This window comes from Myxine glutinosa, chromosome 4 (assembly GCF_964187855.1).
Source record: "Myxine glutinosa chromosome 4, kmMyxGlut1.1, whole genome shotgun sequence".
Classification (NCBI taxonomy): Eukaryota; Metazoa; Chordata; class Myxini; order Myxiniformes; family Myxinidae; genus Myxine; species Myxine glutinosa.
The window spans coordinates 180,297,901-180,369,989 of NC_136264.1; the positions used below are offsets into that span (position 1 = coordinate 180,297,901).

At 42.4% G+C, this 72,089-nt stretch overlaps 1 protein-coding gene and 1 long non-coding RNA gene across 2 annotated transcripts; one reads left to right on the plus strand and one right to left on the minus strand.

The window, feature by feature from the left end:
- The first annotated feature begins 6,276 nt into the window (after positions 1-6,276).
- On the plus strand, positions 6,277-11,729 carry ARPC4 (actin related protein 2/3 complex subunit 4). Its single transcript, XM_068114057.2, has 6 exons — positions 6,277-6,329; positions 10,410-10,528; positions 10,632-10,743; positions 10,875-10,970; positions 11,187-11,357; positions 11,458-11,729. The coding sequence occupies exons 1-6, from the start codon at positions 6,327-6,329 to the stop codon at positions 11,461-11,463; spliced, it is 507 nt and encodes a 168-aa protein (XP_067970158.1). The 5' UTR covers positions 6,277-6,326; the 3' UTR covers positions 11,464-11,729.
- A 7,540-nt stretch (positions 11,730-19,269) lies between these two features.
- On the minus strand, positions 19,270-33,427 carry LOC137425532 (uncharacterized). The gene is made up of 4 exons (XR_010984136.2): positions 33,191-33,427; positions 27,120-27,175; positions 21,898-21,985; positions 19,270-20,498 (listed from the first exon to the last, which is right to left on the minus strand). It is a non-coding gene; the product is annotated as an uncharacterized LOC137425532 (long non-coding RNA).
- Between the last annotated feature and the right edge of the window lie 38,662 nt (positions 33,428-72,089).

Below are 72,089 nucleotides of genomic sequence, written 5' to 3' on the forward strand. Positions count from 1 at the left end.
GTTCAAATGTATTTGATCGAGTGCAGTGCCTCAGAAAGTATTCACACCCCTTGACTTTTTCACATTTTGTTGTGTTACAGCCTGATTTTAAAATGGATTAAATTGCGATGTTTTGTCACAGATCGACACATAATACCCCATAATGTCAAAAGGGGATTTTCTTTTTTAGAAACTTTTTCAAAACAATTAAAAATTAAATACAGAAAGATCTCATTTACATAAGTATTCAGCCTCCTAAGCCTTTGACAACGATTACAGCTTTAGGTCTTCTTGGGTATGTCTGTATCAGCTTTTCACATCTGGATTTGGGGAGTTTCCCCATTCTTTCTTGCAGATTTGCTCAAGCTCTATCAAGTAGGATGGGAGCGTCTGTGAACAGCAATCTTCAAGTCTTTACACAGATTCTCAATGGGATTCAAATCTGGGCTTTGGCTGGACCACTCGAGGACTGTCAAGTTCTTGATCTGAAGCCATTCCAGCATTGATTTGGCTGTAGGCTTTGGGTCATTGTCCTGTTGGAACAAAAATCACCGCAGTCGAAGGTATTTTGCACTCTGTAGCAGGTTCTCCTCAAGGATTTGCCTGTATTGTTCTTTTGGACTTAATGGTGGATTTGCCTGTATATTGTTGATTGTTCCCTCTATCCTTACAAGTCTCTCAGTCCTTGCCGCTGAAGAGCATCCCCATAGCACGATGCTGCCGCCACCATGTTTCACGTTAGGGACGGTGTTAGATGGGTGATGTGCCGTGCTCGGTTTCCACCAGACATAGCGCTTTGCATTCAGGCCAAATAATTAAATTTTCGTCTCATCAGACTACAGAATATTTTGCCTCATGCTCTCAGTTTTCATGTGTCTTTTTGCAGACTCCAGGTGTGCTGTCATTTACCTTTTTCTCAGGAGTAGCTTTCTTCTGGCCACTTTCCCATAAAGCCTGGATTTTCAAAGTACTGCAGAGACTGTTGTCTCCTGGCAGGTTCTCCCATCTCAGCCAAGGAACTCTGTAGTTCTGTCAGTGGTCATTGGTTTCTTGGTAACTTCCCTGATCAAGGTCCCTTCTTGCCCGGTTGCTCAGTTTGTCGGATGGCCAGCTCTAGGAAGGGTCTGGGTAAATCCATATTCTTTCCATTTCCTAATGATGGAGCTCACTGTGCTCTTGGGAACTTTCAACACTAGAAATTGTTTTATACCCTTCCTCAGATCTTTGCCTCCTCACAATTTTATCTCAGAGCTCTACGGCCAGCTCCTTGGACTTCATGGTAGAGTTTCTGCTATGACATGCACTGTCAACTGTTTGACCTTATATAGGAAGGTGTGTTTCTTCCTAAATCATGTCCAATCAATTGAATTGGCACAGGTGGTCACCAATGAAGTTGTATGGACATCTCAAGGATGATCAAAGGAAATTGGATGCACCTGAGCTCAATTTGGAGTGTCATAGCAAAGGGGTTGAATACGTATTGACTCAAGACATTTCAGCTTTTTATTTTTAATTATTTTGTGAAAAAGATTCTAAAAAAAAAAACATTCCACTTTGACATTATGGGTGACAAAAAACAAAAACTTTGACAGTGACAAAAAAAATCTCAATTTAATCCATCTTCAATTCAGTCTGTAACATAACAAAATGTGAAAAGGTCAAGGGGTGTCAATGATACTGCAGCGGTTCTAGGAACCGGCACCGAAGGCAATGGCACCCAGCATCCAGGTCCTCGGGTAGTTATTTCCATAATATAAAATTAGAGTAGTCCCTTTCCCCTTTAGTGGGGCGGCTTAGCCCAAATATTCAAAAGAATTGTGCATTTTGTGAAACAAGCACCAAATTTGGCACAAATGTACATTAATATGTTGCGAACATTTTCAGATATTGGGCCACTTGAAATTCCGTAATTTTTTTTTTCAAATTTTTTCAAATTTCGTAATTTCAAATTTTTCGGGTGACACCGTCACAATTTCGGTCTTCGAGGCCGGCCGATAGGCAAAGTGTGACCGGAAGGGACGAGGTTCTCCTGACCACGTGGCCCTCGATCTGGGAAGCGAGAGGCGTTCCATTAGTGGACGCGCCCCTCACGCCCGACTTTTGGGCGGCCCCGGCAGGCCGTTTGTTTTGACGTTCCGTGACAGGCCCCGCACCCCCACCTCCGGGCCGACCGGAAGCTTGTGCTGAGTACATCATACCTGAACAACTCAGTGAGGCAGAACACAGCAGTGCACACCAGGGTGACCCCTTCAGTGCATAAACCAATTAACCTGTCCACTGCAGGGCATATAGAAATGAAGTTATTTTCTGCATATAATAATAATATAAGTTCAGTTCTATATAACAATTTCTGTTATCACCACTACCACTACAACTACCACTACTACAAGCTTTGTCTGGAATTTTGTGGACTAACAGACAAACAGACATACAGACAAGCTGGGATCAAAACATTACCTCCTTCCACCATTGAGTGTAGAGGTAAACATCATGGAAATTATATCATGCCCTAGATTTAATTCATGCTTACCCGTGTATTTGCTTCACTGGTTCACAAGGTCTTTTGCATACATGTAATTCAGACTCTCGTCTTCATTGCTGACCACACAATGTTCGCAACATATTAATGTACATTTGTGCCAAATTTGGTGCTTGTATCACAAAATGCACAATTCTTTTGAATATTTGGGCTAAGCCGCCCCACTATATCGGCCGGCCTCGAAGACCGAAATTGTGACGGTGTCACCCGAAAAATTTGAAATTACGAAATTTGAAAAAATTTGAAAAAAAAAATTACGGAATTTCAAGTGGCCCAATATCTGAAAATGTTCGCAACATATTAATGTACATTTGTGCCAAATTTGGTGCTTGTATCACAAAATGCACAACAGGTTTGCTATGCTGCTACACTACTTGTGTCATAGGTTAGAATGTGATATAATGTGTTGGTGAAGGGATATAAATGTTTACCCCTTTTCTCCCCATTCCCTATGGGTTAATTTTAAACCGAGCGTCAGGGCACGCGCCGTGCAATGTGGCGCTAATTTGCGCCAAAAGCTGGTTCGAATCGCATGCCAGAACCCAACGATCCCTTTCCCTTATCCCCCCATAATCTTATTTTACACGACCCCATAAGTTCCCAACATTTACCAATATAATAATGAATACACGTTTTTATTTACAGTTGGGTTTATTCACACGTTACTTTCCATTAAATTAAGACATTGTACAGGCCATGCATTACCAACTGACTTGAAATGCAGATCTTTGTCCCATGGCGTGGCCGAGGGACCGTCTGGTGAAAATTGGCTGTGAACGTCTGGCGAGGGCGGGGCTAAGCGGGGATGCGCCAATCGGCATCCCAGATTTTGCCAAGAGAATTCTCGATCCACCTTTTGGCCCCGCCCCTGTTAAGGGATTATAAAAGTGCCGCAGGACATAACATGAGCATGTTGATTCTTGGGTTTGATCCTGCACATTGGTTCTTGGCTTTGGTCCTGCCTTCAGTGATCGACCGGTCGGTGTTTGCTCTGCGGGGCTTTGTGGAAGGATGATTGGGGTTCAAGAGGTGGTGCTCACGTTGTGGGTCGAGATGGGAGTCGAAGCATTGGGACAGACGGAGCGAGCGCATTGTCAGGCGCATGTTTGGGCTGAAGCCAAGACACACAGACACACACACACACACACACACACACACACACACACACACACACACACAAACACACGCACACACACACACATACATCACAGACAGACATATACACACACACACACACACACACAGACATATACACATATACATACACACACACACACACACACACACACGCACACATACACACATACATACATACACACACACACATACACACATACAGACACATGCATCACAGACAGACATATACACACACACACACACAGACATATACACATATACATACACATATACAGTACGATGACATCCAGCTTTTCATCTCCACCAAGTCCGTCTCCACCGCCACCCACTCTATCCTGACAAACTGCATCACTGAAATAAAATCCTGGCTTCAAATCAACTTCCTCAAACTTAACTGTGATAAATCTGAAATAATCATCATTGGCCCAAAAACGCTCACAAAATCCACCCATAACTTTGCCCTCAACATCGACGGTTTCCCAGTATCCACCTCCCCTCACATCCGGAATCTTGGCATCATCTTTGACCAAACCCTCTCCTTCGACAAATACACTAAACAGATCACAAAGACAGCCTTCTTTCACCTGAAAAACATCGCCCTTCTCCATCCATCCCTCTCCTCCGTGGCTGCAGAAACCCTCATCCACGCCTTCATCACTTCCCGTCTGGACTACTGCAATAGCCTCCTTTATGGTTCACCCTCAACAATCACCAATAAACTCCAATACATTCAGAACTCCGCTGCCCGTCTACTCACCCATTCCCGGACCCGTGACCACATCACCCCCGTCCTTTACAAGCTTCACTGGCTCCCCATCTCCCAGAGAATCCAGTACAAAATCCTCCTCTTGACCTACAAAGCCCTCCATAACCTGGCCCCATCCTACCTGGCTGACCTCCTCTCCAGACACACTCCCACCCGCAACCTCCGCTCTGCTGGTACCAACCTCCTGACCCCCCCCCCATCCGGACCAAATTTAGATCCTGGGGGGACAGGGCCTTCTCCATCGCTGCTCCCACCCTCTGGAACTCACTACCTCACACCATCAGAGACTCCTCCTCACTCACCACATTCAAAACATCACTCAAGACCCACCTGTTCAACACTGCATTCAACATTTAACCCACAGCATCTAACCCCTGACTATCTCCTCTCCTTCTCCCTCCTTTGTGCTTTGAATATTTCCCTATTGATTCTTCTTTTTTGTAATTGTTTTTATGTTTTGCTATGCATTATGTTTTGCACTCTGTCAAAGCGTCTTTGGGCTTCCTGAAAAGCGCTATATAAAATAAATGCATTATTATTATTATTATTACATACACACACACAAACACACACAAACACATACACACACACACACACACACACACACACACACACACACACACACACACACACACACACACACACACACACACACACACCACACACACACATAAATTTTATTTAAAAAAATTATTGTATTGTGGCGACCCATGGGACCCCCAAGCGAGACATGCATCAGAATCTCCTTGCTCCAGCCGGTGACGTCACCGGCGGGGAACCACGGCGCCAGAGTGGCTGGTCACGTGACCACCAAAGCGTGCCGCGCGTGCGGGTATAATCAGCTGCACCTGTTGATCACGTGACCACCGAAGCACGCCTCGCCTGAGAGGCGTGGCTTTCGGTTTCGGTTTCGGTTTCTGGTTCTGCTTTATAAGGCAGCCCGATAAACGGGCTTTTGAGAGTTTCAGTGTTCCCGAGTTGGTTTTACGAATAAATATCTTCTCGGACGAGTTTGTGCCTTGCCATCCTTTTGTCCGTATCATGCTGGAGCCCGGACTCCTTCAGTATATTAAAAAAAAAAAACAACCCACCTTTAGAGGCCATTTTTCCCCGCAAGCAGGGCTTGGCCTTTTTCGGGAACCGTGGTAGTTGTTGTTTTTCGGTCCCCTTTTTGAAGCAATGTTTTACGGCCGGATGCCCTTCCTGACGCCAACCCTTTTTGCCGCCTTTAGCGACAAACAGGGAATTATCAGTGAACTGGTACTCAATTAGCCGACCTCGGAAGGATGACAGGCTGAGTCAACCCCCCTGGCGTTAATTCAGCGATCGACCGGGATTCGAACCCAGGATCCTAAGTTATCCTAAGCTGACACCCTAGCCACTAGCCCAACACCAGGGTTCACATAGGTTCACATTCTATTTATATACTCCTTCAGTATATAAATTTTTATTTACCGACGATGTTATAAATGTTTATGTTGAGTAAAAAGTCGAAGAATTAAAGATTTGAGATTTTTTCACGAAAGCACAATATTACACGAACGCTAATATTGTATTTCCCTTGGAATAGGTTTCCCCCCTGGAATCCAAAAATTCCCCCCAGGTTGGGAAATGCTGTCCTAAGCTCAAGTTTAACAGTTGGGAACGAATTTCCTGTTTGTAAATATTTATTCCTCCTTGCTCTTAGTAAATACTAACCGTCGTTAATTCATGTTTATATCAGAACACCATGATATATGTAAAGACCATTTCATATTTTGAACAAAGGTAAGAGGAATGGATATTTATACTTTCTCCTCCAATTCGAAAGGAAAATCAGGAAACGTGACGTCAGTCCACAGATGAAAAATAGCTTGCGCATGCGCAGAACCGCTCTCTGCCATTCACTTCCTGATTGCTCTCACGATGGTAAGAAACCCGCGGTGGTTGCGTTTTAGATTCGTATTTTGATCTTTCCTGCGTTCGGACTGGATGTGATTGGTGCACTTCGTGTCATATTTAAACTGGATTGATCCTAAATGCTTGAATGAACCTTAACCTGCCGCTTGTACTTCGCTACTATTGATAATAATCTATCGACGTGAATAACTTCGCTTTAAGGGCGGGACTGGTCTAGTGGTTGGGGCAACATTTCGGACTTTCCAATTAGGGGGGTGGGGGTGGGGGTGTATTTAGAACCCCTATTGTAGGGTTGGGGCGTATTTGGAACCCGTCTTGTACGGTTTGTGGGGCGTATTTGGAACCCCTATTGTAGGGTTGGGGCGTATTTGGAACCCCTCTTGTAGGGTCGGGGGCGTATTTGGAACCCGTCTTGTACGGTTTGTGGGGCGTATTTGGAACCCCTATTGTAGGGTTGGGGCGTATTTGGAACCCGTCTTGTACGGTTTGTGGGGTGTATTTGGAACCCCTATTGTAGGGTTGGGGGTGTATTTGGAACCCCTCTTGTAGGGTTGGGGCGTATTTGGAACCCCTCTTGTAGGGTCGGGGGCGTATTTGGAACCCGTCTTGTACGGTTTGTGGGGCGTATTTGGAACCCTTATTGTAGGGTTGGGGCGTATTTGGAACCCGTCTTGTACGGTTTGTGGGGTGTATTTGGAACCCCTATTGTAGGGTTGGGGCGTATTTGGAACCCCTCTTGTAGGGTCGGGGGCGTATTTGGAACCCGTCTTGTACGGTTTGTGGGGCGTATTTGGAACCCCTATTGTAGGGTTGGGGCGTATTTGGAACCCCTATTGTAGGGTTGGGGCGTATTTGGAACCCGTCTTGTACGGTTTGTGGGGTGTATTTGGAACCCCTATTGTAGGGTTGGGGCGTATTTGGAACCCGTCTTGTACGGTTTGTGGGGTGTATTTGGAACCCCTATTGTAGGGTTGGGGGTGTATTTGGAACCCCTATTGTAGGGTTGGGGCGTATTTGGAACCCGTCTTGTACGGTTTGTGGGGCGTATTTGGAACCCCTCTTGTAGGGTTGGGGGCGTATTTGGAACCCCTCTTGTAGGGTTGGGGGCGTGTTTGGAACCCCTCTTGTAGGGTTGGGGGCGTATTTGGAACCCCTCTTGTAGGGTTGGGGGCGTATTTGGAACCCCTATTGTAGGGTTGGGGCGTATTTGGAACCCGTCTTGTACGGTTTGTGGGGCGTATTTGGAACCCCTCTTGTACTTGTAGGGTTGGGGGCGTATTTGGAACCCCTCTTGTAGGGTTGGGGGCGTATTTGGAACCCCTCTTGTAGGGTTGGGGGCGTATTTGGAACCCCTCTTGGATGGACAAACCCCTCTTTGCTCTCCCTCCAAATTAGATTTTTTTTTTTTTTTTTTAAATCTTGTCTTTTTAGTTTCGTGAATTTTTATCATTTTTTTTTCTCGCTCCATAAAGCGCTTTATAACGAACCCATTTGATTGATTGTTAGTTGGGAGTCCATTTGAGGGTGCTCTGTGTTACTCGCATGGCGAGTTGGGGGTATTCCTGCCCCTCTCCCGGTCTCTCCCAATACCCGGTGATTACTCGTTCAGTGATAATTATTGTACAATCTACATTGGCATGAAGAATTGAGATCTGAAAGTGTTGTTTCACAGATGCGACCTTCACACACGATTCGTTAGACCGAGGAGGTGATGGGGAAAAAGTGGTTAATAATAGGTGGTGGGTGGACGGCACCATGGGGTGGTTTGGGGTTACGTTTAACTAATGGGTGCCCAGGGTCTGCGCATCGGCCAAGGTGGTCATGAAAAATGTGTACCTCATGCCCCAAAATACGTAAATAAATACCCACACATCCATCATTGTATGCCGTTCAATTAACCCTGCACCAATGAACCCTCCATGGCACTATTTGCACAGGTTATGTAACTAATGTCGATTTCTTGTAATAAAACGGTGTTGGTGCTCGTGGGTGTTAAAAGGGAAATGTAATGCGCTTTGCAGCGAAGCATGGCTCTTTTCTCATGGGGCCAGGTCCGTCTGTAGAGGGAAGACAGGAAGACAGACACCCACGACCCTCCACCCCTGGCTTTACATGAGCCACATGCATGCCTAGACTTCCGTGCAAATCTTCTGCCGAGATGTTTGTTGGTTTCTGCTATCTGTTGAGCAGCCATGACGATGGTTCAGTTTTAAAGAAGCTGTGCAGGGGTGCTTGGTATGCTGTACCCGCATTGGCCTTTGCTCTCCCTCGTACCGATTCCTTTATGTTCATGATTGCACGGCTCCATGTGATCCTCCACTTTGTAATGAAGAACCTCTTTTGTCCAGTTTACTGAGCATATTGTAATGTTATCCCCACAAAAAAAAACCAAAAAAAAAAACCTGGGGATATTGTAATAAGCTCTGTCTGTCTGGTGTCTGCCTGTTTCTCTCCTGTGTCTGTCTTTCTGTCTCTGTATCTCTCCTGTCTGTATGTCTGTCATGCCATCTGCTCATAAACGGTTGCGTCAAAATTCACCAAACTTGGTAGTTGTGATGACCACGTGGCAAGAAGGTGTGACGGTTGTCATTTTTGGGGTGGAGCCAAAAATTATATTGCTAAACTCAAAATTTGATATCGTTATTCCTGGTGGAATGTTTTGCCATCTTTGAACTTTGCTTCACGTGGGAAGCATGAGGATTTGCGACCGCACGCCATTGACTTCGCTCTAGTTTGTTGTGCAATTGACATTCTTTGTTGTTGTATTGTTTTGAGAAATCTGATCATGAATGGCAGCGGAATTCGGACGTGACCTGACAGAACTAGATACACTGACTATATTGTTGCATTATGTCTCCCGGCCAACACTCGGCCAATTTTTGTTTGATTTGTCCGGTCAGGCCAATTTTGTTTGATTTATCTGGTCAGGCCAATTTTTGTTTGATTTGTCTGGTCAGGCCAATTTTTGTTTGATTTGTCCGGTCAGGCCGATTTTTGTTTGATTTGTCTGGTCAGGCCAATTTTTGTTTGATTTGTCCGGTCAGGCCAATTTTTGTTTGATTTGTTCGGTCAGGCCAATTTTTGTTTGATTTGTCCAGTCAGGCCAATTTTTGTTTGATTTGTCCGGTCAGGCCAATTTTTGTTCGATTTGTCCGGTCAGGCCAATTTTTGTTTGATTTGTCCGGTCAGGCCAATTTTTGTTTAATTTGTCCGGTCAGGCCAATTTTTGTTTGATTTGTCCGGTCAGGCCAAGTTTTGTTTGATTTGTCCGGTCAGGCCAATTTGTGTTTGATTTGTCCAGTCAGGCCAATTTTTGTTTGATTTGTCTAGTCAGGCCAATTTTTGTTTGATTTATCCGGTCAGGCCAATTTTTGTTTGATTTGTCTGGTCAGGCCAAGTTTTGTTTGATTTGTCCGGTCAGGCCAATTTTTGTTTGATTTGTCTGGTCAGGCCAAGTTTTGTTTGATTTGTCCGGTCAGGCCAATTTGTGTTTGATTTGTCCAGTCAGGCCAATTTGTGTTTGATTTGTCCGGTCAGGCCAATTTTTGTTTGATTTGTCCGGTCAGGCCAATTTTTGTGTGATTTGTCCAGTCAGGCCAATTTTTGTTTGATTTGTCCGGTCAGGCCAATTTTTGTTTGATTTTGTCTGGTCAGGCCAATTTTTGTTTGATTTGTCCGGTCAGACCAATTTTTGTTTGATTTGTCCGGTCAGGCCAATTTTTGTTTGATTTGTCTGGTCAGGCCAATTTTTGTTTGATTTGTCCGGTCAGGCCAATTTTTTTTTTTTTGTCCGGTCAGACCAATTTTTGTTTGATTTGTCCGGTCAGGCCAATTTTTGTTTGATTTGTCCGGTCAGGCCAATTTTTGTTTGATTTGTCCGGTCAGGCCAATTTTTGTTTGATTTGTCCGGTCAGGCCAATTTTTGTTTGATTTGTCCGGTCAGGCCAATTTTTGTTTGATTTGTCCGGTCAGGCCAATTTTTGTTTGATTTGTCCGGTCAGGCCAATTTTTGTTTGATTTGTCCGGTCAGGCCAATTTTTGTTTGATTTGTCCGGTCAGGCCAATTTTTGTTTTTATGCGTTCTTGTAGGCAGCGACCTTGCGACCGTACCTGAATGCGGTGCGAGCCACGCTGCAGGCGGCGCTTTGCCTCGAGAACTTCTCGTCACAGGTAGTAGAAAGGCACAATAAGCCCGAGGTGGAGGTCAGGTACGTGCTTGTGTTCGGTCTGCACGTAGCTCAGACAATTGAGTAGCGATGGAGGCTTTTGTTGTTAACGGATTGTGGTATGTGTGGCGTGATTGCTTCCCAGGAGCAGCAAAGAACTGCTGCTGCAGCCCGTTATGGTAAGCCGCAATGAGAAAGAGAAGGTGCTCATTGAGGGGTCCATCAACTCCGTCCGCATTAGTATCGCGGTCAAACAGGTGAGTGCCTAAGTTTCCAATTTTACTTGATGCTTTCCAATTCTCCCATCCCAGTGCTTTCACACTTTTTTTTCATTTTGTTTCACTGTTTTTGTTGTGGTTGTTTTTTTTTTTACTTTATTTTTCCCCAGGCTGATGAGATTGAGAAAATCCTTTGCCACAAGTTTACTCGCTTCATGATGATGCGTGCAGAAAACTTTTTTATTCTGCGCCGCAAACCCGTGGAGGTGCGTGCCGTTTAACGATGCAGACTTCCTGGTAACTCGAAAGACTATATCATTGTTCTTCCATTGAAGATTTTTTTTTTTTTAAGTACTTCACAAGCTTAGAAGAAACGAGATGGAAATTACAAGTTCCATTTCATTGGTTTGAATTTTAGCAAGACGGCAGATTTTGAAGGCAATTCTTCTTTCTCTTTCCCCTTCCTGTTTGCTCACGTCCAGGGTTATGACATCAGTTTTCTGATCACCAACTTCCACACCGAGCAGATGTTCAAACACAAGCTGGTGGACTTCGTCATCAACTTCATGGAGGAGATCGATAAGGAGATCAGCGAGATGAAGCTGTCAGTGAATGCCCGTGCAAGGATCGTGGCTGAGGAATTCCTCAAGAATGTAATTGGACGTGTTGTGAAACGGGGGTTTTAAGATTTGAAGCAAGGGGTAAGGACCTTTTTATGTCTGTCTCACTCTGGCTTCTTGTTTCCTTCCATAGTTCTGACGAGCCGTGTCGATTGCACGTTTCCTTACTCCAAGCATGCTTGTTGAAGATCGAGTTATTCCGCCAGTCTCGAGCAGGATCAGCTGTTGGGGACTTCTTCTGTTCAAACAATTTAACCCCTTCCTTGTTTTTTTATTGCTTAGTTCTAACAGAATGGTACTTTTCCCATTCCTTGAGATTAACCACATCTTCAATGCCCATCTTTGTTTGACATTACCCACAGTACCCCTCTTCTGCTTCAAATGATTAAAGCAAGAGATTTTGTACTGCTGTGTCACCGATTCGTTCAGCTGTATACTGGGGTACCTCGCTCACTCTTCAATGGTAGTTACATGGTCATATACCTTTGAAAGTTGTTGATAGAATCGAATCCTTAAGCCTTTTAAAATTATTTTTAAACACTTGACCAGCAAGTGATTGTAAATGGTTTGTGCTAAATGATGCACAAAACAAAATGGCTTCAATGATTTTGAACAATGTTTTAATGTCGAAGGATTGAAAACAAAACTGCCCGTGCAGCAGTACAGATAACCCACTTCTGCTTCCTGTTTAATGGCTTAATGGGTTGGTTTGTGCCATGCAATGGGAGTTTAAATACAGGGGATCTTCTATACGTGTCCCACATGTCCAGGGTGTTCCAAAAAGACCCCGACAACTTTAGTTGTTAAATATTTGGAAACATTACACAACGATACCCTTTGGTTTATATGATACAGAAACTCACAAGGTTTTGTGAACACCATCAATACACTTCAAGGTGAGCTCCATTTGTCATGCGCAGGATACCGAGGCAGTACACGAGTTCTTGACATGTTCGGCTCGGCATGTTTGCATCCACAAGTGTGCATGCCTCTGTGATCCGAGAACGAAGGTCTTCCAGATTTACCACCTTGGTGTTGTAGACATCTTTGACAAACCCACACAAAAAAATGAAAGGGGGGTTATGTCTGGTGATCACGGGGGCCAGGCGGTTGGTCCGTCTAGGCCAATCCAGCGAGCTGGAAATTTTCATTCAGAACGGCTCGAATGACTAAGGCCCAATGTGGGGGAGTGCCATCCTGATGAAAAATGATATCCGGTTGCAGGTCTTCAATGTGTGGGAAGGTGAATCCTTCCAACATGTTCATGTAAATTGTTGAGGTCACTGTATCCTCCACATAGAAAAAGGGACCCAGCATGCGGTCATGGGGAAGGCCACGCCACAAATTTACCTTTAGACTGTCGTGTATGTGTTCAATGACCACGTGTGGGTTTCCAGAGCCCCAGATCCTCACATTGTGCCGATTGACCTTCCCCGATACGTGAAAGCAAGCTTGGTCTATGAGCATGACCTTTTTTAGGTAATCTTCATCATCCTCTGTGCGACTGAGCATTTCTAAGGCAAAGCCGTGCATTGGAGTCCATCATTTGGTTTGAGTTCCTGCAGAATCTGCACCTCATAGACATAAAGCTTGTCTTTTATAAACAAGTGGAACATGTCTTTAAATCTTGACAAATCTCACACTCTTACTATGCCTCTCCGAAAAGACCGAGTGGACAACCCTCCAATCTACTTTCTCAACAATCCTCTTCAAGAAGTTCTGTCCCTCAAGCTTTTGGGTCTCACTATCTGCCATTATCTTTCCTGGGAAAACCACATTTCCAAGCTGGCCTCCACAGCCAGTCGCCGACTGGGCATCCTCCGCCGTGCGAAGTCCTAACTTGGCACACCTGAGCTCCTCACCACATACAAGGCTTTCATCCGCAGCTCAATGGAGTACTGTTCTCCCCTCTAGGCCGGTGCTCCTGCCTCACACCTAGCTCAGCGTTACGCTGTTGAAACCAAAGCTTTCAGAATCATTGGAATCTCCCGCGATGAAGCTAACTCCGAGGACCTTTCACTTACCGCAAGCAGGTTGGTGGTCTTTCTGTCTTCTACTGATTCCTCTCCAGCCTTGGTCCCCCAGCTCTCTGTGCTCTGTCCCCCAAATATTCCTGCAGGTCGCACAAGATCTGCCAGCAACCCTCTTATGGTTAAACTGCCAAAATCAAGACTCTATTCACCTTCACTCCTTCATTCCTCTTTTCTCCTGCCTTTGGAACAAACTCCCTCACTCTCTTCAATCCCACTCCTCCCTCCAGGTCTTTAAAATGGCTGTCCACCACCATCTCTTCCCCCATCTGCCAGCAACCCTCTGATGGTTAAACTGCCGAAATCTCGGCTCTCTGCTCACCTTCACTCTTTCATTCCTCTTTTCTCCCGCCTCTGGAACAAACTCCCTCACTCCCTTCAATCCCACTCCTCCCTCCAGGTATTTAAAACAGCTGTTCACCACCATCTCTTATCTTCCCCCATCCAAAACCTTGATCTTTTCTACCCCCGCTAATTCACCCCAGATCCACCTTGTTTGAAATTCCAACTTCTTTCCTGGAAGTCCTGGCAGTGTCCATATGTTTTATACCTCTCCCACCGCCCCCTTCCCATGCCCCCCCCCCCCCCCAAAGCCCTCGCCCTCTCTCAGATCTCTCGATGTCTCTCGGTCCCTGCTCTCAAATGTTGTGTTTGTGTCCTTCCCCCTCTCTCCCTATCTTGTCTACCGCTCCCGATGTTATATGTTTTATGTGTCGGTTTGTCTTTCTGTGTGATTAATGTTCGCTCTTTCACGAGCCTCGATCTTGTATACAAAAAAAAAAAAAAAAAAAAAAAATCCAAAACCTTGATCTTTTCTTCCCCTGTTAATTCACCCCAGATCAACTTTTTTGAAATACCGACTTCTTTCCTGGAAGTCCCAGCAGTGTCCACGTTTTGTTTTTTTTAACTCTCCCACCCCCGTCCCCTTCCCATGCCTCCTCCCCCCAAGCCCTCTTCCTCCCAAAGATCTCCCGATGTCCCTGCTCTCCATCTTGTTCGCCCACTCCCTTTATCATATGTTCTTTGTGTCAGTTTGTCTTTTTTGTAATCAATGTTAGCTCTTCCACGAGCCTCGACCTTTTATACAAAAAAAACAAAAAAACGTACAGTGGTGGCTGGTAGTCCCAGTTCTCTGGCTGCACATTGGATTGATTTTTCTGGGAATTTGGTGAAATGATTCACGCACTCATTAAACCTCTGCTGCCCTTGTGCTTGGTCGACCGGTTCTTTTCCGTTTCTGACAACTTCATGTCTCCTTAAACCTCTTGTACCACTCTCTGATACTAGTCCACATTGGTGGATTCCTTCCATACCTTGCACGGAAATTACGCTGAACTTGTCAGATCTCGTCTCGATGAACCATTCGATGCACTGAGCTTTCTCCTGTGGTCTCTATTTTCTTTTACATTAAGCCACCAGACCTGAAAAGAAAGAAAACTGAGTTCTGTATCATAAAAAAAACAAAGTATCTTTGGATTATTTGTGGTACTAAATATATTAACAACCAAGGTTGTCCAGGTCTTTTTGAAACACCCTGTATATCAGAATGTATTTTTCCATTTTCCATGTTATAAGGGTTATCCGTGGGTGGGGGGGAGGAGGAGTTAGTTCCTTCTTTGACAAGTTATACAAGGTATTTTTAACAATGAATAAAGTAAAATGAAGGTATCAAAAATGTACAGTCGTTTAACATTCACCAGTGATGGTTGAAGAGGTGGCTTGAGCAGGTGAATGAGTAAAAGGGAGATAGAAACATTTGGTATGACATCTGCCTCTTCCTCCTGTGATGGTGGAGCATTGGCACAAAAAAAGACTTGCTAAATTGTGGGCATCAGCCTGGATCGCAAGCAAACTTATTGGCACATGACGTTGGTTTTGGTCTTCGATCCAGACTGATAAACGTTGCATATTCTCCATCATCAAACAAACTGCAGGTGTGAATATTCCTAGGAGCATCCAGTGGCCTACTGCACTGCCAGGCAATTCTCACCTTATCCTTATTTGCCTTGATTGTCCTCAGTTCAGTCATCAAGGGTATTCTCAATAATATATAAATAACCACCTTTAGAGGCCTTTGCGGGGGTTGGCCTTTTTCGGGAACCGTGGTTGTTGTTGTTTGTTGGTCCCCTTTTTGAAGCAATGTTTTATGGCCGGATGCCCTTCCTGACGCCAACCCTTTTTGCCGCCTTTAACGACAAACAGGGAATTACCAGTGAGCTGGTACTCAATTAGCCGACCTCGGAAGGATGAACAGGCTGAGTCAACCCCCCTGGCGCTAATTCAGCGATCAGACCGGGATTCGAACCCAGGATCCATAGGATCATAGGCCGGCACCCTAGCCGCTAGGCCCAACACCAGGCCCCACAACAAGGGTATCTCAATGATGGCGGCTATATGCACTGCATGATCACCAGCATGGAACTGCCTCGTCTAATTTAGTCTGAAAGGTAATTACAATGTCTTCTATTGCTCACAGAGGCACGAACCTTGCTTGATGATAATTTGTCACTCATGAGGTAAATGCAATACTGAATAAGAATAAAAGGAACCTCATAATGGTGTAAAAATATTGTTACAGGGCAAAAAGAGACCGTTTGCTTGTTTTTTTTATGCCTCTTCCCCCCCTAAGGTGGCCAGAGGTGTGTTTTTGGGTTGTCCGTCTGTACGGGCTAAACCTCGTTTTTCTCAGTAACCACATGTCTGAAACTTTCAGGGTAGGAGTGACACCATGTAAAATGTTTATGATAATTGTGACATCATAGGTCACATGGTATGGCACCATCTTGGATTCAACGCAAATAATTTTAAAAAAATATTTCTGAGAAACCACTCAATGGAATTTTTTTAAACTTGGCACATTGTCAAGTACTCCCAATGGGGAACAAAAGCATGATAATGGTGACGTAATCAGTGAAGTGGTATACCAGTCATAAATGTTTTAATTAAATGCCTTATCCTAAAAGTCTGAAATTGCATGCACATGATCTATGACCCATTTGTATTGAAATATTACATTTATGACATCATAGGTCTCATGGTTTGGCAGCCATATTGGATTTGACCTAAACCATAAAAATAACATCTCCCAAACCACCAAATCGATCAACTCGAAACTTTACGTGTGTCATCGACGAGGCATGGCAATTAAAAGTTGATCACGAAAATGGCATCGGTCACATGGTGTGGCAGCCATATTGTATTGAAGGAAAATATGAATTTATATCTCAGAAACCACTTACCCTATCAATGTGAAACTTTACAAATGACATCTAGCACAGGGGTTCTCATCCTGTTGCACTTCAAGGCCCACTTGAGTATATGACAAAAAGGTCAGGGCCCACATAAGAAATAGTAACTTTAAAAAACAGGGTGCTCTGAATTTAGTTATATGTAGCTGTTTGCTGCAATGGATTGAATAAAATATAATAACTTTATTTGGTTCCTTATTTTTAAGACATTTAAGCCTCAAATATAGGATGCTGCTTATGTCAGTGGGATTCCACTTGCTTCTGATAACCAATCAGATCAAGCCCAGGTGGGATGGGTGAGAGGATGACTTGCAGAGGAGCATTAAAAGTTGCTTTCAGTTTATTCCTGGTCTTTGATTTTGTGCCAGTCACAAGTAAAAACCCTGACTCACACAGGTGTGTGGTGGTGAAAGGCAACAAGAACCCGATTACCCACTGACTGAATCCCCTGTCTCTATGAATCCAAACTTAATATATTCGGGGTCGTATTTTCTGACTATGCGTTTCACGACCTTTTTGGCAACTCCTGAAGTCTTGCCACCATCATCCATTTTTCTTTTCAGGAAACGGTCCACATTTGCCAAAATAATATACGGTAAAAGTAAAATACAGCAGCGAGCCTTTTCATGTGAAGATGAGATGCCCAAAACATTCTCCGTACCGGAAACACCTTCGATCAACCAAATATGATCAATGGCGAAACTGCAAATACCGAATCCGTGAATGTCACGGGTGGAAACCCTCACGTCATTTCACAATTCTCCTTTGAACTCAATCGCTCTATATTTTCATTCTAAACGGCATCATCCCAATCACAAATTAATACAATAGCATTAATATAACTTTTTTTGAGGTAAATGAATAACCTGCCTTCTCAGGTCAGTATGATCTCCACAGATCACCAGGTTGTGCCTTGCGACCCACTGATGGGTCATGACCCACTGGTTGAGAATCTCTGATCTAACACCATTGCTGCATATAGTTTTGAAAATTGTCGAAGGTCACGTGGTTTGGCAGCCATCTTGGATAGAAAAACGAACCTTATCCGATCAACACAAAACTTCACAAAAGTGATCCCCTTCCGCAGACATATGCAGAGTGTACATTTTTGACGTCATATGTCAAGTGGTTTGGCAGCCATATTTGAAAGCAGATATTAAAAAAAAAAAAAACCCTTCTCCAAAAAAGCTTCACCCTTCTCCAAAATGATGTGAAAGCTGGCATGTCTGGTAAATATGTGATACCTGAGAACAGCTGAAGAGATTTAAATCAAGCACATATTTAGGACAGTCACCTAGGGCATCTACCCGGTGTCACAATGCTCTAGTTTACATTTCATTTCTCGACAGAAACATACCAACTTCGATCAGAAAAGTGTTAATTCATCAGCGATATACCAATAAACAGATAACAGGACGACTTGTAATCGAGGCCTTCCCTGTAATTGCTTTCAGATATTGATTTTATTTTCCAAACTAGTGGGAAAGTTGAGCATACCACACAAGGATGCGGGACAGCATCATTTTCTGATAGCGTGGCTGTGTCGCTGATGCAATGCCCTCTGCTGGTTATGACAGGAATTTGTTCAGGATGCCAGGGATAGCTCACCTACCTCACGAAGGGCATGGTGGGATCGTTAACACCCACTAATGAATGATGACAGACAAGACACCAATTTAAGATCCACTGATGGACAGCTCTGCCTGTGAAACAGTTTATATCTGGGTTGGAATTCAAATGCAGGCTCGACAGTTTTGAAGCCATCCTGTCAGTCCTGATTTTGACTAGATGATACCCCACCATTTATTTAATTTTATAATGTCAGAATGTAAGCGAAAATACTTATCTATAATAATAAAAAGCAGTGTGTGTTTGCATTTCCTCCACAACTTAAAACCATGAAACCCAGCGGCCCCAAACTTTGCATGCATGGTTTTCGACCTCCAAGGGATTGCATGAATGAAAACTCAGTGTTTGGGTGTGTTTAAATACCCTTCTTGAAGTTGATTAATGGGGTGCTCAAAAACACAAAAAAAGCCTTACCAAAATGATGGTCTGCCATCTTGGTCAGTCCGTCACATCGCTGGGTTTTCTCTTTTGCCGCCATTTTGTTTCGGCCTATCGTTGGAAACATGATCTAATCGTGAAGTAATTGAAGCATATAATCAAAATCTTGACTACAGATTGGAGGATCTGATGCTCATCACTAAATACATATCAAAATCTGGAGGAAAATCTGAAAATTTAATACAAGCGATTCTTATAAGTGTATAATCTTTCACTCAGTTTTCAGCAAGGCTGTTCTTGTTAAGCAGCGTTAACAATTAAACAATGTTAACAATTAAACATTTGAAAACAATTAAAATAATTAACCAGCGTAAAATGAAAATAATTAACCAGTGGAAACAGCGTATAATGAAAATAATTAACCAGCAGGATTGATGGCAAAGCTTCCGCAGTCACGCCTGTGTACTCTGTGGGCAAATCTGAGTAAGGAGGGAAAGACCTCTCGTCTCCATCCCACAGTCTCCTCTCACGCCCACCCCTCCCCACATCGCCCACTCGCTCCCCACCACCTCTCTCTCAAAATTACAATTCCTGATACCATCACGTCAGAATCGAACTCGCAGCAGATGCACTATTGAAAACATTACAGTAACCCTTCCAATCATTTATCTCAAGTTTAATCCACATCATCCCAATGGAAGCAAAAACAGAAATTCAACTCCAAGGCAAATCAAGATTATATCTGTGAAGTTGTCCAAAAAGGGATAAGTAGAGCAAGCGGAAAAATGTAGAAGATTCACCAAAAACAACACCCACCACTAAGTAGTCATTCAATTGTTATAAAGGGCTTTGTCTTTTAACTGATGCTTTGTGCCAAAAGTATCAACATTGATCATCCAAATACAAAGTTTCCATCTAATAATGCATATGTATCAAAGCTGGACCAGGGATGGTGCCAACAATGTGTACAGAATGTAAATGTTTCGGCTCAAATATGCAGGTCTATATATGACACAAGCTGGTCCACAAACTAGATGGGATCACATTTTAAACAAGGCCGAAGTTAGATCCTTAACTGGCCTTTTAAGGAAACTATTTAGACAGCGTAGCATACAGGTATGCTTCAATGAGCTTGAAACATCACTTCAAGGTGGAAATATTCATAACCCCATCCCCTCCCAACATCCAAATGTAGCCCCTTTACCATTTATTATATTGCAAACTTGTCCAAGGATCAAACAGATTTCAGTCCACAGAAGGCAGATCGTGTCTATCCACATTCACAGAAACCACTTTACACTTGGCAACAAGCAACGCGTGGAAGCCGCTGGAAATGAAATGTACTTTGAGGGGTAGAGTATGAATCGTGTTCAAAACCAGAAGTAAATTGAATCTGATGCAAGGCTCAGGTTATTTGCCTTCAAAATGCTACCACAAACGCGCCATCGACATTCAACGTGAAATTTAAACTATCGTTTCGTGACCTTGTGCCTCGTCCCATCCTTCCTTCAAAGTGGCCTCGTCTATGGCTGCCTTGTAACATAGCGATATTGGCTTGCAAAATGTTTTGGTTTAAGAGACGGCCGAATAAATCCTGATTTTGAAAATCGTTCTAATTAATTTCTTGCATTCCACTTCTTTTTATGACAGAACTCCTCTTTGTTTCCACATATAAAACAGACATTTGAACAAAAGCAACATCAATTAAAATCCCAGAAAATGAAATAACTCCGTATGGTGGTTTGCACGAGTTCAGAAACATCACGACGAGCAAAACCCCAAAAAACAACAAAAAAACGTGTTGGTTGGTGAGAGAGTGGGTCAAAAAAAAAATTACAAGGGTTCTCAGCTCCGTTACTTCTTTCCAGATTTCTTGATTCCACTTCCGCCTGAAACGGCAAAACACCAGACAATACATTTGTTCAGAGCTTTTGATTCCCATCACCAACATTTGGCTTCATGTTATGTACCCATTCCTCCTGACAGTACAGCTGCAAAAGCAGTCCCAATCCAAGTTATACATTAGGTCGTTTGCCATTGCATTTCCAGAAGTTTGGACCTGAGCTTGCAATTATAGAATACAGAAACCCATAAAGGCACATACCCTCATTGTAATCTGTGCATGTACAAAGATAAAAATGAGGGAAATGTGGCAGGAGGGTTGTGTAGGTATGCAGGAGGGCAAGGAGAAGGTAGATCACATGATGAGGGGGAGTCGTGAGCTGCTAAAAAGACGAGCTTGTTTAACGCTTCCTCCACACCACAAATACCAGATGCAACAAGCGTTACGCCTAGGTCCCTCGTCGGTGAAGTGATGTGAGTTGACAAAGTGGAAGACGCAGAAAACATGCTAAATGATATTTCGCTCACAAGGTTCAGACATACATGGCGGTGGCCATCTTGGATTTTGACGTGGCGACCCAATTTTCAATAGCGTTCTTCCTTGTGCCGAGATACACCCAAACACCAAATTAGAAGTTGGTACTTTGCTTATTTTTCAAGATATTCATCTCACAAGGTTCAGACATATATATGGTGGCGGCCATCTTGGATTTTGACGTGGCGACCCAATTTTAAACAGCGTTCTTGCTTGTGCCTAGATACACCCACACACCAGATTAGAAGTTGGTACTTCGCTTATTTTTCAAGATATTTCGCTCACAAGGTTCAGACATATATATGGTGGCGGCTATCTTGGATTTTGACGTGGCGACCCAATTTCCAATAGCGTTCTTCCTTATGCCGAGATACACCCACACACCAAATTAGAAGTTGGTACTTCGCTTATTTTTCAAGATATTCATCTCACAAGGTTCAGACATACATGGCGGCGGCCATCTTAGATTTTGACGTGGCGACCCAATTTTAAACAGCGGTCTTCCTTGTGCCTAGATACACCCACACACCAGATTAGAAGTTGGTACTTCGCTTATTTTTCGAGATATTTCGCTCAAGGTTCATACATATATATGGTGACGGCCATCTTGGATTTTGACGTGGCGACCCAATTTTCAATAACTTTCTTCCTTATGCCGAGATACACCCACACACCAGATTAGAAGTTGGTACTTCGCTTATTTTTCAAGATATTCAGCTCACAAGGTTCAGACATACATGGCATCAGACATACATGGCGGCGGCAATCTTGGATTTTGACGTGGGTTGCACCCACACCAAATTCGAATGCGGTCCTTCGCTTACGCACGCACGCACGCCCACACGGACGGACGGAGGGGAAAACCATAGTCCCCCTTTCGCTCCGCTGTGCGACGGGGGACAATAACTCACCCATAGGACCTTTCTGTTTTGCCTTTGACGCCAACTCTTGAATCTTTTTCTCCTCTTCCTTTTTCTTCTGTTGGAACTCTAAATCAGTCTGGTATGAAAAAACAAGACCAAAAGTCTCACAGCGGCATAGCCGGGCTTGTAAAATATTATAAACTACAAACATATGTTTAGCTTTTCAAACAGTCGCTAATGCTGCTTATAACATTAAACAAAGAAATCTGGAGGAATCTCGACATCCGTGAGGTAAGTTTTACTTACAGAACTGAGGGAAAATCTACTGTAACCTATGTACCCCACAAGGGTTGGGGTTGTGCTCATTTACCAAGCAGCTAGCTAGCACTTGCCAAGCCAGCCGTTCCTTAACAGTTTTGAATGGAGTGCTTGCTGGAATGCTTAAACCACTTGGCGATCTCTCCACACCAAACTTGGGAAATGAACACACATCCAATGTTCTTGAGACCCGACCACAGATAGACTGTAATCTACATACCCAAAGAGGAATGACCTTTCAACAGCTTCCGTAGTGAGCGGGTGTAGGCCTACTAGTAAATTAAAATGTCGGTCGATGGAGTCAGCCGTCGTAATGACATCATAGACGTAATGGACACAAAACTGATATATTTTAACTTCCAGTACGTTTGCAGTCACGACGAAGGGATTAGTGTTATTAGATTTACTATAACTAGGGCATTGCCCGTACTATATCTATATCTAAAATTATATCCCCCCCCTCTATTTACATGAAATGGTTTGGTCCAAAGCGAACGGCTTGCGAGTACGGTGACAATCCCCCCCCTCTATTTACATGCAATGGTTTGGTCCAAAGCGAACGGCTTCCGGAGTTTGGTAAAGAAATCGCCATCGCGTGCACAAACGCGCAGGAAAGCGAATGAATCGCAAATTCGGTTTTATTAGTTTTAAAACATAGTTTAACGCCAACATAGTTTGCAAACGTGAAATAAATGAATACGCTCTCAAATGTGCCATCCGAGGCAGAGTGTGTCCTCCACGTTCGGCACACGCGATCGTTCGCTGCTCTCTGATTGGTTGAATCGTTTTTTGGACATAGCTCGGTAAGTAATTGTCCGATTAATATGAAACCTTGAAAAGGCACATCCTCGGGTCCCGATCGTTCGCTGCTCTCTGATTGGTTGAATCGTTTTTTGGACATAGCTCGGTAAGTAATTGTCCGATTAATATGAAACCTTGAAAAGGCACATCCTCGGGTCCCCAGCAATATACCTGGCAAGTTAAAAGTATATCGGACCCGTGGTTGTCGAGAAACAGCGGTCACAGACAAACAGACGTACAAACGTACAGAGATTACTGGAATTATAGATAGATATTAACGTTACGTTTTCATTATTTCGAAAATGATATCACTATCAAATAACCGAGGCAAATTCCTTCCTTCCGCGTTATTAATATTAGTGCCGAACACTGCTCATCATTGATCATGAACCATACACCACTTCAATCCATTAACCTTCCATTCACGACATTGGGATTAAAGTATTATAGTTATATTTACTATATTATTATTATTACGAAAACGATACTACTGAAACGATTAAAAAAAAAACATATAACCACCTTTAGAGGCCATTTTTCCCCGCAAAGCAGGGGTTGGCCTTTTTCGGGAGCCATGGTTGTTGTTGTTTTTCGGTCCCCTTTTTGAAGCAATGTTTTATGGCCGGATGCCCTTCCTGACGCCAACCCTTTTTGCCACCTTTAACGACAAACAGGGAATTACCAGTGAGCTGGTACTCAATTAGCCGACCTCGGAAGGATGAACAGGCTGAGTCAACCCCCCTGGCGTTAATTCAGCGATCGACCAGGATTCGAACCCAGGATCCTAGGATCCTAGGATCCTAAGCCGGCACCCTAGCCACTAGCCCAACACCAGGGTTACTGAAACGATACACCACTGTATTAAGAAACCTGGGCTTAATTTGTCCGAAGCGGACAGAAGACGAGTCATAACGCCTAAGGCCTATACGTACCGTACCGGATTGTTGGAAGAGACGTAACGTCAATGCTTTCGATATTTGATGGTCATTTTAACAATCGGTTTGCTTGTATTTCACACTGAATGAAAAACGTAAAGGTAGAGCATGGCGATTGTGATATATGACAGGTTCGACGATATGTTCGGCATGAACGGCATTAACAGCACACAAGTGAAAATGGTGGAGTGTGGAGAGTCAGCCGCCGTACATCGTAATGACATCACCCGGTCATGTGACCATATCCTCAGCTCTGATTGGTATACATTTGAGGGTACATACATACGGGTACGGATGGACAAACACCGTTCTAGACGGCTTCGCCCGATGGGCTACGCCGTAAAAAGAAATACATATATCAATATTTTGTTTTGAAATATCAATGCAATAAACCCTTAAATATAGTGGGGGTTACGTTCCTGGATAATGCCTCAATAGTTAAAACCAAGGGCCGATGGGTAAAGAGGAGTTTGGGTCCTGGGCTTCGAGAAAGAGGAAGGTCGTCGGTATCCAGAAATAACCACAATTGAAACAAGAGGGAGAATTACTTTGCAATACATGTCCCCTACCAGTTTTCAGCTCAATATATTAAAGGGTACAGGGGGGGAATTCTGGAAAACTGACCCGAGTAAATGTGATATTTTCCAAGTCCAAAAATAGCATAACACCGTGACAAATCGGTGAAACACCTCCAAACTTTAACTTTATAAAAAAGCAATGTACCTATCTATGTAAGCCATGTAAAAGTCTTGTTTGGTGAGGGAGTGGGTGAAAAAATATACATATATATATATGAACACACACACAAACATATATGAACACATATATATATATATACACACACACAAACACATCACAAGGGTTCCCTCAGCTTCTCAGCTCTGTGAGCAATGTACTATATAATAAAGCAAGTTTCAGTTGACTGTTAAAGTGTATGGGATAAAAGTGCAGAAAACCACAGGTGGGACAGAGAGACGGATGGACGGACAGCAAACCTCCGGGTAGGAGAGAAATAAACATGTAAAAACAAATATAAGCATGTTAACATTGAAATAAGCATGTAAATAAAATACAGTACAAAACTAGAAGGGCACTCGAGAGAACGCATACCTCCGCCAGGCTGAACAGTTTATGGTTTCTATCCCACTGGTTTCTATCGACCTGAACAAAAATCGAATGGGCTTCTTCTTGTCACCTAACCAACTCGTCCACCAAGTTTATTCATAACTCATCCACAACTTTTTAAAATATGTTCTACTAGCTGAATGCACCCGGCGTTGCCCGGGTTCTTTTTCAGTGAATTTAATCTTCTGCACATTGGTCTTATTACTATAATTCAGCTTTTACTCGCGGCCGTAGAAGATCGACTACTATAATTCAGCTCAGTTTTTAATTGCGAAATGGGCCCAACCCAGCCGAGGCGGCCTCGCCACCTAGCCCATAACCTTCCCGGGACCCGTCCCGACATTTCTTTCAGAGGTTTCCTCCTATATTTCACCGTTCAGGAGATTAGCGCGTGCAAACAAACAAAAACTTTCTTTTATACAGAAGAAGAAGAATAAAAAGAAGAATAGAAGATATAAGATAGATAATCGCTTTTCACCTGATCTCTCAAGGGTGAAGAATCACTTCAAAAATTAAATAAGTCTCTTATCAGAATCCATATTCAGATCTTCACCAAAATCGAATCGATTCGGTCTTGTCACACACCCAAACGGTCCACCAGGTTTCGTCCAAATACGCCCGTAACGTTTTGAGATATCTTGCTTAAAATTTCTACAAGACATATCCGGATCTTCACCCTAATCTAATCATTTCGTCCTTGTCACATAACCAACCTCTCCGCCAAATTTCGTCCACAACTTTTTAAGATATCTTGTTCACAAACACAGATAAACAGACAGACAGGGGTGAAAACATAACCTCCATATACCTTAGGTGGCAGAGGTAATAAACAAAAATACAAGACTTTTACCTTCTTTGTTTTTTTACCAAAACAGCAAGGTAGTTTTTAAAAAAACAGCAAGGTGGTTTTAAAAAAAACAGCAAGGTGGGTGAGGGTAAGAACATTACATACTCTGCCATAAATAGAGAACAAGACTTAGCTTGGGATGATGATGCTGCTGTTGGTGGGGAGCGGGGAAGAGGGAGCGGGATTCAGCGATCGGAAGAGGAGCATTGGCTTTACGACGTCACCTGCTGCATCACCACGTAGAAGGGTACAACTATCCTTAGCCACCCTGAACCCCGGACCAGATCTTTCCTGATTGGACAGGAAGGTATCAGATGGCATCCTCTTCCAAAATAATCTCGTCTCATTGGCGTTAAACACCTGCTCCAGCATAAATCCCTTCACCTTGTTTAGTTCCATGAGCTGCGGTGGGTAGTTTTTCACAGCATCATGGTCTGCCGATGCTGCTTCTCCAACTACTTTTACATCGAGCACGAATCTTCTTTTTAATTTCTCAAACCAGCCCTTGCTGGCATGGAACGTGCAGGTAGCCATGGTTGAACTGGAGCCTTTGGCCACTGGTGCCTAAGGAAATGTTGGTAGATCCGCAATGACTTCTCCCATATCAAAGCTCACCTCACAAGTTGATCCGGGAATCTATATGCTGATAGGATATTCATCTTGCACGATGGATGGAATCACAGGCTTTTCGAAGGTCCTTGAATGTCATTATTGCAGCAAGGTTTGTGGGCACCGATTCCTTCTGGAGATTAGCCTCCGGAGTACAATAACGAGCAACAGCTGAATTCCATTTTGGTTTGGCCTCAAGTGTTGATCAAGAGCAGAACATTATGGTTCAAAATAATTTGATTAGAGATCTTGGAAAACGTCCACTCAAAGGCACTTTTTCTGTCTTTGGTCCTTGATCCAAATATTGAGGGCCTTTCCCATTCTTTCAACATGAGGATCACGGGACTGGAATGAAATGTTTGGGCTTCGCGGAGTGCTGGCGGCAACACTTGCACGGATATTTGACACACTTTTAGACAGACAGACTGTGCAGTAGATCCATTTATCCCATAATGGCGGCCCACAGACTTTCAGCTCTTGCCAACCTCCAAAATATTTAATGCATTGCATGTTGCTGCTGTTGTAGTTGTAGTATAAATATTGTGGTAGTATTTCACTTTGTGTGCCATGTGCAAAGACAAACTATTCCACAAAAACCCAACCCAGATTGCTACACAAATACTTCACCTACTTACATCATCTTGTTCCTTTACTTGCTTCTTTGGCTGCTTTAGCGGTTTCTTCTTTCCACCTGCAAGACAGATTATTTTTGATAACAGGAAAAAAAATGCACATAAAAATATTAAAACAGCAAGAGAAGATGAGGGGGGCAGGGGGGGCGGGGTATCCACATACATGTATTTCTTTGGTTTGCAGTGGAACAAAACAAAAAAAGCTGAAACAATTACCAAATCTTAGCTTATTCCACACAGAAATCCTAAAATGGCCCAGACAATATTATTGGCACCTTTTACAAGTTGTTAGAAATAATTAGATTTCAAGCAAGTGATTCTCCTTTACTTTGGAAATTAATTCACCGATGGTGAGTTGCAGGTGCCTGCAATATAAAAATCACTCATTCAACCAGTTTGAATAGAGAAAAGGAGTCGTTCTGCTGTTTTGTGGCACTGTGTGTACTGCAATGACCATGGAGAAGAGAAATAAAACCAGAGAATTGTCCGAGGAGGTCAGACACAAGATTGTAGCCAAGCATGGACAATCTCAAGGCTGCAAGTCCATCTTCAGAGAACTCGATGTTCCTGTGTCCACCGTACGCAATGTTATCAGGAAGTTTAAGGCCCATGGCACTGTAGCCAACCTCCATGGACATGGCCACAACAGGAAGCTTGATTGAAGATTGCAGCGAAGGATTGTTTGAATGGTGGAGAAAGCACCTCGATCAACTACCAAACAGATTTAAGCTGATATTCAGACACAAGGTACGACAGTTTCAACTCGCAAGATCCGTTGCCAACTCAATGAAAGGGGGTTATATATGGAGGAACCCATTGCAGAGAGAGACATAAAAAGCCCGACTGGAGTTTGCCAAACACACCTGAACAAGCCATAATCCTTCTGGGAGAATGTCCTGTGGACAGATGAGACCAAATTAGAGCATTTTAATAAAGCACAGCATCTCTAAGTTTACAGAAAACAAAATGAAGCCTTCAAAGAAAAGAACACCTTCCCTGCAGTTAAACATGGATGAGGTTCAGTGATGTTTTGGGGTTGCTGTGCTACCTCTGGCACTGGGTGCCTTGTACGTGTGCATGGAATCATGAAACCAGGAGATTACCAAGGCATTTCGGAGCGCAATGTTCAACCCAGAAAGCTGGGTCTCCGTCGATGGTCATAGGTCTTGCAGCAGGACAATGACCCCAAACACATAAAAAAAAGCACCCAGAAATGGTTCAAGACAAAACGCTTGACTGTTCTGAAGTGGCCAGCAATGAGTCCAGATCTAAATCCCATTGAAAACCTGTGGGGAGATCTGAAAACAGCAGTTGGGAGAAGGCACCCTTCAAATCTTGGAGAACTGGAGCAGTTTGCACAAGAGTGTGCCAAACTGCCAGTAGAGAGGTGGAGGAAGCTCATTCATGGCTGTAGGAAGCGCTTGACTGCAGTTATTTTGGCCAAAGGCTGTGCTACCAAATATTAAGTCTTGGGTGTCAATAATTGTCAATGCCATAAATTTTTATTGTCTGATTTTAACGGATATATTAGGTTCTTAATCAAAAACAAAGGTTCTGTTATATTAACAGTATGAATGAATGAATGAATGATCGTTTTAAGGCCATTTTTCCCCGCTAGAGAGGGGGTTAGCCTTGCGGACCCCATGACAATCATGGTTCCCTGTTTTGAGGCAATGTTTTTATGGCCGGATGCCCTTCCTGACGCCAACCCTTGGTCACGCTCTTACGATGCGCAGGGATACGGTGTGCCTATTCTGAATCGGGGTACACACCGTGATCATTCATCCCAGCAAGCTGGTACTCAATTTGCCGACCTCGGAAGGATGACAGGCTGAGTCAACCCCCCCTGGCGTTAATTCAGCGATTGACCGGGATTCGAACCTAGGATCCCAAGCCGGCACCCTAACCGCTAAGCCAACGCCAGGCTATTTTTATATTAACAGTGAAATAAAGAATTGTGGAGACCAAATACTTTTGTCAATTTCAACTTATTTTTTTAGAGAAAATTGCGAGTTATTTGAAAAGAATGCAAAGGTGCCAATATTTTTGGCCACGACTTTATGTATAAATATATATATATATATATATATACACAAAGAATTAAGTTAAGCACCCCCCCCGTTTTTGTACAACCTCGCACATTACAAGTTTGTTGTCGTCAAAACAGTGTAATATACCCATGATATTGCTATATTTTCTGGAGAAGTGATATTATGGTCACATAAAAACATAACAATCATGCCGTTTTCAATATTTTATTCTGAATAATTTAAGGTGAAATTTTTTGGGAATTTTAGGCATATTTTCACCTCAATTTAAGTATGGAGCTATAGGTCCATCACGGACAGTGTGGATGACGTTTATGTTTTCTAACGTACAGTCATTGTTCTGAGAAGACCTCTAGCGATCTTTGCGTCAATAACGTGTGTAGGACCCACGTGATCGGATCACTGACTCAACCCTACGTCTCATAGACCCTGTAAGCCGTCGTATGCGTTGCTGTGGCAGGTTGAACCCCCTCGAGCACGTTTGGGACATGTTGGGACGACAAATTGCGAAGATGGTCCCTCCAATAGCCAATCTGGATGAATTGGAACGTGCATTACATCGGGAATGGAACAACCTGCCACAGCAACGCATACGACGGCTTATAGGGTCTATGAGACGTAGGGTTGAGTCAGTGATCCGATCACGTGGGTCCTACACACGTTATTGACGCAAAGATCGCTAGAGGTCTTCTCAGAACAATGACTGTACGTTAGAAAACATAAACGTCATCCACACTGTCCGTGATGGACCTATAGCTCCATACTTAAATTGAGGTGAAAATATGCCTAAAATTCCCAAAAAATTTCACCTTAAATTATTCAGAATAAAATATTGAAAACGGCATGATTGTTATGTTTTTATGTGACCATAATATCACTTCTCCAGAAAATATAGCAATATCATGGGTATATTACACTGTTTTGACGACAACAAACTTGTAATGTGCGAGGTTGTAAAAAAACGGGGGGGGGGGTGCTTAACTTAATTCTTTGTGTATATATGTGTGTGTGCGCACACGCACGCACGCACACACACACACACACACCACTAAAATTGTCATTACAGTACAAAGGTTGTGTCACAGCATCACTATAGTTGCGGGTTTTCAATACTTACTGATATCTATCAAATATAGTTTCTCACTTTGTTTCACAAATAAAGACATATTCTACAAGGGTCATCCAAAACCTTTTGGCACCTCATCTACAGAATATATACAGGGTGTCCACAAAGTCACGCAACATGGGCAAAACGTTTATTTGTAAGGTTGGTTCTCTCAGTTGTTCGAAATGTGTTCCACCAATCTCAAAACGTGTTTGTAAACGGAAACGCAGGTTTCTCTGTATGTTCTTCAACATATCCGAGCTAATTGAGCTGACTTCATCACAAATTTGTGGTTTGAGATGTTCCAAACTGTACATTTTCACCGTATAAACTCGCGATTTCAAATATCCCTTGACAGCGAAATCCATACGATTTAAGTCTGGGGATCTTGGTGCCCACTCTACCGTTCCTCCTCGACCAATCCACCTGTTTTGTATTTCTTCAACACCTTTTGTACAGTGCTCTTTGGAATCCTTAACCCGGCAGATGTTCGCCTGATTGATTTTTTTCGGGCTTGCAGCAACCTTGGCAATGATAATTTCTTGAACATCGTCCGCAACGCGAAGAGGACCTCCACGGGGTTTGGCAGTTACAGATCCCGTTGCTCTGAATTTGTTGAAAAGTCTTGCTACTGCTGACTGGCTCAATGATTTTCCTGGATGATTTTTTATTGAATTCCTCTGCAACTTTTCTCTGCCACCACCCTTCACGTCCACATAAGACGATCTTGATGCGTTCTTGTAAATTCAGCGCCATGGGTTCTGCAAAAAATTAATACATTAGTTAAATTAAATAATTTCCTATGATGCGCGACTTTGTGGACACCCCGTATATTAGAGGAGGTGCAATCTGCATGTATGTCGTACAAATGGGATATTCGAGATAATAAATGCCGAGGCTTTAGATTAACACCAGGTACACAGTCCAGGAATGCGTTCAGTTACCAAGCAGCTAGCTAGCGCTCGCCAAGCTGGCCGTTCATTAATCAACCGTTTCTTGTCGAGTGCTCGAAAACTAACTTTGGAACTGAACACACTCCAGCAATCCTACGGAAAACAAGTCAGTCGTACGACTAATTATAGTTTATGAATCCAAAGCTGTTCATTTGATCAAAACCTCTGAAATGGGTGGTTTGTGTACAGCCACCCACTGCTGGTTGCATCATTTTTTTCTGTGGGCGGGTCTGCCGCTGATGCAATGCCTCTCTATAACCAGTTATCTGGGGTTCCGACGAATTACCCAAATGTAAGTGAATTTACCCAAATGAAAGCACAATGTACCCAAATGTAAGTCGTACTATGTAAAGGAAGGTTATTTTATGCAGTAAAACGTTACGATGTGCTTCTTCACGTCCAAGAAAACGAATGCGAACAGAATTTTACTAATTTTAGCGGCCCGATCGGTGGCAGCCATTTTAGGCCAGGGGGACATAACTCGGTGTACATCTGCAGGATTAATGAATCCGTGCTGAAGCGACCAAGGTGGCGGTAAGTTTACCTACATAGGTTGACCCTAGACATTAACGAAATATAAATATTTGATCAAAGTTACACCCTACTTTCTTATTATTTGTATCAGAATGATGTGGAATATTTACCCAAATGAAAATTTAAAAAAATTGACGATTTACCCAAATGAACGGCAACGAGCAAAGATTTACCCAAATGAAGATCATCTCACACGGAACTAGTCACACAACGTGAAGTAAATATAAATATTTTACCCTAACCCTAACTAACCCCAACCCTGCTGACACATTTGGGTACATTGTGCTGTCATTTGGGTAGATTCACTTACATTTGGGTACATTTGGGCAATTTGTCGGACCAGTTATTCTGGTACTCATTTTGCTGACCTCGGAAGGATGATAGGCTGAATCAACCCCACATGGCGTTAATTAAACCGGATTCGAACTCAGGGCCTTAGGATCCCAAGCCCGCCGCCCTAAGTCTAACCATCAGCTTAGGCCAACACCAGGTGATCCCCCTGAAATGACATAGAAACGGAAAAACCGAGGAATATTAATAATAAAACGATATTAGCATTTATTTATAGCCGGCGAAGCCGGTGTTGTGAATGAACGCGTACGTATTATGTTGAAAAGCCAGATTTTTCTGGATCCCTTGAGAATTTCGAAGCTTTGACACACCAAATCACTCCATGGAGGCCGCCATCTTCCGGATGCGGAAGTATGCATAAAAAAAATTGCGAAAAAGTTCAATAGGAGTTTGTTTCACCCGTCTTTGTTTGATTCACCATCTTATGCACCTCTAATTTGTAATTAAAATACTTTAAGACCAACCTCGTTCCCCGGGCCCACACGGGCCCTGGTTATCTTCAACGAAAATCGTCACCAAACACCGGAACCAATGAGATTCGAGTATTTGGAAAAATATTTCAAAAAAGCTTACCACATTTTGGAGATGGAGGCTGAAAACGGCGTCAAATTTTCTAAAATTGACGAATAATTATTTTTTAGAAATCTCGCGGCCGTAGGGGATAGTTTTTCACCGCCGGAAATATCCGAAGTTGAGACGGAATTCACTGAATGAATCAAGAAGGAAATTTTAATCTCATCCAGATTGCAAATGCAAATGGTGTCATTTTGAACTCGATGCGGTACCTACTATACCTACCTACTACCAACTACCTAATTCACCGATACCATAGTGATGGGTAAAATAGTGACAAGAGGCTTTGGCTTCGCCGGCTCATTGCGGCTTTGCAGTCGGGTACGACTACTAGTACTCGTAGGGACAGGATGAACAAAAGGCCAACTGGTCATCATCAGGCCCAAACTCAAAGTCGCGGCCTTATCTTGCCTTAAGTACGAGCTCGGCCGCTGGACTAGAACTACATCAAAAGGCAGGAAAAAAAAGAGAACCAGATAACCCCAAACCCAAAGCCAGGCATTCTCAAACCTTCCCTGCTTGCCATGATGTCAGCAAACACGTCCTCGTGGTTCTCAGCAAAAACACGAAGAGTTACTCTTCCTCTTCTTCCTCCTCCTATCTTTATATCGTCGTATTCAGCTCTAATGAAATTAAAATTGGTCAAATGCGATCGGCAATAAAACGATTTGCCATTTAAAGCATTGAAACAACGACAGTAAATGTATATATACCAGTTTTCATATGATCTCTCACACTAACTATACTGCTATGGTCACTAAACATTGCCTAAAACAATAAAAACCTGTGACTGCTCAAAGATGAAAACTATCAAGTTAAAATACCAATTTACAAATGTTAGGCAGCAAATGGATGTTAAAGTATTTTTTCATGTGATATTTGTAAAAGTAAATGCATACATATACCGTATACAGTATATACGGTCTTAGGACTTAGGGTCATATTTGGCGAACTCTTTCAAACTTGCAACAGGTTGGCAGCATTTGCTTCATCAGTTGATGCGCGAGGACCTTGTGCACATCTTGTGCACATCTTTCACTGCACCGTCTTCCTCAAACTTCTGACGTATCCTTGAAATGGTTTCACATGTGTTGGGGGCTCAGTTTCAAATTCATGTCTCCAACGTCTTTGCGCCTCTAACATTCTCCGTTTTCTAACACTTCAAATCAATTTACGCCACACGAACGTCACACGTGTTCCGCCATTTCAAATTTGTACCCTTAAATGCAAAGCGTGATTTTACATGACAACACGAACTCGCCATCTATTGGTGTTATCAAACCATGAGATAAATTATCACAAATCCATCCATATATTGTCAGCGTTCAGTGTCATCCATTTTTTTGGAACACACACACACACACACACACACACACACACACACACACACACACACACACACACACACACACACACACACACACACACACATATATATATAACGAAATGGTCGATGGTCTCCGATGGATCTTGGCGCCGCGATGCGAGCAGATATCGAGTATAGACCATGCTTTGAGTCTTGATGTAGATGCGTTTCAATTCCTCCACAGCCGCATCGTACGTAGCGCACTGGGTTATGCACGTGTAAACCGTGTGGTTCACGTGGGAGTGCAGCACCGCGAGCTTAGTAACATCGGTGAGCTCCTCCTGGGCGTCCAGATGGCTGGTCAGTAACTTCAGCCAATGCGATGCGAGAGTTGAGCAGACGCGTCCGGCGCCTGAGGGTCCGCTCTGAAGATTGGAACTTGTATTAACTTGTGAGTCATGATGATCCCGTTCAGACAGGAGAAGATTCTGAATTAATTGTTGTAAGAATCAGTCCGACAACATTGTCCCAAGAGTAGGTTCAATTCAGAATCGATCTCTAGCAATACCTGTAAGAAACCAACAAGCCACATATCAGTATACAGTAATCATAGAAGTAAGTAATGGTTTTGCAATTAGTACAAGCAAGCTTAGAACCTAGTGTAACATACACCATCTGAGAATGCACTACATCACACAGAGTAAATGTCACAGGAATCATCGGAGCGCTGTCCAGTCCGAATTCATAGAGGAGCCTCTCAGTGGACAGAGTCGGCATAACACCTGGGTTCAACTTAGACACAATTTCATTACACAAGAAACCCCTCAAATATCGCACAGCAGAAAGAATTCTGCATGGAGGAGTGGGCAAAAATTTCTCCCAGTCGATGTCAGAGACTGGTAGACAGTTATAAGAAACGCCTACTTGAGGTTGTTTCTGCCAAAGGGGGCAATACCACCTATTAGAGCCAAGGGTGTACTTACTTTTTCCACATGCTAAATTTGCATTTATGTTTATTTAAATTATACAATGGACTACAAAATGTAAATGTTTCATGATATTTGTTATATTATATCACCTTTATCTATCAGTATTGTTGAAATGAAGATCAAATAGCTGTATGTTGAAATATGTTGAAAAAGTCAAAACTTTACTTGGGGTGTACTTACTTTTTCACATGACTGTATATCTTTTACACAACGCAGGTATCACTATTGGAAATGGCCTTATCTCACATATACTAAGAAATAACTAATGTTTTAAGGTGATCTACGTGTTGCATATGGACTAACTATGGGGGCAAAACCTTTAACCTTTATTAATCAAATATGTACACTTTCAGAACCGCAACACTGCACCCCCCCCCCACCCCCCCCCTTTGCCAGGCCCATCCCCGAGCCAAACCCACATACCAGTGAGCCCGACCGGTTCTGATACCAGGGTCAGGACTACTTTTTAACAATTAGTGTGACACTTAGGTTTAGTTTCCCTCTACATATAACCTAACACCCTGTGTGCGACAGTTTTAAACACTAGATATGTCCCAGCTACTGCGTTGTGTACTAACTAACTGACTCACGCCAACAATTAACAGAATTACGGAATTATTTTCAAACTACACATAAAGCCGGTGGGGAGCATGTTATTTACAAGACTACTAATTATTTACAATACTACAACCCAGGACCTGCCTTTTGTGGGAGAAAGAAGAAATTTTGAGAAGAGGAAACACAAATGCAATGCACTGCACCAATACACCATACACCCATATGCACACAAATTAAAAAAATGCACAAAAAGCACCAAAATGCACCATTATGAAAAATGCACAATCATCACATTTCAATAATCCACGATGTCTTGTGCTTGGCTGGCTGCTGGGCTGCGACGTCTTCCTGCTTCGTCTTCAGTGTGCCATCATCAAACTTAATGTCTTCTTTTCCTGACACACCAAAGGAAATAAATAAAAAGTGCACAAACCGTGTTGGCTTTTTATTTTGGCCAGCAGGGCCAGCTTAGGTGGTCTGACTGCATGGCATCAAGGCCACTGAAAAATACAGTGGTCCGCAGGGCAAGATATCGTTTGCCGCGATTGTCTGCCCCAGTCAAGGTGCCAGGCCACAGAACGTGTGGTCCATATGGTGCACCGGTGCAAGCAGCAGGCAGCAGGGTGCAGCACAAAGGTGCAGCCGGACCGCTCAGGGCACCTGCACACTCCCCTCAACAAAAGGTAATGGGTCCATGGGTGGGGAGGAAGACAAAGCAGAGGTTAGCGGGGGAAAGGGCGCAAGGGTACACGTCATGCAAGGCAATGCAATATGAGGGGCACGGGAGAGCGAGCGGAGAAAGCTCGTCACTAGCCGTTTGTAACCCCCCATGTCAACCTACTCTACCCTTGCGCTTCCCCGTATGCACACAATTTACAAATTCCGTCGCTACGTCTTGTCTTTTCCATCCCCTCTAGTTCCAACTTCATCATCCCTTCCCTCCCAAGAAGGAAGAGATGGAATATCACACAATGTCTCACCGACGTCATGATGCGTCTTTCATTCGAAATCATTTACAAAACCTGGCGTGGAGTTCTGTCACCTCTGTGAGTGGATGTGGATGGTGCGAAGAGATTTTCATCCAAACTATCCTTCTAATTGACATTAACTCACTTTACACTACCCGGGGTCTTGCCCTGCCAATCCAATTGGCCTCTTTACACTATGTGGTTCTAAAAACCAATTCCCATTGACCATCCTGTGGTGCTCTTCCAAATTTGGGATGTCACTCCCCCCATTTTTCAATACTGTGCCTTCGCACAATTTCGGGGCTGGGTCATGTGGCTCTACCAGCAGGTCCTACTTACCTGCGCACCTCCGCCACTGAAGTCGCCACCCGAGCTTGCCTAGCTCCTCAACTACCCTAACCTGGGGAAGGCCCTCCTGGCTCTCTCACCCCGCTAATGCCCTCTCTGGCATTGGGCTACCCATGTCCTTCCTTTGGATCCTCGGGCCCCACTGAACCCTACTCTGAACTCTACCTGGCTCCCAGAGCCTACCTGCGGCCTCAACTGGCCGACAGACTACCAGTGGCGGAGTGCCCATTTAACCATACTCACCAACAGGCTCACATGCCCAGACATTCCACTCACTTATGCACCCCTCAATGCAACGACTTGCTACTCCCTGCACCACAGATGTCAATAACAAACAATTTACCTACTCCCTCTACCTAACTTTAAACTACCCTCCCCGGGTATTCGTGAAGGGGTCCATCTTCCCCCATACACTCCTTCGCACCATGCACTCCACACCACTCATTCCACACACCATTTACTCCACACCATTTATTCCACACCACTTATTCACTTGCACCCCATGCAAGCCAATCACTCAATACACTTTCACACACACACACACACACACACACACACACACACACACACACACACACACACACACACACACACACACACCTCATTCTCGAGCAATGCCTCATTTGCTCACTCTCACCACAAAGATTCTCATTCTCAATTCCTCATTTGCACCTAATGCGCATCCTCATGCTCATACACAATTTCTCCACACTACTACACACACACACAGCATCATTTAATCTAACTATTTCCCTCTAAAACTCGTGCTTTCCCTGTCATCACTTATGCTAAGCACATCCCTCGTCGTTATCATCAATATAATCTGACTACATCCCCACTACTTGTACAAAAGTCGCTACTTAAATCTCAGGTCTCCTAAAGTCATCTTTCTGGATCCCTAACAATTATCCTAGCCGCCCTGGCTGGCTTTCACTGCCAAACCCCATAACCTATAGCTCATGTGCCCCAAATAAACGATGTGAGGGATGGTAGATCTACCATCCCTCTACACCGGATATCATTTGCCATCACTACTGCTATTCGTTCACTATCCTCGAGCCTCTTGTGCGGGAATGAATTTTCACAGCTCGGCTTCGAAAAGCCAAGCAATATATGTGGATGGTCAGTCTCCTGTTGGTTGGGTTCGTCCGGCATTTTCGATTCTGGGGAGGAGGCATACTTGGACCGAGGTCCCAGGCGCCATCCGTGCGCGGAGCCTTACGGTCTCCGACACGTTGACCCAACCTCCCCCGGTTGGAGCACCGCGCCCACCAGGGGGCGCAGGTCCGACCTCGCCTTTCTCCCCTCAAACCGTGCCGGTCGCCGCTACGACGCGGCACCGACCATACAGGGCGGGACCCGGCCCGAATCATGCACGCTGCCACGGCAACGATCCCCGCCGGCCCCCGCAGCACACAAAGCGCACCACGCCCAATGAGAGCTCGCATCGGCTGTACGTCGCCGTAAACGCTGCCCCGGTCTGCGTCGATGCTTGAGTCGAATTCTCCCATCCACACGCGACCCGTTCTACACTCACAAATCGCGGCGCTCCAGCGCCTCACATACACTCCATGCATTTTAATCCTGCACTCTCTCTCGGTGCACTCTCTTTTCTTACACACTCAGGTGCACACCACTCAGGCGCACTCACGCCGCTCGCACACTCCCTTACTACACATCCTCACGCACACCCTGGCACACTCATTCCACTCGCGCACTCCGTTACATCCTCTGTAACAACCATGGGTGTGCACTCTGGCATACACCCACTCAGCGCACACCTCCGTGCACATTCTTGCGCACACTCCTCCGTTACGTACTCCGTAACACTCACGGGTGTGCACTCTATTGTACACCCAATCACCCGTTTCGGTGTGCACTCCCGCACACTCTCTCCACCACGCTCTGGTGTGCATCCTCGCACACTCTCTTCATCCATCTCACACTCTGTGTCACACTCACTCTCACTTTCACACTCTGTTTCACACTCGCGCTTCGGCGCACACCTTTTCCTCACACTCGCGCCATTCACCTTCACACAGCGCACCACGGACCTTCCACAAGCGCCTGGGTGACGACGGGATCCCAAGCGCGTGAAAAAAAAATTCGCGCCATATACAGCCCTACTCACCTACGGGATTCTCTTTTCCTCCCATACCTGCAAACTTCCATTTTGGTTAGGCAGCACGACATCATAATGCGAATGCAGACTTTGAGTACATTCCATTTTTTCCTCCCATTCAATTCCTATCTCTGCCGTCTCCTTTACCCCGATTTCAACTATAATTATGTATTTTTCCTTATTAAGCTCGACGACTGCTGGCGCACATAAAAGAAAATTTTCCAATTCGGCGGCCGTCGGCTTTTCTATACCCCGTGTCGCGATTTCTACCCCTGTCCACCTGGCTGTGCTTGGCTCAACCTCGCTTTCCCCGCGTTCCTCAAGTTGCGCTACCCCATCGCGTACCAATGTGCTTTTCCCGCCCGACCTGCGGTCTATGTCTTTCCCCATTTTTTTTTATTTGGCCACCTATTCTGTTACCACACCCTTTCAACCCGTCTTTCAACCCTTTCATTCGATTCTCTTGGGTGCCCATCCTGTTTTCCAACCCCGTTAACCCCTCGTTCATTTGTCCCATTTGGCCACCCACGTCCTTCAATTGGCCCCCCAATTTGCTTTCTAATCCCCCCAATTTGCTTTCTAATCCCCCAATTTGATTTCCCAATTGCTCCCCCATTCTGTTTTCCAAATTATTTAACCCATCTTTCATTTGGCCACCCATTTCCTTCATTTGGCCCCTCATTTCCTTCATTTGGCCCCCCATTTTGTTTTTCAAATTACTTAACCCGTCTTTCAATCCCCCAATTTGATTTCCCAATTGCTCACCCTGAGCTTTCATATCGTCCCTGGTACCCCTTGCTTCGTCCCTCTGCATTTCTATAGATGCTCGTAGTTGCTCTATGAGTACATACAGGTCCCAACCTGCTGGCACCGCGGGCTCGGCCCTCGCCGCCATGTGTGAGGCGCCGCCATTTTCTACGCCTGCAACTCCTACTGCTGCACCCTCATCAGTGCTCTCCTCTTCTTCCCATTCTTCCCGGGGGTCCTGGGTTATTTCTATCTCCTCCTCATCTACCCCCACCGGCATCTGACTGCCTTGGTTATCCATGGCACGATTCAAATTTCGATGTTAGTACAATTTCGGCCGCTCGTAATTTTGAGTGCGTTAAGTGCTCTTCAGGTCAAATCCCACTCCTGACACCAATTGTTGCAGATCTCAAACGTCGGCCTTCCCCTTATCAAGGGGGGATTAATCCCCTTGTCTTTTTACTAGCCGACGCGATCCGGGTCTATCATGTTCCTTCCGGTCAGCGCTGAATAGGGTGGTAGGTCGACTTCGTCCTATTACCTAAGTACCAGCACCTTCCGGGAAGCAAGGAAATAACCCCATCCGAACCACGGTTTTAGTGGACATGCCGAGCGATAACGAGCCACGATTCGGGCCGTTAACAGGTACTAAACCCGATTGCAGCGGATCCTAATCGTGCCATGCTTACCCAATGGAGAAATCACTAAGACGGTCGAATTAGGAAAGACAGAAAGAACAAGTTGTTTATTACACACTTTGTACAATGAAGAAGAAGAAGAAGAAGCAATGTACAGTGAAGAAGAAGAAGCAGATACACAGGGCAGCCTTATAACAGTCTTACCTTATCCCTGGACACTGGCCCGTTCGCACTCAGACTCAGACTCACACGGGGTTTGTAGATGGTCAGGCGATGGTCCAAAGGATCGCGTCCACAGCTCGCTCCGGTCCCCGACTCGTACCACGAAGGCGATGGTAGACGGCAGGCAAGCTCTCAGCATGTCGTTGGCGCGGATCGGACAATTATATGGGAAAGGTGACCTAGGCTGGGTGGTTATTCCACGGCTCACGGCCACGTACGTAATAAAGGAACCGGCTAGGCGGTTATACTGGCTGTCTCAGCAAGCCCAAAGCCAAACCCCAAGCGAGTTCTTGCAATCAATGCCAATGTGACAATCCTTTCACAAAGCGCTTATACTCTCCAGTCCTTGGTAATGCGTGAATATCCTCTTACAAAGCCAAGCGCGATTCCTTCAGTCCTCCTTTCCGCACAGTCCTGTTCAACGATCTGCACTTGCCAGTCCTTCTGCACGAGCGCTGTTGCATAAGTCCTGTGGAAGGACTTTTTGCTCGCGGTTATATCGCGCCGCCCAGTGAACCCTCTCGAATCTGGTAGATGCGCACTCACCACGCCCCTTAGCCATGCCCACTCGAGCCCTGGTAGGTTGTTGGGGTCTTACCGGCTCCGCCCTTGATGTCTGCTTGACGTGGCCACACCCCCACCCTTGCGCTCCGCCCCTTTTCCAGGCCTTACCTCATGGCATTTGGCTGGTTTCAGCATCCTAATGCGAGGGGCAATGGGGTGCAGACTGGATGGGCGCAATGGGGAATGGGGTGCAGACTGGATGGTGTGCAATGGAGTCGATTGGAGGGAGGGCTGCAAAATGAATGGGGCCTACTCTTATTTATTTCATTTACACAACGCAGGTATCACTATTGGAAATGGCCTTATCTCACATATACTAAGAAAGAACTAACGTTCTAAGGTGACCTACGTGTTGCATGTGGACTAACTATGGGGGCAAAACCTTTAACCTTTATTAATCAAATATGTACACTTTCAGAACCGCAACAATATATATATTGTTGCGGTTTTAGAACCCACACTTTTGTAAATAAATAATCACTTGTAAATATGACATTAAAGGTCAAAGGTAGCACCCCTAGTTAGGCCACAAGCAAAACGTAGGCCACCATAGGAACTCAGTTATTTCATTATTATGTGTTTAGATAAGGCCGTGTTTCCAATAGTTGAATCTGCGTTGCATCAATTAAATAAGAGTAGGTCCCATTTCATTTCGGCCATTTTGCGACCTCCCTCTCCAAGCGACGCCATTACGCGCCTTGCCAGCAGCGTTCGCTGCCTTAGCGCTCGCTCAAGCGCCGCCATTAACCATGCGGTCGGCTCGAGGAAAAAGGGGGTGGAACGCCAAGAACAAGGTGTGGTCTGTCAACCAGCCGTCAAGGGCGTGGCCGGTAAGCCCTCACAAACCAACCAGGGCTGAGGGAAGGGCGTGGCTTTTTGGCTGGCGGAGTAATCTTGGCTCACGTTATAAAAGCGTAAACGGAAAGCCCTTCGAAAGGACTTCTTTCGGAGAACTCTCGTGCACACGGCAGTGGCGAAAGGACTGCGTGAGAGAGCTTGATTACAAAAGGCGCTTTATTGAAGGACTGCTTTTGATGGTACTGCGCAGAAGAACTTCCCGTATGAACTTGTTGGAGGCACGCGAATTGAAAGGACTCACTCGCTGATGCTGTAAGAGAACCTTGGAGAGGGTGCCTTTGGTGCAGCCATACAATTATTACGTACGCTGAAGGACACGAGCCTCCCCCATCCCCCCGCCATATGTAAGCTCCGCTTGCGTTCCACCATACGCGAGCTGCCTGCCGGGTTTTTGCCCGCTGGACCGGAGTCGACTGGAGCCTGGACCAGTGGACCATCCACCTGGACCTTCCACCCTACCAGCTACAATCCCCGTGTGAGTGCGTATGTTGGTCTGGGGTCGTAGAATAAGACTGTAATAAGACTGCCCTGTGTCCTGCTTCTTCTTCTTCCTCCTGTACATTCTTTCCTTTCCTCTTCTTTTTGGTTTGTAAATAAATTACCTTGTTCTTTCTTGGTTTTCCCTAATCTGATCGCATCCGTCCTTTCTTTCAATTGAGTACCTGTGGCATGATTAGAAACCGCTCAGAATCGGTTTAGTCTTTGTTAATGGCTCGGACCGCGGATTGCTAGCCGCTCGGCATTATCCATCATATCCGTGGTTCAAGCGGGAGTTATTTCCCTACTTTACGGTCGGTTTAGTAAGTAGGTATTTGGGACTACCTTGACCAATGACCCTAGCTAATACCGACCGGAAGGAGCGTTATAACTTCCCAGGACTCAGGACGGCCAGCTAAAAAGACAAAAGGATTAACCCCCCCCCCCCCCCCCCTTGATAAGGGGAGAGCCGACCCCCGAGATCCGTAACAATATATATATATACATATATATATATATATATATATATATATATATACATATATATATATATTGTATATATATATATATATATATATATATATATATATATATATATATATATATATATATATATATATATATATATATTGTTGCAGTTTTGTGTTTTTACAATAAAAGGTTAATTTCCCCTCCTAGTTTAGTTACACTACAACACGTAGCCTCGTTTAAGCTCAGTTATTTCATAGTAAATGTAAGCATAGACCTTTCCTGTGTTTAGTTTTGCGTTGAGTATGACAAGGAGAGTTAGGTCCTTTATGATGCCTCGATGCTTTGGGTTTTGGCACAAAATACCGCGAGGTCGGCCTGATCAAGTCGATCAAGGCCGAAGGAAGGCGGGGCAGAAGGAGTAGGAGTGACCGGGTAAGCACGAGCTGCCAATCAGGGCTCGAGGGAAGTGACTTACCACTGCGGCAAAGGGCGGGGCTTGGAACATTCGATGCGGGCTAGGGTGGGGGCAATATAACCCTGTGCCCGGAGCCCCCACCTCAGTTATGAGGAAGACATGCGCTGAGTTATGAGAGTCGGTTCGGAGCGCTCAGTTATGAGAAGGGAGGCAGATGAGTTGAGTTATGAGATGAGCGCGGGTTGAATGAGAATACGTGAGTGGGTTGAGTTCTCAATTGAGCTGGAGTCAGATCCCCGAGAAGTTGGAGGGCAAGTTGCGCTGAGTCCAGTTACGAGAGTGAAAGCGCGCAGTTGTATTAATCGCGCTGTGAAAGACAGCCATGCCGGGCCACAGACACGCATATTTCCTCCTGCCTGCCTTTGCTGAGATACGCGCCGCGAGGATTCTCCCGCCTGCCTGCCTGCCTTCGTCGGGATATGTGCGGTGACCGCCAGAGGGCCACGCCGGGTGAGCTGTTCCTGGACGACCAAGGCCAGCGTGTTCAGCGCATGAACAATTCTTCCTTCATCCCCCTGTGAGTGTGAGTGGGCCCATTGTCTGGGTATTTTAAGTTACGACTGCTTAAGACTGCCCTGTGTCTCTGCTTCTTCTACCACTGTACATTGTGTAAATAATAATAATTAAATCTGTTATTCCTTTGATTCGACTGCTTTTGTCTCTCCATCATTGACTGAGCATGGTACGAATTATATCGCTCTGATCGGGTTCCAATAGCAAGGTAACAGCACGGACCATGTGGTACGCCATCCGCTCGGGTGTACTCAATTACGCGAGTAGTGTATATATGTTGCTTCTGGGACACTCTCATTTTCCCATTGACTTACATGTTAATATTTCCCCTCCCTCATTGCCCCTAAACACCTCTATTTCTCTCACCCTGTTCTTTACGAACCTTCTAACCTTTTGACATGTTATCCTTATTCATTAGACCACTTAAACAATGGTCCTTCTATGTGAACCTGTGATCCTTCTGACCTTATGGACCTTTTAACCTTTTACTCTTAATATCATCTGGTGAATCATCTTTGACCCACTCAAACAACGACCCTACAAATATTTGTTTATGCGTGGGAAATAATTTAATTCTCTTGCCACTCCCTTCACCATCTAATATATTAACAAAAAATATGTTTGAGTTTGGTTCTTTCTCAAGATATTTTAACTGAGCTAAAATAAAATGATAAACCTCCCTCAATGTTATTGTCTGAGCGCCTCCAGTGCCACATACCATTTTTAAATTAAAGTATATATTTTCCTGGCAACCATCAAAGTTTTCCGTCCACTCAAAAATATTTCCATCTTTTTTACCCAATTCACCGGTATTTAAATTAATTCTCTTATTTGTTTTGTAAATTTTTTTACCAGTTGTCTTTTCAATTATACCTATTTGATATTTTTCACATTCGTTATGTTTACCATTTATATACCAAGGTTGATTACACCTCCACTCTTTAGTCTGGTTGGTACTTGGTTCTATCATTTATATAATTGTAAAAAGGAGGCGGTAGCCCGTTAAAATCCCTAACCCCCCTTTTTAACTTATCACTTATATACTTATATAACCATAAGGGAGACTATCAATTCCATTTTCTAAAATAAACCTCTTATCATCAAAAGCCCCCAATGCTTTCTTATTCACCTCTTCTGAATATAATTTATGTTTATAACTTCTTATTCCATTAATCTTTCTTAACTCTTCTTTCTTTGTTGTTAAACAGTTATAATAATCCTTAAAGTTTATTGTTTCTTTAATGACATTTTTCTTTACTAGGGCATGCCCGTACTATATATATATCTAAAATTATATCCCCCCCCTCTATTTACATGAAATGGTTTGGTCCATTCGCAAAGCCAAAGCGAACGGCTTGCGAGTACGGTGACAATCCCCCCCCTCTATTTACATGAAATGGTTTGGTCCAAAGCGAACGGCTTGCGGAGTTTGGTAAAGAAATCGCCATAGCTCGGTAACTACTTCTCCGATTAATATGAAACCTTGAAAAGGCACATCCTCGGGTCCCCAGCAATATACCTGGCAAGTTTCAAGTATATCGGACCCGTGGTTGTCGAGAAACAGTGGTCACAGACAAACGACAAACACACAGACAAACACACAGACATACAGAGATTACTGGAATTATAGATAGATGCCTTTTAACTTCTTATCAGTTTTTTTCAACGTTATTCACAATGTATTTATAAGCATAAGCCTTAGACCTCAATCCCACAAATTCACTCATGACATTTCCTCCTAATTCATCCTTAAACTTTCCAATCACCTTTTTATTTTTAGAAGAGAACAACTCACTCTCTGGACTGTAATTACTAGTGTCATAGATATTAATGTCCTTTTTCATGTCTGAATAAACATCATCAGTATTAATTTGCAAAATAAAACTATCTGTATCCATATAAAGTAGATGAACATCATTTTGATATTTCTTCCTCAAGTTATTATAAAAGTAATCATACATTAATGACTTTGATAAATCAAGAATTGATGTTCCAATATAAATAGGTTTGTCCATTTCAATACTCTCTTTAATCAAATGGATCGCACAAAAGTTCTCAGTAAAGACCTCAGCTCTAGTAAAACTCGGTCTATTAATTAATTTTGATGCTTGTTTCCAAGATGTTGATAGTCTGATATTTTGTCTTTTTCTCACATTTTCCATGGTCTTACCAAAGACCGCATTATTCATCAATTTATAAAAGTCTTTCTCAAAATCTGTTTTGACTCTGTTCTTCTTTGTGTATTAAAATCAATGTACCCCTTCAACCAATGACTTTGATTGAACTTTAGAACCCTATGGATCTTCTCTACACTTAGACCTTTTGATAAATATTGTCGCAAATTTCTTTGGTGTAGAACATAATTTTTCTTGTTATATAATGTAGTAAGTAATTTTTCTGTTGATTCACCTATATTAAATGATTGTTGATAATCACTTAACCACTCCTTCTTTGGACTTTCCTTTTCACAAGCAAATGGGAGATCTTTGTGTAGGTTATGAAGTTCCTCTGGATATTTCAAATCGACCTCAAAATAATAACCAACCTTTGAATCATTCAATTCTTTTTGTGTAGAGATACATACATCTTGTAAAACCTTTTTGTAATCTTTTTCCTTTACCCATCTAAGTTTTCCATAAGGAAGAGCCTGAGACATTGCCCAGCCATACAGGTTGTTCGCATCATAATACATCAAGTAGGAGCTCTCTACCGATGGATTATAATTTGGAATGTACTTGTTATTTGCTTTAGCATATCTCTTTGAACAGACTTGTGAAATTCCTCCTCTCTTTGCCTTTTCAATCATCAAAAGCATATCAACATCGGTTATCAAATCCAAAGCTTGTTTTGTCATTTTTAACATCGCGCTCCAAGCCAATCCAGGAGCAGTGTAATAGTGAGCAGGATCCAATCCATATCCAGAATGACAGATTGTTCTGAAAGCCTCAAACACATCAGCCAACAAAAGCACATCAGTTTTGAGGTACAAATCGTGATACTCACCAAGATTCTTAATGTTATATTTTTTCCAAACATTTTGTGCGTGTACATAATCTTTATCAGATATATGACTATTGTTTAATTTGTTATAGAAATTTTCTTTTAAAGGAAGTTGTGTTTCATTGAATCTCTCAAATGAGTCCATATAGTCATAGGGGTAAATTCCCTTTTGTGTTAGAAAATCTTTATCTAAGAAATACTCTGAAAGACATGGAAACTCTTTTAGATTTTGAACCAAGTTAGCCAATGGACTTGCCATGAATTTAAATGTATCAAGAAATCTGATATGAGTAATAGGAGATGTGTGAATTGTTTTTGTGAATGAAATGTATTTCGGATCTGTGTTTGGAATTGCTGAGACACTTCCAGAAGTCTTTGAGAGTTCCTTGATAAATAGATGTGTATCATAATGAGCGTTGTTATGAAGAAAGACAGGAATGAAAGAGGGGAGTTGATAATTAATATTACAACTTTGATGAGCCGGACCTCTATATTTACCAGTGAGATGACAATGGTCTCTAACCTTTAGACCTTTACCAATTTTCTCCTCACAAATATGACAGACATTGTTTTTTATAAATTCCCTTTTTTCTTTACTTGTTAAGGACATTGGTTTATTGGTTTCTCTCATTATCTTGGTTAATCGAACACAGTCTTTTTCTAGTCGTTTCACAAACTCCTCTGGGGTATTTGAGCCTCTATACATCTCTAACTTGTTATATTTATCATCAACGGATGATTTGATATAATAACAAAAACCACAAGGAGTATGTTTTTGATATTTATTTGTGTATGATTCTTTTGGATCTGGAGAAGCAGTATCAATTTTTTCTAAAATACTTTCAAAATCAGCATATATAACAAATGGATGTTTTATTGTTTTCTTTTCATCTTTGAATGTGATCTTTGAGCCTTTTTTAGGCATGTTGATTACCGTTGATTTATGTTCACCACAATAATTTGAATGTTTATCTAATCTTTCTTGTGTATGGAAGAAGTTAAGACAACGCATACAAATATATATTTTATTTGTTCTTTTACATACTTGTGGTTTTATTAATTTTGTAATATCTTTGATGTATGTATAATGTGAATTTTCCTCTGAATTAAAATATAGAAGATTAATATGAGTTTGTTTACAATTGTCAGAAAGCTTTAAAACCTGAATGTTGTTTGTTTCTGTTAGACCATAAACATTAACTGATAAATTATTCATCTTTTCAAATTTAGGAATATCATTTAAAGTCATCGGAAACTTTAGATCTTTCATATTTAATGTATTCTCATATTTTTTATAATGAGATACTCTTTCATCATGAAAATGTGGAGGATGTAAGTGTGCTAGAATAGACCAGAGAAAACATTTATTGTCTTTATTTTTGATATTGATAACTGCTTTTCTATTTTTGATAACACTGGGTAAATCAATGTAAGAAGAAGCTTTTAGAGGATCTGATTTAAGAATATGAATGACTATGTAAATAATTTTTCCTATATTGAATCCACTTCCTACGATTGATTTATCCACATCTTGCTCTTGTTTAATAAGTTCATCATAGACTCCTGATGTTTTAAAATCTTGATATGAAGATATAAAGTGTGGCTCAGTTCTCATGTATGGTGTATCTATAACTCCTTCGTCCTTTGTCATTTCTAATTTTACTCCCATATAAAATTTAAGTGGTTTCATTTCTTTTAGTGTTTTTTCAATCAACGTTTGAACAGCAGGTTTAACTATTTCTACAGCATCAACTATAGACTCTGGTTCAGGAGGTTTGAAGTTAAAGACTCTTATTTTAATATGTCCTTTGAATGCACCATCAGAGTTTTTAATAGTAAACAATTTTGACAAGTGTTTGTTAGTTTTAAGATGGGCTTTAAACCCCTTCTTGAGGATGGTTGTTTTACAGACCTTACAATGTTTTGTTTTAGGTGGAAGAGGGGAAAGTTTGTTAAGAATGTTGTATGTATGTTTTGCGGTGAGAATATGTTGTTTATAATATTTTACTTCCTTCTCGCAAGTATCACAATAAACCATATTTATAGCGTGAGAAAACGTGGTGTTTTATATATATCACTGTGCTTAAAATAAAACACTTTTGAGCTTTACAGCTCCGTTTTATATATATCGCTGTGCTTAAACTAAAACACTTTTTCCCTCAGAATCATCGAAGTCATAACTATCACATGAATACTCAGAATCATACTCAGAGTCATCAATAAAGCTACTCTCATAACTATCATTTGAGCACAAACTATTAGTATCATAACTATCATCTGTGTTCAATGAAATACTATCATCACTATCGTCCGAGTTCAATGAAATAGTAAAATCTTCACTGCTGTAATGACTCATATTTAATTAGCAGAAAAAACCTTTCCATCTATACCAATTTCATTAACGGATTCAATCTCTACATTTTTAATATCAAAAGTTATCTTTAAATAATCTCTAACTATCATAGAACGAAATGACATTTCACCAGAAATATTAACATCATTCATTTTACTTAGATCTACACCCTTTGGATTATTAAAGTAAATACAAATTTCTCCACGAGTATTGTTGATGGTCTTATCATTCTTTTTCAAAGTATCGTGGTCAATCACTTTTTCAAGCTTTGAATAAATTGCCAGGAGTAGAGGAGAAACTTTTGTTAGATTTACTTTAATGGATGTCTTTCCAGGTATAGTTAGAGCTCTTCCTTTAAATGAAATAGAGGGGCTCATGTTATTTTCCATAACTGGTTTTACCCAAAAATTTCCATATTTATCTTTGTTCAATTTAACATCTTTGACATATTTTTCTATATCTTTCACCGAAGTAGAGATTGATTGAAATTTGTCTTTTGTGCTTTGAAACATTGTATTTATTAATGAATAAACTTGCGTTTAGTTTAAGTAAAAATTTACCATATAAATATGATAAGTTCTGAAGGATATTTAGAATTTCCAGACTCTCCATATGATAAATTAGAGAATTGTCCGGCTTGTGATAGAATATGGCTTAATAATGAGCGTTCATATAAACAATGTATTTTCTGTGATTTAATTTTAATTAGTGATAATAAAAAATATATAAATATATATAACTCTTTTAAATTAGAACCAAAAATGAATTACTTTACAAGATTAATAAGAGAGATGAATGTTAAGTATTGTGATGATAATACACCATTTCTTTCAAGGGAAGAGACTATTTGTATTGAGGAAATGTATAAGGGTTTAATGATATTTATTATTCAAAATAATTTTAATGGAAATGTTAATACAAGATACTATATAAATAAAATAATGAATTATTTTGAAATTAAACCCGAACTCAGGATAAAATATAGAGTTTCTAAAATAGCTCAAAAAAAGTTAGATGACTTGTTTTTCAAATATATAAATGAATGATTTTTTACCCGTTTGGGAAAATAAGATAAAATTTAATAACCATAAAAACATTCCAAATTCATTGAGATGTCTAATAGTTGGTTCAAGTGGATGTGGAAAAACCTGTTTACTTTTAAAGATGCTCCTTGGTCCTAATTTTTTAGATTATGATAATTTAATAATTTTTACAAAGTCTAGTTTTCAACCCGAGTATCAACTACTCTCACAGGGTTTTAATGCAGGTCTTAAAAAGGAAGACATTATCGGTTTATTTAAACTTCAAAACAAACTAAATGATTATAATATTGAAGATATAATACAATTATTTTGTGATACACAGAAATCAAAATCGAAACCAAAACCCATAACTTGTATTCTCAGTGATAATACAGATGATATACCTTCACCTCAAGATTTAGATAAATCAAAAAAGAACCTCGTCATCTTTGATGATTGTGTTAATGAGAGAAACCAAACAGTAATGGATAGCTACTATACAAGAGGGAGACATTCTTCTTGTAATTGTATATATCTTAGTCAATCATATTTTCAACTCCCTCGACGCTCAATAAGAAACAATGCCAATACTTTTATTTTATTTAAGTTAAATTCAATAGATGTAAATACTTTTTGGAGAGATAATTGCTCTACGTTATGTAGTAAAAAAGAATTTGAAAATTATATGAAACACACGATTGAAAAATATAAATATATTGTTGTGAAACAAGATGAGATATTAAAGGATGTATTTTTATTTTAAACATAATTACATATATAAATGATAACTATTATTATTAATCTTGTGGGTAAATCTGCTTCAGGAAAGAACTTTCATAAATCTAAACTCTTGAATAGTAAAAATGAAAAGATTGTAAGTTTTTTAAAAAAACACCCTATGATTCGTTTTGTGAGTACTACAACCAGAGCAAAGCGACCAGGAGAAGTAGAAGGGAAAGATTATTACTACATTTCAATGGAGGAACATATGCGATTGAGGAACGAAGGTCAAATATTTGAGGAGGTCTCTCTTGGTTCTACAAAATATTCACATTGTAAGAGTGAGTTAAATAAAGTAAAATCTAATGGTCTTGGGATTTTAGAAACTAATCCTGAAGGAATGAGACAAATTATTAAACAATTGTGTGGTGATGGAGTTAAGATTTTATCATTCGGTTTTGATATCGATGAGGAGACTCAACGCAAACGTATGAAAAGCAGAGATACAAGTATTAGTGAAGAAGAAATAACAACTCGTATTAATACCAATGAAGAATTTGATGAAATATTTAAAGAAAAGGATTTATTTCAACACATTTACTATAATGACAAAGAAAAGGAAAATTTTCCCATTGACCTTTACAATTCATTAAATGATATTTTTCAATAAATAAATACAGAAAATGAATACCGAAGAAAGAGTAAGAAAGTTTAAAGAACATCAAGAGTTGGTTTCAAAAGTTGTAAAGCAACAGGAAGAGATAAAGAAGAAACGGAGACAGAAACTAACTGGTGAAGAAGCCTTTGAAAGAAAACAAGAGAAATTTTTTAAACCGCTTTTAAAAACTCAACACCCTACAGTTCCCATGGTAGAATTTACTCCGAAAAAACTTCAAATGCTCAAAGATTTTAGTCAGATAACAAAACAAGAACTTGGAAAATTAGAATATAATGATGAAGAATTATTTCAGAAACTTGAGGAGGTAAATCAACCCCCTAATTATGTAGTGGAAGCTCTTCAAAACAATGAATATTTGGCAGATTCAAAAACCAGAGCAGGTCTCATTCCAACAGAAGAACCAGCAGTGTTCCATCTTGTGAAAGAAAAGGTATTGATATTTAATGATGAATTGATGTTCTTGAGTTCTACTCAACCAAATGTTAAATTAACTCCAAGATTAATGTTTCTTCTAACAAACCCCGGATTCAGCGGTTCAAAATATTTTGAGGAACCACTTGATATGGAAAGAGAGGAAGATAGGGTATATATTGAGTTGCTAAATGCACTTGATTATGGAGTTTCTGTTGCTGGTAAAAGTAAGAAGAATGAGAAGGAGAAACATATTATTGATGCTTTAAGTAAGCTTGGTTCTGGTGTTAGTTTTCTTCCAAATGACCCATCACAATTAGTTAATAGGCTATTATTGTTGTTAGGTAGTAAGAAGGCTGGAAACAACAATTGTTTTAATGAATCCTCAGCCATTTTAGATCAGTTGATGAATATGAAAATAATTAATAAATGTCAATACAAAGATATTTTATTAGATATTAAATAAGATGAGAAGCACAATTCTTAGTTTTAATTTCACAACGAGCGATTACACAGCTTCATTCCCTTACCCACTACAACTTGACCCCCTTACCTCATATGAGGCATCTTTATTGTCGATGGAAACTTATAATACCTTGTTTAATATCACAGAGAAAAACAACAAGTTTAGTTATAATCCAGGAAGTGGATATAAAACTATAACCGTTTCACCTGGAGCTTACGAGATTTCTCAAATATCTTCAGAAGTCTCTCGCCTTATGAAAGAAAAAGGTGATGAACCAAAAAATATTGTAATAGATATTCAAAAACACACTTCAAAATCAACTATTAAACTTAAAAATAATTATAAAGTTGATTTCACGATTGAAAATTCGTTTAGAGAGCTATTGGGTTTCTCTTCAAAAAAGATTGAAAATAACGGGACGTTTTACAGTGATAATGTTATCCAAATATCCTCCGGTATAAATTCAGTATTAATTCATTGTGATTTGTTTGATGGTGCTTATAACGATGGAATAAGAACAAATACAATATTTTCATTCAGTGCATACTCAACCCCGATTGGTTATAAATTTAATATGGAACCAAAAAATCTTGTCTATTTACCTGTGTCAGGAAAAACCATATACAGAGTAAATTTTAGGATAACCGACCAAGATAATCGTATGATATCCTTTAATGATGAAATATATCCATCAGAATTCACCTACGTGAAGTTTTTCAATAAATAAATAATGGTTATTGTGAGAAAACACGAGTTGGGAAAATATAAAATAATTACAGGGGAGGGCATGTACCTTTCACCATACTATACAAGGTATGTGGGTAGAGGATACTATAAACCTAAGAGACAACGAGGTGTAGGTCATCAATTTCTCATATGAGATTTCTCAATTTCTCAATTTCTCATATTTCTCATAATTTCTTTCTCTCACCCTTCCTCATATGTGGTGATTTCAACCGTCATCATGCCAGTTGGCTGGGTGTGGGTACCTCTCTCACCAGCCATGGCTCCTCAGCAAAGGACTTCTGCGACTCACTGGGACTGACACAATCTGTCAATTTCCCGACCCGGATCTCAGTCAACGGAACATCTTCTCTTCTGGACTTGGTTATGACTAACTTCCCTGAAAATGTCTGCTGCTCTTCTTCTGCTCTGATCGGATCATCTGATCATGTCCTTGTTAAAGTGGACATCTCTCTGACCATCCTCAGGGAGCCTGCTCAGCGTCGACGAGTCTGGCATTTCACTCAGGCCAACTGGCACGGCCTTCAAGCAGCCATCAATCATCTGGACTGGTCTCCCATCTCTACCACCTCTGACATCAACTCATCCTGGGAATTCTTCCAAAGTAAATTGCTCTCTCTCATGCACAGATTTATCCCATCTCGTCTTCAGTTGTCATACCCTTCCTCCCGTCCATGGTACACGGAATCTTGTGGTGAGGCTGTTGCCCAGAAACAACTTGCCTTCGTCTCCTGGAAAGCAAATCCAACGGAAGGAAATCTCATTTCCTTTCACAAAGCCCGAAACAAGTGTGTGTCCACCCTCAGGAGAGCCAGGAAACAATATCTCTCCATTCTCAAGACCGAACTCTCTTATCTGTCTCCCTCTTCCAAATCCTGGTGGCGTCTGGTCAAATCCGTTTCTGGTGTTTGTTCCCCCTCCATCCCCTCCCTTACCTCAAACGGCTACACAGCTGACTCCGCACGTGAAAAAGCTGAATGCCTCAACTCTGTGTTTGCCTCTAAATCTTGTGTCCCAAACCCATCCCTCTCTGTACCCACCATACCCAGTCGTACCCTGCTGCTCCTGGACTCCGTGTCCTTTCCTCCTGACAAGGTGGAAAAGTTTCTGTCAACCCTCGACTCTGATTCTGCAACTGGACCTGACGGCATCAGCCCACGGGTCCTAAAATCCTGCTCTGCTGCTCTATCTCACCCTCTCTCTGTTCTCTTCACCCTCTCTTTTGCTCAAGGTCAACTGCCATCTGCTTGGAAATCAGCCAACATCACCGCTTTGCACAAAAAAGGTGCAAAAACAGATCCTAGCAACTACAGACCAATCAGCCTTCTCCCAATTATCAGCAAAGTCATGGAATCCATCATTGCTTCGGATATGAAATCTTTCCTCTTCTCCAATGGCTTGATCTCTGATCATCAATTTGGTTTCAGACCAGGTCACTCTACTCTGGACATGCTGCTTCTGCTGTCTCAACAATGGATGGAGGTCCTCAATGCCAAACAGGAAATTAGAGCTGTCTCCCTCGACATATCACGTGCCTTCGACACGGTCTGGCACCCCGCTCTGCTCACCAAACTCTCCTCCTTTGGTATCCATGGAAATCTCCACGCATGGCTGGCAGACTTCCTCTCTAGTCGTCGTCAACGTGTGGCCCTGAATGGGTTTCTCTCATCTCCTCTTCCTGTTCAGGCTGGAGTTCCCCAAGGCAGTGTTCTGGGCCCCGTGCTTTTTCTGGTCTTCATCAATGATCTCTCTGACTCTCTCGAAAATCCTCTCTATCTCTTTGCTGATGACTCCACTCTCTGCCGCTCCATTCCTCTTCCCTCAGATCGGCAGTCTGCTGCCTCCTCACTCTCTGAAGACCTGGACAAAATCACAGACTGGTCAAACAAGTGGAACATGTCTTTCAATCCTGACAAATCTCACACTCTTACTATGTCTCTCCGAAAAGATCGACTGGACAACCCTCCCATCTACTTTCTCAACAATCCTCTCCAAGAAGTTCTGTCGCTCAAGATTTTGGGTCTCACTATCTGCCATGATCTTTCTTGGGAAAACCACATTTCCAAGCTGGCCTCCAAAGCCAGTCGCCGACTGGGCATCCTCCGTCGTGCGAAGTCCTTCCTCGGCACACCTGAGCTCCTCACCACATACAAGGCTTTCATCCGCAGCTCAATGGAATACTGTTCTCCCCTATGGGCCGGTGCTCCTGCCTCACACCTAGCTCGGCTTCACGCTGTTGAAACCAAAGCTTTCAGAATTATTGGAATCTCCCGCGATGAAGCTATCTCTGAGGGCCTTTCACTCACTCACCGCAGGCAGGTAGGTGGTCTTTCTGTCTTCTACCGACTCCTCTCCGGCCTTGCACCCCCAGCTCTCTCTGTGCTCTGTCCCCCAAATATTCCTACAGGTCGCACAAGATCTGCCAGCAACCCTCTGATGGTTAAACTGCCGAAATCTCGGCTCTCTGCTCACCTTCACTCTTTCATTCCTCTTTTCTCCCGCCTCTGGAACAAACTCCCTCACTCCCTTCAATCCCACTCCTCCCTCCAGGTCTTTAAAACAGCTGTTCACCACCATCTCTTATCTTCCCCCATCCAAAACCTTGATCTTTTCTACCCCCGCTAATTCACCCCAGATCCACCTTGTTTGAAATTCCAACTTCTTTCCTGGAAGTCCTGGCAGTGTCCATATGTTTTATACCTCTCCCACCGCCCCCTTCCCACGCCCCCCCCCAAAGCCCTCGCCCTCTTTCAGATCTCTCGATGTCTCCATGTCTCTCGGTCCCTGCTCTCAAATGTTGTGTTTGTGTCCTTCCCCCTCTCTCCCCATCTTGTCTACCGCTCCCTATGTTATATGTTTTATGTGTCGGTTTGTCTTTCTGTGTGATTAATGTTCGCTCTTTCACGAGCCTCGATCTTGTATACAAAAAACAAAAACAAAAAAAAAAAAAATTTCGAAATAAAGGAGATGGGATAATTGATACTCTAATGGGTATTGGTTCAACCATCCTTAAACATAAAGACCTAATTGGTTCAACTGCTTCTGCCGTGGGTTCAGTTGCGGGTGCTATAAAGAGTATAAAAGATGCTCAAAAGGAGTCTCATAAATTACAAGCAATCAAAGAAATAAAAAAAGGTAAAACTCAACTATCTTCACAAGAACGACAAAAAAATCATTAAAATACTTGGGTCAGGGTTTCAACAATTTTAATGCTATATTAATACAAGTATGGAAGCGATTGATAGTATCTATGATTTGGATGATACGATTATCATTTCAAACTCCACTAAAAAGGAAGACTATTTGAAGGTAAATGCTATAACAGGAACAGACTGGAATTCAAACGGAACAAAAAGTTTTGAAATAAATAATCAACAAACTTACTTGAATATAGCTGATAGTTTCTTGCTGTGTAAATTTAAATTCACTAAGGCTGCGAATAATACTAATGCTACACTCGTAAATGATTTCTTCTGGAAAATGTTTGACAGTGTCCGCCTGTATATTGGAACACAAGAGGTTGAAGCGGTTGATTATGTCTCTGCTACATCTGAAATGATGAAATTTACACTATATTCGTTTAGTGAAAGAATGGGTAAGGGAGCTGTTGAAGGTTTTATTCCTGATATGTCAACGGGTACAAACGCAGACCCTGGTTATAGTCAAAGGAAGTCAATGTATAATGATGACGCAAAAGCTGAGAATAGTTTTACCGTAGCAGTACCTCTGAAAGGTATATTTGGATTTTGTGATTATGATAAAGTTTTGTATGGGCTTAAAATTAGATTTCAACTACAAAGGAATGATAATGTAAATAGATTGCTTTTTGGGGTTGAAAATGCTTTTGGAGAAAATAATAAATTTGTTATTAATGATTTGTGTTGGTATATCAGTGAATATACTCCTAATCTTAAAACGGAAGAGATGTTAAATAGAAGACTTAACTCAAAGAAACCGCTAAATGTATCATACCTTAAAAGAAGATGTCAACACGTTAAACTGGAACACACTACCTACACTTGGAATTTGGGTGTTCTTCAAGGAAAGCCACGATACCTCTGGCTCATTTTTAAAAAACCAGATGGAGAGGACGGTACTAATAAGAATAATGCCCTGAGTGATAATGCTAAGGTGAAACAACTTCGGGTTTCTCTTGATGGCACATTTTATCCGCGAGATAGATTGGAAATTGATTGGGAAAAAAATGATTATGCGGAAGCCTACAAGTCCTACCAAAAGGTGTGTGAAAGTAATGGTAATAATGATCCTATTTTGGATATGGTTGCGTTTCAAAAACTTTATACAATCTACGCAATTGACCTGAGTTCTCAAAAGGAAACTATAAAGTCTAATCGAGTGGATACTTCTCTATACATTGAAAGAGGGGAGAGTGAAGAGGTTAATGCATATTGTTTGCTTTTGGAGGAAACAGAATTACAGATTAATACAGATAATGGTGTTATGATTAATATCACATAGGTTTTTTCTCATAAATAAATGGTTGGGGTATATGTTAATCAAATCAATCTTAATAAATTAACATCTTGTATTCAAAATCAAAAGCCTTGTATTATTAATGTTAATACAATTCAAAGAAAAGGAGCTGTAAGATTTGATGTTTTACTCACACACACACAAGTAAAAACACTAAATGATGTTGGATCACTTAAAATTAAAATGACGAAACCTATGTTAAAGAAATATTCAATAGACGAGTCAAGAGGAGGATTTCTCCCGTTTCTAATTCCTTTATTTGCTGGTTTAAGTGCGGCGGGAGCATTGACTGGTGGTATTTCAGCAGCGGTAAAAACTGCTAACGAAAGGAAGGCACAACTAAAAGCTCAAAAAGAATTGGAAAGACATAACAAGGAGTTGGAGAAACAAATTAGTGGAAGTGGTGTAATTGTAGATTTTGCTCAAAAACTTGAAAGTCTACCTGATAAAGCTAGATTGTTGGTTAGAGATATGCTTTCCTCTATCGCTCAAGCAGGTGTTAAACTAACTAAACGGGGTAATGGATTGTATCTTTCTCATAAATAAATGGATAAATGGTTTAAACAATTTGGAAAGAATACAACGTCAAATATAGAACTTACTAAGTATTGTAAAACACTAAAAATTGATAATGTGGTTATTTGTATGAGAGATGAATTAATACATATAAATAAGAATACAAAGAATATTACTATGAATTTAGACACACAGAATGGTTCTCATTGGGTTTGTATTCATAATAGTCAGGATAAATATTATTTTGATAGTTATGGTATGCCACCACCTGTTGAAGTAATACAATTCTTACAGAATGGTGTTTATCAAACATTTCAAGTTCAAGAAATTAATTCTAAATGTTGTGGTCAATTATGTTTATATGTATTATTTCAACTCAACAATAATGAAAATTTTTATGATATCATTTTAAATCTAATATAAATGACTTATGTTGGAAAAGATGGTTCTATCTTTGGAAAATCCTCTCAGGATATTGATTTATCAAATTATTATACAAAGGCACAGGCTGAACGACAAAAATATAGTGTAAGTAAAAATATTAATATGAAGAATACTTATAAATTAATCAATTATCCAAACCCTACAGATGCAAATGACTTAATTAGATTTAGTGATTTATCACAATATATATTTTTAAAGAAAACAGCACGTTTTGTTAAACAAGTAAAATTTACAACCACAACACCTGGTTATACTGACCATACACCTTTCCTCATTGAATTTAACTACCTGCTTACAATTGAATTTTATAAAGAAGGACATATAGTTAATATGCGAATTAATAAATGGGGGTATGATATGCCTGATTTAGGGTATAATTGGTCTTTTTCAATAAACATAGAAGACCTACATGATTTTAATCAGTCTCGTAAAGAAGAATATTATCCACTTGGTGAGGATAAGGATTTATGTGGAAGTACAATTAATAAACAACAAATACATGGTTTTAAGAAAAGAAAAATATATGATAGTATAGCGATGGTTAGCATGACAAAGAAGGAAGGTCATGAGATAATGATAGAAAGCCAAGGAATACAAACCAATTTGGTAGTGGGAAGATGGGGTGGTATTACCTGTCATAATATTAATCTCACATATATTTCTGATACATAAATGGCAGGAAGAAGACTACAAGAGAATTATAATTTTTGTATTCAAGGATACCTACAAGAAAAGGGTGCTCGGTATTACATACTTTATGATTTGGAGCATATACATGGGAATTTTGTCATTAAAAACTGGCCTTATACTGATATTGTTAAACCCACAAATAGAGACTTGTTTAAAATATTAAATAAAAATGAACTTCTCAAAGTTATGAAATATAAAACTCTTTTAGAAATCGTCAACAAATCTTATTGGTATCCTATTATGAGAAAAATAATTATAGATACAAGAATATCTCAAAATCCAGATGAGTATATGTATAATATTCTTTGGGGTTCAAACTCAAGGGTAGCAAGGGATGAGGAAGGAGTTGAAGAAGAGAAGGAGGAAAGAGAGAAAAAGGAGAAGGAGGAAAGGGAGAAAAAGGAGGAGGAGGAGAGGGAGAAAAAGGAGAAGGAGGAAGGAGAGAAAAGGGAGAAGGAGGAAAGAGAGAAAAAGAAGAAGGAGGAGAGGGAGAAAAAGGAGGAGGAGGAGAGGGAGGAAAGGGAGCAAAGAGAGAGGGAGGAAAAATATAAAAAGATGGAAATCAGTGAGATTCGTAAAAGATTGAGTGTATTACAGCAAATAAATCAATCTCAACGCACTGAAGAGGAAATTAAAGAATTAACAACTCTTATGAAGATAATGGTTTCAAAAATAACAACGTCAATGTCTTCAATTTCAGGGAGGAGATTTAAACGAGAAAGTGGTGAAGAAGAAGAAGAAGAAGAAGGAAAAGATTATGTGATTGATGATGTTGGTGTCATTGACTTTAGTTAGTTTTTATTTGTAAATAAATGGAGGAGAGAGTGAAGGCATTCCTTAGGATTCTTTATGTTTTAAAAATTAAGATAGAAATGTATATGTTAAAAACCAAAAAGGTTTTGATACTCTGTCGGAATTTTTCTGATAAATAAATATGAGTTATTGTCTCAAATGTAAAAAGAAAACTAAATCTAAAAATATCTCTTATGTTAAAGCTAAAAATAATAGAGTTTATCAAAAAGGAATATGTCAAGTGTGTGGCTCTAAAAAGTGCCAATTCATCTCACCTAAAAGAGGAGGAGATATACAAAAGTTTCTGTCAGGAAGTAAATTTACAACAACTGGAATTCCAGGGGAATTACACCTTCCAGGGTATTCTTTCTGTGGTCCAGGAACAAACCTGGATAAAAGATTAGATGAGGCTGACAATCCTAAACCTTGGTCTAAACCTACAAATAGGGTTGACGAAGTGTGTATGAAGCATGATATTGCTTATGGGAAAACCACTACGTTGACTGAAAAACATAAAGCCGACAGCGAAATGTTGTATTATTTGTCTTTGATACAAAATCCAACGTTGAGAGAGAAAGTTGATAGGTTTATTGTGAGAAATTTGATAAATGCTAAATTGAAACTTGGTCTTGGTTATTCCTCAAAAAACTATTAGGCTCTAATGATGTCATCAAGACTGAGGAGCTTTTGGCTGAAGAATTACACAAACCTATAATCACAAAGTTTAAAAGAAGGAAGGTTTATTCTAAATACACCGACCACATATGGTCCGCTGATTTAATTGAATTGAATAATGACAGGGGATACAGGTATGCTTTAACCGTTATTGATTTGAGGAGTAGATTTGCCTGGGTTGTCCCTTTAAAAAATAAAAGGGGTGATACTTTAATGTTAGCCTTTAAGCTAATATTTGATCGGGATAAAAGGAAACCAAAGAAGTTATGGACTGATGAGGGAACAGAGTTCTATAACAAAATATTCATGAAATTTCTTAAGGGGAAGGGTATTAAATTATACAGCACCTTTAATGAAGGAAAGGCAGTTGTTATTGAGCGTTTTAATCGTACTTTAAAAGAGAAATTATATAAAAAATTCACACAACTCGGTTCTCAAAAATGGGTGTATTTAATTCAGGATATTGTAGATAATTACAATAATACAGTTCATTCATCAACAAAATCAAAACCATTGGAAATATTTACAAAATTAGAATATGAAAAGGAGATTAATTTGAGAAAGCCCAAGTTTAAAGTTGGTGATATTGTAAGAATATACAAATGGAAAAGTCATTTTGAGAAAGGTTATACACAAAAATGGACTCGTGAATTATTTAAAATCATTGATGTAATGGATACAGTCCCTTGGACCTACAAATTATATGATTTAAATGGAGAAGAAATCTTGGGTTCATTTTACTCGCAAGAATTACAAAAAACACAAGTAAGCAGTTAATACCCTTGAAAATAATAAATAAATAAATAAAATGTAATGGGGATACGTTTTTAAATCTGTGAACCCCAAACACAGAATCCCACAACTTTTTAGTTGGGGCTTAACTTTTGTGTGTGTATAATGGGGATACGTTTTTAAATCTGTGAACCCCAAACACAGAATCCCACAACTTTTTAGTTGGGGCTTAACTTTTGTGTGTGTATAATGGGGATACGTTTTTAAATCTGTGAACCCCAAACACAGAATCCCACAACTTTTCAGTTGGGGCTTAACTTTTGTGTGTGTGTGTGTATGTGTGAGTGAGTCATAATAATATACAAACCCTAACCCAACCCCATCCCTAACCCAACCACATCCCTAACCCAAACCCATCCCTAACCCAACCCCATCCCTAACCCAACCCCATCCCTAACCCAACCCATCCCTAACCCAACCCCATCCCTAACCCAACCCCATCCCTAACCCAACCCCATCCCTAACCCAATCCCATCCCTAACCCAACCCCATCCCTAACCCAACCCTAACCCAACCCCATCCCTAACCCAACCCATCTCTAACCCTCACATTCAAAATCCCAACCCTAACCCAATCCCATCCCTAACCCAACCCCAACCCTAACCCTCACATTCAAAATCCCAACCCTAACCCAACCCCATCCCTAACCCAACCCCATCCCTAACCCTCACATTCAAAATCCCACCCAAACCCTAACATAATCTTTCTTTTCTTCTTTTTTTAAATACGTATTTCTTCTTCTTTTTTTTTTCCTCTTCCTCCAATTCTGTCTTTCAAGGCTTTCAAGTTTGAAGAAGTAGAAATGGGAAGAAAGAATTTTCCAGCATTTTCTTCCTCGAACTTTCTTGATATTGCTTAAATCAAGCGTCATTAAATAAAGAACATTGTTCATTGCTTTAGAATCCAAAGAGTCTCCAAGAGGAACCCCACAGGTAGAGTCTCCAAAATAAAACCAACTTTCCAAGTTCCCAAGGTATAACCACATTCCTGTTGAGCCTCCAAGATAGGTATCACATTCCGAGTCATCAAAACAAAACCCCCATTCCGAGTCTCCAAAAATATAACCATCTTTCCAAGTCCCCAAGGTAGAACCACAATTTTCAGAAATATTGGGGGTTTCCGTGATAAGTCTCACATAGTATAACTGCGGACCATCAGGGAAAACTTCCCTTTCCCAATTTTTTAGGGTTTCTATGATGTGTCTCACATAGTATAACTGCGGACCATCAGGGAGAATTCCCATTTCACAATTTTTTAGGGTTTCTATGATGTGTCTCACATAGTATAACTGCGGACCATCAGGGAGAATTCCCATTTCACAATTTTTTAGGGTTTCTATGATGTGTCTCACATAGTATAACTGCGGACCATCAGGGAGAACTCTCCTTGCCCAATTTTTTAGGGTTTCTATGATGTGTCTCACATAGTATAACTGCGGACCATCAGGGAGAATTCCCGTTTCCCAATTTTCAGAAATTTGTGGGTCTCCAATGTATGACTTGTATTCTGACTCATCAAGGTAGAACTTGTTCAGTGGGTTTTGTTTTGATAACTCACAACAAGTATCATCATGGTAAAACTCTTTTTCAGGATTTTGTGGATCTACAAGGTATAACTCTTTGACTGGATCATCAAGGTAGAACTCGTTCTGGGGGTCTTGGTTGTTCAAAAAGTCTTCAAACAAAAAAATAACTTCATCCCAAGTTGTGTTAAAAGCAGAATTTTCATTTCGTATCTCAGATACAATTTCCTGTGAAAGAAAATAACAATGTATTAATTTAATACAATATTTTTATTTGTATAAATCAAGCTCTATGAATATTAAAATAAACTTTGTTAACTCTTACATGAGTCTCATCTAAAAAAAAAAAAAAAAAAAAAAAAAAATTAAAAAAAAAATTAATTAAATAAATAAATAAATAAATAAACAAACTTACCTCCATTGATAAGAGGTTCGAGTCCAGTTCATCAATCTGAAGGTTGAGTTCTACACAGGTAGTAGGACTCCAAGAAATAGCAAAGTTATCCCATTCCATTTCGGCATAGTAGTCCATTCTCAAGTGAAGCAGAAAGCGTGTTTGAAAACGCCTGTGTGGTCGGTGCCTTTTATAAGAAGGGCTGGGTGTGTGTCATTTCCTGTGGAAATTCCCTGGGCAAACCTGGGCGTGTCTTAACTGGAAATGATGTGATGGAAATTCCCTGAAAATGATGTAATGTATTACCTGGAAATGATGCAATGCAGAAGAGTTTATAAAGTGGGTGGGACTTAACAAAGTGGGCGGGGCTTAGTAAAAATGGGCGTGGCTTAACAAAAAGTGGGCGGGGCTTAGTAAAAAGGTGGGCGTGGCTTAACAAAAAGTGGGCGTGGCTTACCAAAAAGTGGACGGAGCTTAACAAAAAGTGGGCAGAGCCTACCAAAAAGTGTGTGGCACTGGAGGCGCTCAAACAAGAACATTGAGGGAGGTTTACCATTTTATCTTAGCTCAGTTAAAATATCTTAATAAAGAACCAAACTCAAACATCTTTTTTGTTAATATATTAGATGGTGAAGGGAGTGGCAAGAGAATTAAATTATTTCCCACGCATAAACAAATATTTGTAGGGTCATTGTTTGAGTGGGTCAAAGATGATTCACCAGATGATATTAAGAGTAAAAGGTTAAAAGGTCCATAAGGTCAGAAGGATCACAGGTTCACACAGAAGGACCATTGTTTAAGTGGTCTAATGAATAAGGATAACATGTCAAAAGGTTAGAAGGTTTGTAAAGAACAGGGTGAGAGAAATAGAGGTGTTTAGGGGCAATGAGGGAGGGGAAAAATTAACATGTAAGTCAATGGGAAAATGAGAGTGTCCCAGAAGCAACATATATACACTACTTACGCGTGGTTCGTGCGAGACTCGATCCCCGCTCCGCGGCGGCGTGGGTACTTAGATACGTGCGAAAATTGTCCCGAAACCCTTTTCCATGTCTGACCAGAAGTGGCGACTCAGTCTCACGGTTCAAAGACCCAAGGAGAACAAGGGGCTTAATCTCCCCTTGGTAAGGGAATAGGCTTCTCGCAAAACAGCAACAATATATATATATATTGTTAGGGTTAGGGTTATGTATATATTGTTGCGGGTTTGAGAACCCACACAGGTAACATCATTAAAGGTTAAAGGTTGCACCCCATAGATAGGCCACATGCAACACATAGGTCACCTTAGGACGTTAGTTATTTCTTAGTATGTGTTTAGGATAAGGCCATATCCAATAGATGCATCTGCGTTGTGTAAAACAAATAAGAGTAGGCCCATTCATCCATTTTGCAGCCTCCCTTCAATCAATGCCATTAAGCGCTATCCAATCTGTACTCCATCGCCCCTCCCAGTTTGTTACGCTGACTTTGCCAGCAGCGTTTGCTGCCCAAAGCCCAAAGCCCAAAGCAAACCAGCCCAAAGGCCACGAGGTAAGGTCCGAAAAGGGGGGCGGAGCGCAAGGGTGGGGGTGTGGCCACGTCAAGCAGCCATCAAGGCGGAGCCGGTAAGCCTTCACCAGCCAATCAGGGCTTGAGTGACATTGCCTGACAGGGTGTGGCTGGACATTGCAGAGGGTTCGCTGGGCGTGGCAATATAACCCTTCGCGCGACGCCCCCACCTCAGTTATGAGGTGAGAGAGGGCTTGATCAGAGTTATGAGGAGGACCTGCGCTGAGAGAGATCCCAAAGTATCGAGTTGAGTTTTGTGTTTCGGGAGAGATGTGTGCAGAGTTACGAGAAGGAGAGACGCGTGGTGACAAGCCTTACAAAGGACTGGCGCGTGGCACACATTGCAGAGGACTGCAGCGTGCGGAAGGACGTTGGTGAAGGGCGCTTGGTAACACCCTTGGGTAAGTGGCACATTCGTTCGTAACAATACCAGGAGCGCGTATAAAGGCGGCGGTACAAGTATTACGTGCGATATATAATCGCCAGCTTACCGATCCCCCGAGATATAATTGTCCGCTTCGCGCCTACGCCACGGGGAGAGCTGCCTGCCGTCTTCCACCATCTGCACGGTACGAGTCGGGGACCGGACGAGCTGTGGACCCTTGGACCCTCAACACCACCATCTACAAACCCCGTGTGAGTGAGCATGAGAGTGAGTCTGAGAGTGAACGGGCCCGTGTCCTGGGATAAGTATAAGCCTGTTTAAGGCTGCCCTGTGTATCTGCTTCTTCCTCTTCATTGTACATTGCTCTTTATTTTCCTCTTCTTCCTGTATAAATAATTAATAAACCAATCTGTTCTTCCTGTTTTCCTCTCAATTCGACCGTATCAGTCTTTTCCTCCATTGGATAAGCGTGGCATGATTATAACCACTCCAATCGGGTTAGTTCCTGGTAACGGCCCGAATCGCGGCTCGCTTCGCTCGGCGTGTCCACTAACGCCGTGGTTCGGGTGGGGTTATTTCCTTGTTTCACGGCCGGTGTTAGTACTTAGGTAATAGGACTAATTTGACAAACAACCCTATTTAACACCGACCGGAAGGAACGTGATAGCCCCGGGATCGCGTCGGTCAGATAAAGGACAAGGGGATGAATCCCTCCCTTGATAAGGGGAAGGCCGATGTTGGAGATCCGCAACAATTGGTGTCAGGAGTGGGATTTGTAACCTGGGACTAAATTTTTTAGACCAAATTTTGGACACCAATTTTGCATATTGGCCGCAACAATTGGTGTCGGGGAGTGGGATTTGCAACCTGAACCAAATGTTTTATCTTTTGGACAAATTTGGTCAAAATTACGAGCGACCCAAATTTAGCATTAACAATTACATTTTAAATCGTGCCATGGATAGCCAAGGCGGTCGGATGCCGGTGTGGGTAGATGAGGAGGAATTAGAATCGACCCAGGACCCCCGGGAAGATTTGGGACAATTAGAGGAAATGGAAGAGGACATTGAAGAGGGTGCAGCAGTAGGGGAGGCAGGCGAACAAAATGGCGGCGCCTTGCACATGGCGGCGAGGGCCGCGCCCGCTGCGCAAGTAGGGGTTGTAGACATGCAAGCCTTCATGGCGCAAATTATGGCGGAAATGGAAGAAATGTTTGAGAGAGTCACCAGGAAAAGGGAACGAATGATGGAAAAGAACATTGGGGAATGGAAAATGATATGGGAAATTTAATTGAAGGGTTTGGAAACAGAGTGGGTGGCCAGATAAAAAAAGATGGGGAAAGACATTGACCGCAGGTTGAGCGGGAAAGGCACACTGGTATGTGACGGGGTAGCGCGACTTGAGAAGCGCGGGGAAAGCGAGGTTGAGCAAAGCACGGCCGGGTGGACCGGGGTAGAAATCGCGACTCGGGGTATAGAAAAGCCGACGGCCACTGAATTGGAAAATCTTATTTTATGTGTGCCAGCGGTCGTCGAGCTGAATAAGGAAAAAGAAATTATAGTTGCAATAGGGGTTAAGGAGACGGCAGAAGTAGGAATTAAATCAGAGATTGAGATTGAATATGTACAAAGTCTGCATTCGTATCATGATGACGTGCTGCCTAACCCAAATGAAAGTTTGCAGCTGCGTGAGGAGAAAAGGATCCCGAAGGTAAGTAGGGCTGTATATGGCGCGAAAAGGTTTGACGCGAAAGTGTTTGGCGCGAAAGGATTTTTCACGCGCTTGTGATCCAGACGTCACCCGGGCGCTTGTGGAAGGTCTGTGGTGCGCTGTACGAGAGTGAATGGCGCGCGTATGCGAACGGCGCCGGAGCGCGAGTGTGTTACAGAGTGTGAATAAGAATGTATAACGGAGTGTATGTGGGAAGAGTGTGAAACAGAGTGTGGAACGGAGTGCGACACAGAGTGTGAGATGGATGGAGAGAGTGTGCGGGGATGCACACCGGAGCGGGCGATTGGGTGTACAATAGAGTACACACCCGTGGTAGTTACGGAGTACCTAATGGAAGAGAGTGCGCCAGGATGTGCACGAGAGGAGTGTGTGGAAGAAAGGTGTTTTACGGAGTGTGTAACAGAGAGTGCGGTAATATAGTGCAGGGAGTGTATGGGATGTATGAGTGAGAAAAGGGTCGCGTGGTGTGAGAATGCGATTTGAGCATCGACGCAGACCGGGGCAGCGCTTCGGCCAACGTATAGCCGACGCGAGCTCTCGGGGCGTGGTGCGCTTTGTGTGCTGCGGGAGCCGGCGGGGATCGTTGCCGCGGCACTCTTGCAAGGAGCGCCGTGCACGATTCATGCCGGGCCCAACCCTGTATGGTCGGTGCCGCTCTTTGACTGGAAAGGCGAATGGCACGATTCCAGGGGAGAAAGGCCAGGTCGGACCTTCGCCCCCTGGGTGGCGCGGTGCTCCGACCGGGGGAGGTTGGGTCATCATGGCGGAGACCGAAAGGCTCTGCGCCAGGATGGCGCCTGGAACCTTGGTCCAAGTATGCCTCCTCCCCAGAATGGAAAATGCCGGATGGACCCAACCTACAGGAGACTGACCATCCGCATACATTGCTCGGCTTTTTGAAGCCGGGCTGTGAAAATGCATTCCCACCCGACGAGGCTCAAGTATAGTGGACGATTGGCGGTAGTGATGGCAAATGGTATCCGGTGTAGAGGGATGGTAGATCTACCATCCCTCACATCGTGTTTTGGGGAAAAGGAGCAGTAGATTATGGGGTTTGGCAGTGTGGACTAGCCAGGGCGGGCTAGGATAATTGTTAGGGATCTAGAAAGATGACCATAGGAGACCAAGATTTAAGTAGTGACATTTGGACAGGTAGAGGGGACGTAGAGAGATTAGGTGGATGATAATGACGAGGGATGTGCTTAGTGTAAAGGGAAGACAGGGAAAGCACAAGTGTTAGAGGGAAGTAGATAGTTAGATGATGCTGTGTGTGTGAGTATGAGTATGTGCTTTAGGCGCAAATGAGGAATTGTGAATGGGAGTCTTGGTGGTGATGGTGAGCAAATGAGGCAATGCTCGTGAATGATGTGTGTGTGTGAAAGTGTATGAGTGGAGTATTGAGGATGTGTGTAATTGTGTTAAGTGCATTGACTTGCATGGGGTGCAAGTGAATAAATGGTGTGGAGTGAGTAATGTGGAGTGGGTGTGTGGAATGAGTGGTGTGGAGTGCATGGTGCGAAGGTGTGAATGGGGGAAGGATGGACCCCTTCACGAACACCCGGGGAGGGCAGTTTAAAGTTAGGTAGAGGGAGTAGGTAAATTTGGTGGATATTGACATCTGTGGTGCAGAAAGTAGCAGAGTTCTGCTTGGACGGGTGCTTGAGTAAAGTGAAATGGCTGGGCGTGTGGCCTGTTATTGAGAATGGTTAAATGGGCACTCCGCCCCTGGTAGTCTGTCGGCCAGCTGAGGCCACAGGTAGGTTCCGGGAGCCAGGTAGTAGAGTTCAGTAGGGCCCGTGGATCCCGAGAGAGGACCCGGGTAGCCCGATGCCAGAGGGGGCATTATTGGGGTAAGAGAGCCAGAGGGCCTTCCCCAGGTTAGGGTGAGGAGCTAGGTAAGCTCGGGTGGCAACTACAGTGGCGGAGGTGTGCATGTGAGTGGACCTGCTGGTGAGCCACACGACCCAGCCCCGAAATTGTGCGAGGGCACAGGGAGAAAAATCGGGGGAGTGAGACCCCAAATTGGAGAGCGCCACAGTATGTGCAATGGGAATTGGTTTTTAGAACCACATAGTGTAAGATGGCCAATGGTTTGGCAGGGCGAGACCCCGGGTAGTGTAAACAGAGTTAATGTCAATTAGAAGCATAGCTAGGAGAAAATCTCTTCGCACCATCCGCGTCCACTCACCGAGGTGATAGAACTCCACACCATGTTTTGGCAAGTATTTGGAGAATGTAAGACGCATCATGACTGAGTGTGACATTGTGGTTTATTCCATCTCTTCCTCCTTAGGAGGGATTGATGACGAATTTGGCATTAGGGGAGATATGGGGGACAAGACGGGTAGAGATGGAATTTGTAAATTTGTAGGTTGTGTAAATACGGGGTATGGGCAAGTGTAGAGTACGTGACATGGGGGTGACGTACGGATAGGGACGAGGTTTCTCGGCTCGCTCTCCCGCGCCCCTCATCTTGCATTGCCTTGTTTTTATGTGTACCCTTGCGCCCTTGCCCCCGCTAATCTGCTTGTCCTTCCTTCCCCACTCATGGACCATGTTATTTTGTGCCCGAGGGGAGTGTGCAGGTGCCACGGATTGTGCGCCCGCACCTTTGCTGCCTCCGGCCTGCACTGATGCACCACTTATGGAACACACGTTTTGTGGCCTGGCACCACATATGGACCACACGTTCTGTGGCCTGGCACCTCTGCTGGGACCGACCATTGTTGCCAGCGGTATCTGGCTTGCGGACCACTGTGTTTTAAAGTGGCATCTATGCCCGGCAGTGGACCCCCAAAGTTGGCCCTGCTGGCCATACAAATAATAAAAAGCGGACGCGGTGTGTGCCCTTTTTAATTAAAACATCATCAAGCAAGAAGACAACCAGAAACATCAGCCCAGCACAGAAGAAGAAGAAGACGTCATCATTTATTATTTTGAACTGTGATGACTGTGCATTTTTGGTGCTTGTTGGTGCATTTTTTTCTTTATGGTGCATATGGGTACAGATGGTATGGTGTATCGGTGCAGTGCATGGCAATGGCATTTCCGCTTTCCAAAACATCTTCTCTTTTCCCACAAAAGACAGGTCATGGGTGACAGTTTGTAAATAATTAGTGTTTTGTAAATAATGCTCCCCACCGGCTACTTGTTTAGTTTGAAGACCATTCCGTAATACGGTTAATTGTGGGCTTCAATCATTTAGGTAGGATGCAATGCAGCAGGTGGGACACATCTAGTGTTAAAATTGTCACAATCAGGGTGAGGTTAAAAGTAGAGGGTAACCACACCTAAGTGTCAAACTAAGTTGAAAGATAGCCCTTTTTTTTCGGCTCGGGATGAGCCTGGAAAAAGGGAGGGGGCAGTGTTGCGGTTTTAGAACCTCTCACTTGTAAATAATTACTTGTAAATATCCCATTATTAAAGGTTAAAGGTAGCACCCCTAGTTAGTCTGCAAGCAACACGTAGGCCACCATAGGAACTCTGTTATTTCATTATTATGTGTTTAGATAAGGCCGTGTTTCCAATAGTTGAATCTGCGTTGCGTTAATTAAATAAGAGTAGGTCCCAATTTCGGCCATTTTGCAACCTCCCTCTTCAAGCGACGCCATTACGCGCCCCTGCCAGCAGCGTTCGCTGCCTTGAGCCGAAGCTCGCTCAAATGACGCCATAAGCCCTGCGGTTAGGCCCGAGAAAAGGGGCGGACCGGCAGGAAGAAGGTGTGGCCTGTCAACCAGCCGTCAAAGGCGTGGCCGGTAAGCTCTCACCAGCCAACCAGGGCTGAGGCAATATCGCTGGCAGGCGTGGCTTTGTGGAGCGCAGAGTGATTGTGTGGCACGTTATATAAGCGCGAACGCAAAGCCCTAAAACGGACTTCTTTTAACGGGACTGCGCAACGGACTTCTTCCGGTTGAACTGCGCACACGGACTTCTTTTAATGAGAGAGCGCTGGTTGGACTTGTTGGAGGCGTGCGCATTACAACGGGACTGTGGCGAGGGCAGCACTTGCATTGAAAGGACATATACGGCAGCGCTCGCATTGAAAGGACTTGTCGGGGAGCGCGTGCTGATCAAAGAACAATTGGAAGAAGGGCGCACTTGCATAAGAGAACCTTGGAGAGGGTGCGTTTAGCATGACCATACATTTTTTACGTACGCTGCGGGACACCAGCCTCCCCCCCCCCCCCCCCGCTATATGTAAGGTCCGCTCGTGTTCAACGATACGCGGAGTTGCCTGCCGGGTTTCGCCTGCGGAACCGGAGCCTGGATGGGAGTCGACTGGAGCCTGGATGCTCTACCTGACCATCTACCAGCTACAATCCCTGTGTGAGTGTGTATGTTTGTCTGGGGTCATAGGTTAAGACTGTTTTAAGACTGCCCTGTGTGCTGCTTCTTCCTCTTCCTTTCTTGTACATTCCTTTCTTTTCCTCTTATTCTTGTATACTTGTTAATAAACCCATCTTTGTTCTTCCTATGCTCTGGTTTCCTCTCCATCCGATCGCATCTTTCCGTCCTTTCCATCATTGGGTAAACGTGGCACGATTGGAAACCGCTTAGAATATATATATATATATATTTTTTTGTATACTGAATCGAGGCTCGTGAAAGAGCTGAAATGGGGTCTAGTCATTGGTTAACGGCTCGGATCGCGGATTGCTATCTGCTCGGCATATTCCATCGTATCCGTGGTTCGAGCGGGAGTTATTTCCCTGCTTTACGGTCGGGTTAGTAATTAGGTATTTGGGACAAAATTGACCAATCAACCTACCTAA

Bases quoted from the DNA above. Each gene is read 5' to 3' on its own strand.
- ARPC4 (XM_068114057.2), top strand. The intron at 10,529-10,631 runs GTACGTGCTTGT...ATTGCTTCCCAG, and splicing joins AAGCCCGAGGTGGAGGTCAG to GAGCAGCAAAGAACTGCTGC. The intron at 10,744-10,874 runs GTGAGTGCCTAA...ATTTTTCCCCAG, and splicing joins TTAGTATCGCGGTCAAACAG to GCTGATGAGATTGAGAAAAT.